General features: G+C 36.8%; 1 protein-coding gene and 1 pseudogene across 1 annotated transcript; both read left to right on the plus strand.

Annotated features, from left to right (window-relative positions):
* LOC136152742 (UDP-glucuronosyltransferase 2C1-like) overlaps nt 1–5,502 on the plus strand; it is a 6,958-nt pseudogene extending 1,456 nt beyond the window's left edge.
* Nucleotides 5,503–24,483: 18,981 nt separating this feature from the next.
* LOC136152903 (UDP-glucuronosyltransferase 2C1-like) lies at nt 24,484–57,880 on the plus strand. Its single transcript, XM_065914428.1, has 6 exons — nt 24,484–25,287; nt 32,621–32,769; nt 34,999–35,130; nt 44,545–44,632; nt 45,853–46,072; nt 56,603–57,880. Exons 1-6 carry the CDS (start codon nt 24,567–24,569, stop codon nt 56,880–56,882), a joined length of 1,590 nt encoding a protein of 529 aa, XP_065770500.1. The 5' UTR covers nt 24,484–24,566; the 3' UTR covers nt 56,883–57,880.
* The last annotated feature ends 14,209 nt before the right edge of the window (nt 57,881–72,089 follow it).

The following is a 72,089-nucleotide window of genomic DNA, read 5'->3' on the forward strand; positions in this document are numbered from 1 at the left end:
TTCTGCACATATGAGGTTGTTGTTATTTCTCCCAGCTGTCTTGATTCCAGCTTGTGCTCCATCCAGCCCAGCATTTTGCATGATGTACTATGCATATAAGTTAAATAAACAGAATGACAATATACAGCTTTGATGTACTCCTTTCGCAATTTGGAACCGGTCTGTTGTCCAGTTCTAACTGTTGTTTCTTGACCTACATACAGAGTTCTCAGTAGGCAGGTTAGGTAGTTTGGTCTTCCCATCTCTTGAAGAATTTTCCACAGTTTGTGATGATACACATAGTCAAAGGCTTTGGTGTAGTCAATAAACAGAAATATTTATTTTTCTGCAACTCTCTTGCTTTTTTGATGATCTAACAGATGTGAGCGATTTGATCTCTGGTTCCTCTGTTTTTACTAAATCCAGCTTGAACATCTGGAAGTTCACAGTTCACATGCTGTTGAAGCCTGGCTTGGAGAATTTTGAGCATTACTTTGCTAGCATGTGAGATGAGTGCAGTTGTGCTGTAGTTTAAACATTCTTTGTCACTGCCTTTTTTTGGGATTGGAATGAAAATTGACCTTTTCCAGTTCTGTGGCCTCTGCTTTAGACAATAAAGCAAAAACATAGAGAAATAGTAAAAAAAAAAAAAAAAAAAATCACTTAATTCTCCACAGGTAGTATGACCAACTCTCAGTAAAGAAGCATTATTTCAGATATTTATTTGTACTAATTTAAAAAAAATAAAAATAGAATCATTTTACTTGTTAATTAAAAACCTTCTATTATAGCATGTTTTAATTGAAAAATTAGAAAAAACTGGTGAAGTAAGGAGAGTGAAACAGTGAGATCCAAATGGAGACATAGAAGACCCAGCCTCCTGTCACCTGACAAAGATCAACGATTAATCACTATCCATAAATAAAAAAAATCTCCAGGAGTGCTCTAAAGTCCACTTAAGGAATTTTAGCTACACTGTGGAACAAGAACAACAACAACAAAAGAGCTTGAGATTAACCACTTAGGAATAGAATGAAGACAGTTTCATTTTATTCGCATGATTGCCTTTCCAAGTCAGCATTACTCAGCACCAAAAGAGAGCTTCACAGCTATAAAGAGTTTCTCATTAAGGTAGGAAAAGTGAGTTGAGTGACCAGCTTCTAAAATCTTTGGAGGCACAGAGATAGAAGAACCAATCTCAAATTGTAGCTACTAGGAGAGTTAACTAAGGCAGGTTGATAAGGAGTCCAAGCCTAAGACCCCTTTAAGGAGGAGGTGAATATTCTTTCTTTTTCACATTCTTTTGCTTTATACAGGACTTCCCTAGTGGCTCAGATGGCAAAGTGTCTGCCTATAATGCAGGAGACCCAGGTTCAATCTCTGGGTAGGGAAGATCTCTTAATCTTGTGCTGATACCAACCTAGAATGTAAGTTATGGGAAAGGGTCTGGGCAAAATTTTCACAGCCTTAAGGTATTTTATACTATTCTCAGTAGCTAGCAGAAAAGTATATAATGCCTTGCTTAAACTAGGAAGGTAGGTAAACTTCCTACCACCTTCTGATGTCTATGTCAGAGCTTTTTTTGTCACTATCACTTTCTTTATTTTTTTTCCTCTGAGTTTTCGAGTTTTTTTTTTTTTTTTTTTTAATTTTATTTTATTAGTTGGAGGCTAATTACTTCACAACATTTCAGTGGGTTTTGTCATACATTGACATGAATCAGCCATAGAGTTACACGTACTCCCCATCCCGATTCCCCCTCCCACCTCCCTCTCCACCCGACTCCTCTGGGTCCTCCCAGTGCACCAGGCCCGAGCACTTGTCTCATGCATCTCACCTGGGCTAGTGATCTGTTTCATCATAGATAATATACATGCTGTTCTTTTCAAACATCCCACCCTCACCTTCTCCCACAGAGTTCAAAAGTCTGTTCTGTACTTCTAAGTGTCTGAGACTGCCTTTGGTCCCAGACTAAAATCTTCTCCTTCATAGACCATGAACCCAGCAGAACTTCATAAGCTTTCATCAACCACAGCTATAAAACAAGAGTTCTTTTAAAAGTATGGTCAGTTCAGTTCAGTTACCCAGTCATGTCCGAATTTGCGACCCCAAGGACTATAGCACCACAGACCTCTCTGTCCATCACCAACTTCTGGGGCTTGCTCAAACTCATGTCCATCGAGTTGGTGATGCCATACAACCATTTTATCCTCTTCATCCTCTTCTCTTCCTGCCTTCAATCTCACCCAGCATCAGGGTCTTTAAGAATGAGTCAATTCTTCACAACAGGTGGCCAGAGTATTGGAGTTTCAGCTTCGGCATCAATCCTTCCAATGAATATTCAGGACTGATTTCCTTGAGGATGGACTGGTTTAATCTCCTTGCAGATCAAGGGACTCTCAAGAGTCTTCTCCAACACCACAGTTCAAAAGCATCAATTCTTCAGGCCTCCCTGGTGTCCATCACCAGTTCTTGGAGTCCACTCAAACCCATGTCCATTGAGTCAGTGATGCCATGCAACCATCTCATCCTCTGTTGTCCCCTTATCCTTCTGCCCTCAATCTTTCCCACCATCAGGGTCTTTTCAAATGAGTCAGCTCTTTGCACGAGGTGGCCAAAGTATTGGAGTTTCAGCTTCAACATCAGTCCTTCCAGTGAATACCCAGGACTGATCTCCTTTAGAATGGACTGTTTTGATCTCCTTGCAACTCAAGGGACTCTCAAGAGTCTTCTCCAACACCACAAGGTCAAAAGCATCAGTTCTTCGGCGCTCAGTTTTCTTTAGAGTCCAACTCTCACATCCATACATGACCACTGGAAAAACCATAGCCTTGACTAAACTACATGCTTCCATGTAATCTAACCTTTTTTTTGTGTGTGTTTAAAATTTGTTTGTTTCTTTTTTAAATATGAGGCATATGCACAAGCTATGCCTGTGCTTCATGATGGAGAAGAAGGGACTAGATATTCAAAGATTTAACTTCGATTCACAGAATACTTTGGTATTCTATTTCCTTATAATTAATGGATTTGGATGATGCTACTGACTACTGGAAAAACCATAGCCTTGACTAGCTGGACCTTTGTTGGCAAAGTAATGTCTCTACTTTTTAATATGCTGTCTAGGTTGGTAATAACTTTCCTTCCAAGGAGTAAGTGTCTTTTAATTTCATGGCTGCAATCACCATCTGTGGTGATTTTGGAGCCCAGAAAGATAAAGTCAGACACCTTTTTCCCATCTATTTGCCATGAACTAATAGGACCGGATGCCATGATCTTAGTTTTCTGAATGTTATTTTAAGCCAACTTTTTATTCACTTTCATCAAGACGTTCTTTAGTTCTTCTTTGCTTTCTGCCATAAGCGTGGTGTCATCTGCACATCTGAGGCTATTGATATTTCTCCTGGCAATCTTGATTGAAACTTGTGCTTCATGATATCTGCATATCTGAGGCTATTGATATTTTTCCTGGCAATCTTGATTTCAACCTGTGCTTCATGACAAAACATGGTCCACTGGAGAAGGCAATGGCAAACCACTTCAATACTCTTGCCTTGAGAACTCCAAGAGCAGTATGAAAAGGCAAAAAGTATGGTACTGGCCAAAAATAGACACATAAACCAATGAATAGGTTTGAAATCTACTGAAACTAACTCTTACTTACAAAATAAACTCTCTTATATAAGGTTAAATAATATTTGACAAAAGAGCCAAGAACTCTCAATAAGAAAAAGGTAGTCCCTTCAATAAACAGTGCTGAGAAACCTAAACAAATTTATACAGATGAGAATGACCCTTATTTTACATCATTTATTAAAATTAACTAGAAATATATCTAAAACATAAACATAAGACCTGAAACCATACAACTTCTAGAAGAAAGCATAGGAGGAAAACCTCCTTCAGAAGGGTCTTGCTAACAACTTCTTGGATGTGACACCAACAATACAAGGAATAAATGTAAAAATCAATAAGTGGGCTACCTCAAATTCAGAAGCTTCTGAACAGTAAAATAAATGGTCTACAAAATGAAAGGCAACCTACAAAACTGGAGAAAATATTTGCAATTTAAATACCTGATAAAGTTAATACACAAAGTATGTTTTTAAATAACTCATATAACTCGTGTAAAATAAAGTTAAATGAGCGGAGTTACCAAAAAGATTTTTCCAAAGAAGACTTACAAATAGCCAACAGATATACGAAAGGGGGCTTGACAACATTAAGATTCAGGAAATGCAGATCAAAATCACATGAGATATCACCTCACACCTGTTAGAATGGCAATCTTGGTGAGCATGTGAAGAAAGGGAGTTGGTGGGAATGTACATTTCTATCACCAATGTAGAAAACAGTAGGGAGGTTACTTCAAAAATTTAAAATAGAACAACTATATATCCATCAATCCCACATTGGGGTACACATCTGAAGGAAATGAAAAAAGAATATGGAAGATACATCTTGCACTCCCATGTTCACTATAGCATTATTCACAACAGCAAAGATATGAAAACATCCTACGTGTCTATCAATGAATGAAAAGAAAAAGAGGATATGGTATGTGTATGTAAGGAATTCAGCAAAGAGAAAGAATGAAAATTTGCCATTTGCATCAACATGGAATTGTGCTAAGTGAAATAAGTCAACTAGAAAAAAGGGTTTCTTTCTCATAGACCTGCCCCACAATGCTGCTTCTTGTCAGTATCATGTTCCCAATACAACACTCAACAAAAGATAAATTCAATATACTCAATCTACATATTCTGCATTTCTATTTCTAAACTATAAAAATACTATTTCTAAGTATAAGTTGCTTTCTCCCAGGCCTCCAACCATTACTGAGATTATGAAACATCCAATGGATTCTAGCTGATAGACTATCATATCTAAAATATCTCAAGAGGAAACAAGCTTTCAAATGCATTCTACTCTTGGTGATATATTTGTGACATAAGATATTGATAATTATGCAATATAATTTTATAATATATAACAGTACTAGGTATATTGCATCCTTAACAAATTGTTCAAGTATTTATATATTCAATTTTATTTATAAAGAAAATGCTATGAAATTATCAAGAATTTACCATGATCAGCCTTTGATGCCCCTGGACTGAACAGTTTTCTGGATTGAGTTTGTCATACACCACAAAGGGGCCAAACATGTTTGAACAGTCATCCATGGCCTCACCTGGTACCAGTACCACTCTCTGAATGTGACTGTCTTTCTGCTATCATGTGTGGCAGCTATTATATTCCTGGTCACTAAATGTTTACTGTTTTGTTGCCAGAAGTTTGGTAAAACTGTAAAGAAAAAGAGAGTAGTGTTTTTTTTTGTTTGTTTGTTTTGTTTTTTTTGAAGGCTGGGCTAGAACCCTCCATAGGGTCCATCTGAATAAATCCAGCTGCCGATTTGAAAAAATTTCTCTCCTGTTCTTCTGTGTTCTTGTCCATTCCTCAATAAATCAAGTCAAAGATCAAAGACTCACTCCAGAAATGTGCCACATGATTCAGAATTAAGGTTTAAAGTAATCTATTCTTTAAAAAGAGAAGATATATATGCACGTGGAAATTGTTACCATTAAAGACATAATGTTTTAATTTTAGATGTAGTTTGATTATAAATGAGACTGGATATGTTACTGAACTAAGCCATTGACTCTGCCCTGGGTCAATGATAACCCTTTAACGGCAGAAGGTAAAGAGGAACTACAGAACCTCTTGATGAAGGTGGAAAAAGAGGAAATATACTCGCTTGAAACTCAGCATTCAAAAAACTAAGATCATGGCATTCAGTGGCATCACTTCATGGCAAATAGAAGGGGAAAAAGTGGAAACAATGGCAAATTTGTCTTCTTGTCCTCCAACATCATTGCAAATGGTGACTATAGCTATAAAATTAGAAGATGATTACTCCTTGGAAGAAAAGAAGCAAACTTAGACAATGTATTATAAAGTAGAGATATCACTTTACTGACAAAGGTCTATATAGTCATGGTTATGGTTTTTCCAGTAGTCTTGTACGGATGTGAAAGTTGGATTGTAGAGAAGGCCCAGCACTGAAGAACTGATGCTTTCTAATCGTGCTACTGAAGATCAACCAGTCAATCCTAAAGGAAATCAAAACTGAATATCCACTGGAACAACTGATGTTGCAGTTGAATCTCCAATATTTAGGCCACCTGAGAAGAGCCAATTCATTGGAAAAGACCATGATGCTGAGAAAGAATGAGGACAAAAGGAGAAGGGGGCGGCAGAGAATGATATGGTTAGAGAGCATCATTGACTCAATGGACATAAATTTGAGCTAACTCTGAGAAATAGTGAAGAATAGAGGAGCCTGACATGCTGCAATCCATGGGGTCACAGAGTCAGATATGGACAATAGCAAAAACATTTACTTAATTTTATCCTATATTAATTTTACTTACAATAGAAATATTTTCAAAGAAGAAACAAACTGTTTAGAGTTGCACTGCAGATACTTTGGATGGAAAATGCACTTCCCATAAAAGCTATTTTCTATGGGGATGATTTCTCTATCAGAAACTCAAGAAGTTTGTTTACTTTGTTCTTTTCCTTTGTCTCAATATTTCTCCTGATCCTTTCATGAACTGTACTGTGACCACTATACTAAGTTCAAGTACTGGTTTCTTATTAACTAGCATCAGCCTGAAACCTGCAGCAAATATGCAGACATAAGCTGAATTTTAATAAAAATAAAGATGTCTCTAAAAACAGAATATTCATTTTCTTTCCTTCTTCTCTAAACATACAGGTGAATTTGGGGGAATCTGGCCATGCTTTTGTTTTGAAATTCCACCAAATCCTTCATTTAAAAAATATCTCTTCCTTTCTTTTCTAAAAAGCCTATCTTAAACATGCTTGCCAATAATTTGCCCTTGATGTAAAAAAAAAAATTATTCAATCTAACTCAGATGATGCGTATTAACCAAGTTCAGTAAATGATTCACCATGGACTTTGATATTTATAACTCAAGTAGCATGACCTAAAATGGTTATGTAAGAACAAATGCAAGTCAATCTAATATAAAAATAGAACAAACATAAAACCATCTTAGGATAAACATAAATGACTTGAGCAAACATCTGTCTGTTTACAGGTATAAGAACAAGGTAACTATAATTTATTATTAGTTGGGGAAATTACTATAAAGAAATATAGGTTTTAAAAATATATTTTCTCAATTTTATGAAGCTTTGAGTAACTAAATACTTGTAATATTTTAAGGAATAGAGCTTAAAAATATAAGCACTAATGTTACTGTTTAAGCATCTAATGCATGTAAATAAAGCAATATTACACCATAATCCTAAATCATGCGTTGCTGCTGTTGCTGCTAATTCGTTTCAGTCGTGTCCAACTCTGTGCAACCCCATAGATAGAAGCCCACTGGGCTCCTCTGTCCACAGGATTCCCTAGGCAAGAATACTGGAGTGGGTTGCCATTTCCGTCTCTGAAAAATCATACATTACAATATATAATGTCCTTTCCTATAATAATCTTTAAATCACAGTTTAATCTTTGGTCATTTTATGCCAAACTCAAGATACCTGTTCAGTTTTTTATTAATATAAAATGATGTTAACATAAAGGAATTTAAGTAACTCAGGATTTCGATATCTTGTTTCTGAATTTTCTGAGTTTATTCAAAAGAATTACTCTGACAAGTAAATGCATATCCTAAAATTTTTCTTAAACAAAAATATTTACCTATATGTATCATCTGTACATCATTATGAGGCTTCCCAGGTGTTGCTAGTAGTAAAGAACCTGCTTGCCAATGCAGGAGATATAAAAGTCATGGGTTTGATCCCTGGGTCAGGAAGATTCCCTGGAGGAGAGCATGGCAACCCACTCCAGGATTCTTACCTGGAGAATCCCATGGACTGTGGAGCCTGGCTGGCTACAGTGCATAGGGTAGCAAAGAGTCAGACATGACTTAAGTGACTTATCACACACATGCATCATTCTATTCATTATATGAGTAATCTGGTAATAATTTTAGGTATGCAAAGGCTAAACCTTTTAACATGTTATATTTTTCCAGTTTAAGTGCTAAATAAAAACTATTTTTTTGGAGTTTGATGACCTCTGGCTCTCATAGTTAGTTAATATATTTTAAAATACCTTTAAACTACTTAATTCATATATAACTATATTATGAAATCCTGCTCAAGTTTTTATGCATCATGATAATCTAAAATGCTAATAGGTAGATGCAGTACCTTTGTTCACGTGTGTACATTCATATATACAAAATCAAATTCTATATGTTACAAACAAAAAGTTATTCATGCAGTGATATGCTTTGATTATTAAACTTGCTTGTCTTTTATGATAAGGGAAGTATTTGTTTCTAGTATGTTCTATATATTTTAACAAAGATAATAATTTACATGCAGACTCAGATCTACTATATTGCCTAAATTAAGTATAAACCATGATATTTTAAATGGTAATAGAGTTGGGATTTAGAAGGGCCTGGTGCCTTTGGAGCAAAAAATAAGTTCTGCAGTGTACATGAATTGCTACCTACCATTTTGTGCTTTTCAATTTTATTTTCTCCCCAGGTTCTTTGCTTCTGCGTCTCATTCCAGCTCTACCATGGTTCTATATTCTTGCTCTAAACTTTACCAAATAGGCTGAGATCCTAATTCTCATTGCCAGTTCCTGGCAATTCATTTCCCCCCAAATCAGTCCTTCATATATTTAGATGTAATTCCCTCATATATGATATCAACAATCTATATGACACTATGAAATTCAGACATCTACCTTTCAAACTTACTGCAATTGTCAGATGTAAGCCATGATTCTTTATGTAGAGAAGCCACTCCAGGTGTGTAAGAGCTCTCTGTAATGATGTCAGTCTTACCAGGAATCAACAAGTCTTCCCATTCATATGGAAAAGATTCATTTCATGTGTGTAATATTCTATAAAAAAAGGTTATTTCCACAAGTTCTCTATAATGGTTGATAAATTTGGATGTAGAAGCTATAAATATTTCCATTTCCTCACTAAACAAAATATAAAATCTTTCATTTCAAATTCATAATGGCAAAAAGCAAAGAGAAAGTAAAGAGCCTCTTGATGAAGGTGGAAGAGGAGAGTGAAAGGGCTGGCTTAAATATTAACATTAAAAAAACTAGGACCATGGCATCTGGTCCCACCACTTCTTGGCAAATAGGTGGGGAAAAAGTGGAAACAGTGACAGATTTTATTCTCTTGGACTCCAAAATCACTGTGGATCATCACTGCAGCCACAAATTAAATGACACTTTCTTCTTGAGTGGAAAGCTATGACAAACCTAGACAGTGTATTAAAAACTGGAGATGGGGGGCGGTTGTAAGATGGCAGAAGAATAGGACAGGGAGATCACTTTCTCCCTCACAAATTCCTCAAAAGATCAATTGAACGTTGAGCAAATTCCACAAAATACCTTCTGAATGCTGGCGGACGACACCAGGCGCCCAGACAGGCAGCCCATTCTCTTCAAAAGGAGGTAGGACAAAATATAAAAGATAAAAAGAGAGACAAAAGAGTTAGGGAGAGAGACCCATCCCATGGAGGGAGTCGTGAAAGAGGAGAAGTTTCCAAACACCAGGAAACCCTCTCACTGGTGGGTCTGTCGGGAGTTTTGGAATGTCAAGGGCAACATAACCAAGAGGATTAAAAAAACCCCAAAAAACCCACAGAATATGTGCCTAACCACAACTCCTAGCAGAAAAGTAGACCAGACACTCCAGCCTGCCAGCAGTGAGTGGGGGCTGAAGAGGGAGGCACGGGCGGCATGCTTAGGGTAAGGACGGGGCCTGAATGCCCTGAGGACAATCTGAATGAGCTAACGTGAGATAGCAACCTAAACTGTGGGATAGCCAGAGAGAGAGAGAGAGAAAAAAGAGAGAGAGAGAGAGAGAAAGAACTTTCCCGCAAAAAGCTCTAAACTAAGGCACTGCCAGGTCTGCTCACAGAACACAGGACTGAGCAAATACCAGAGGAGAGCTAGCTGGCTGCGGACGGGCCCCTGCTCCCTCCGGAGGCAGAGAGGCAGGCAGGTGGCAGCCAGAGTCAGAAGGCGAGGGCCAATCTTGGTCTCAGAGATGGCGCACTTTACCAAACTACCAGCAGGCTCCCAGTTGCTAACCAAGTCTTCCTGTTAGAAATAGAAAATAACAGACCCATCACAAGCACAGAAATCAAAACTGTAATCAGAAAACTTCCAACAAACAAAAGCCCAGGACCAGATGGCTTCAAAACTGAATTTTACAAAAAATTTAGAAAATAACTAACACCTATCATTCTCAAACTCTTCCAGAAAATTGCAGAGGAAGGTAAACTTCCATACTCATTCTATGAGGCCACTATCACCCTAATACCAAAACCAAAGATGCCACACAAAAAGAAAACTACAGGCCAATATCAATGATGAACATAGATGCAAAAATTCTTAACAAAATTCTAGCAAACAGAATCCAGCAACATATTAAAAAGATCATACATCATGACCAAGTGCTCTTTATCCCAAGGATATAAGGATTTTTCAGTATTCACAAGCCAATCAATGTGATACACCACATAACAATTTGAAAGATAAAAACCATTTTATTATCTCAATAGATGCAGAGAAAGTCTTTGACAAAATTCAGTATCCATTTATGATAAAAACCCTTCAGAAAGCAAGCATAGAAGGAACATACCTCAACATAATAAAAGCCATATATGATAAACCCACAGCAAACATTATCCTCAATGGTGAAAAATTGAAATCATTTCGCCTAAAGCCAGGAACAAGACAAGGGTACCCACACTCACCACTACTATTCAACATAGTTTTAGAAGTTTTAGCCACAGCAATCAGAGAAGAAAGAGAAATAAAAGGAATTCAGATTGGAAAAGAAGAAGTAAAACGTTCACTGTTTGCAGATGACATGATCCTCTACATAGAAAACCCTAAAGCCTCTACCAGAAAACTACTAGAGCTAATCAATGAATATAGTAAAGTTTCAGGATATAAAAGTATCACACAGAAATCTCTTGCATTCCTATACACTAACAATGAGAAAACAGAAACAGAAATTAAGGAAACAATTCCATTCACCTTTGCAATGAAAAGAATAAAATACTTAAGAATAAATCTACCTAATGAGACAAAAGACCTATATATAGAAAACTATAAAACACTGATGAAAGAAATTAAAGATGACACAAGTAGATGAACAAATATACCATGTTCATGGATCAGAGGAATCAATATAATGAAAATGACTATACTATCAAAAGGAATCTATAGATTCAATGCAATCCGTATCAAGCTACCAATGGTATTCCTCAGAGAACTAGAACAAATAATTTCACAATTTGTGTGGAAATACAAAAAAACCTCAAATAGCCAAAGCAATCATGAGAAAGAAGAATGGAACTGGAGGAATCAACCTGCCTGACTTCAGACTGTACTACAAAGTTACAGTCAAGACAGTATGGCACTGACACAAAGACAGAAATATAGATCAATGGAACAAAATAGAAAGTCCAGAGATAAATGCACACACTTATGGACACCTTATCTTTGACAAAGGAGGCAAGAATATACAATGAAGAAGAGACAATCTCTTTAACAAGTGGTGCTGGGGAAACTGATCAAACTTGTAAAAGAATGAAACTAGAACACTTTCTAACACCATACACAAAAATAAATTCAAGATGGATCAAAGATCTAAATATAAGGCCAAAAACTATAAAACTCTAGAGGAAAACAGGTAAAACACTCCCTGACATAAATCACAGCAGGATCCTCTATGACCCACCTCCCAGAGTAATGGACATAAAAGCAAAAATAAACAAATGAGACCTAATTAAACTTAAAAGCTTTTGCACAGTGAAGGAAACTATAAGCAAGGTGAAAAGACAGTCTTCAGAATGGGAGAAAATAATAGCAAACGAAGCAACTGACAAAGAATTAATCTCAAAAATGCACAAGCAACTCCTACAGCTCAATTCCACAAAAATAAGCGGCCCAATTAAAAACTGGGCCAAAGAACTAAACAGAGATTTCTCCAAAGATGACACTCAGATGGCTAGCAAACACATGAAAAGATACTCAACATCGCTCATTATCAGAGAAATGCAAATCAAAACCACAATGAGGTACCACCTCCCGCTGGTCAGAATGGCTACTATCTAAATGTCTACAAATAATAAATACTGGAGAGGATGCAGAGAAAAGGAAATCCTCTTACACTATTGGTGGGAATGCAAAGGAGTGAAGCCACTATGGAGAGCAGAGTGGAGATTCCTTAAAAAACTTGTAATAAAACAGCCATACGACCCAGCAATCCCATTGCTGGGCATACACACCGAGAAAACCACAATTGAAAGAGATATGTGTACCCCACTGTTCATCACAGCACTGTTTACAATAGCTAGGACATGGAAGCAACCTAGATGTCCATCTGCAGACAAGTGGGTAAGAAAGCTGTGGTACATATACACAATAGAAAATTCAGTTCAGTTCAGTTCAGTAGCTCAGTCGTGTCTGACTCTTTGCAACCCCATGAACCATAGCACCCCAGGCCTCCCTGTCCATCACCAACTCCCAGAGTCCACCGAAGCCCATGTCCATCGAGTCAGTGATGCCATACTACCATCTCATCCTCTGTCGTCCTCTTCTCCTTCTGTCCTCAATCTTTCCCAGCATCAGGGTCTTTTCAAATGAGTCAGCTCTTCACATCAGGTGGCCAAAGTATTGGAGTTTCAGTTTCAACATCAGTCCTTCCAATGAACACCCAGGACTGATCTCCTTTGGGATGGACTGGTTTGACCTCCTTGCAGTCCAAGGGACTTTCAAGAATCTTCTCCAACACCACAGTTCAAAAGCATCAATTTTTCGGTGCTCAACTTTCTTTATAGTCCAACTCTCACATCCATACATGACCACTGGAAAAATCATAGCCTTGACTAAATGGACTTTTGTTGGCAAAGTCATGTCTCTGCTTTTTAACATGCTGTCTAGATTGGTCATAACTTTCCTTCCAAGGAGTAAGCGTCTTTTAATTTCATTGCCACAATCACCATCTGCAATGATTTTGGAGCCTAGGAAAATAAAGTCAGCCTCTGTTTCCACTGTTTCCCTATCTATTTCCCATGAAGTGATGGGACTGGATGCCATGATCTTAGTTTTCTAAATGTTGAACTTTAAGCCAACTTTTTCACTCTCCTCTTTCACTTTCATCAAGAGGCTTTTTAGCTCTTCTTCACTTTCTGCCATAAGGGTGGTGTCATCTGCATATTTGAGGTTACTGATATTTCTCCCGGCAATCTTGATTCCAATTTGTGCTTCATCCAGCCCAGTGTTTCTCTAGATGTACTCTGCATATAAGTTAAATAAGCAGGGTGACAATATACAGCCTGCTATTAAAAAGAACACATTTGAATCAGTTCTAATGAAGTGGATGAAACTGGAGTCTATTATACAGAGTGAAGTAAGTCAGTAAGAAAACACCAATACAGTATATTATGCATATATATGGAATTTAGAAAGATGGTAAGGATGACCCTATATGCGAGACAGCAAAAGAGACACACATGTAAAGAACAGACGTTTGGACTCTGTGGAAGAAAGTGAGGGTGGGATGATCTGAGAGAATAGCAATGAAACATGTATTTTACCATATGTGAAATAGATTGCCAGCCCAGGTTTGATGCATAAGAGAGGGTGCTCAGGGTTGGTGCACTGGGATGACCCTGAGGTGTGGGATGGGGAGGGAGGTGAGAGGGGAGTTCAGGATGGGGAACACATGTACACTCATGGCAGATTCATGTTGATGTATGGCAAAAACCACTACAATATTGTAACTACCCTAGATTAAAATAAATAAATATATTGAAAAAATTTCCCATGTTGATTTTCAATTTATATAAAACCTAATTGTCAAGACATGGAAAAAAGGCACTAATTTTGGATATTATTCAAAATAGATGCTTGCGAATGTACACTGTGTTAAGTATGTTGATGTATTTTGAGACAATCTATGTTTTCATCTGTTTAATCTGACTTGAAAGTTCTCAGGTTGAATGAAAGACACACTACTTTTTCTAGGTTATTAAAACAAACAAAAAACAAACAAACAAACAAGCAAACAAAAAACAAAAAAAAACCTGGAGATATCACTTTGCTGACAAAGGTCCGCATAGTTAAAGCTATGGTTTTTCTAGTAGTCAGATATGGATGTGAAATTTGAAAAACAAAGAAGACTGAGTGCTGAAGAATGAATGCTTTCTAACTGTGACACTGGGGAAGACACTTGAGAGTCCCTTGGACAGCAGGAGATCAAACAAGTCAATCCCAAAGGAAATCAATCCTAAGTATTCATTGTGAGAGAACTAATTCTTAGGTCGGTTGATAAAGAGTCTGGGGTCCCCGAGGAGGAAAAACAGATCCAGGGCCCATGAGAAGGAGAAATGGACAAGCTTCTTGCCCCACATTCCTTCTAGTCACATAAGACTTTTCTTTTCTTACGCTCTGAGTTGTTATGGCAGCAACCTATTTCTTTAAAAAAATATCTTTCTTTCTTTAAGACCAGAGCTAATGATTACACAGCAAAACAACTCATGTTGCTCAAGAATATATTTTTCCTTAAGCCATGTACTAAGGATTATATAACAGCAATGTATCTTGCTTGAGGAATTGTTTATCCTTCTTAAAGTAAACCTTCAGACAATCCTGTTATCTTAAGATGTACGCCGTGAGAGTGAGTCTGGTAAGACCTTTCTATTGCTAGTAACCAATTGAAAAAGTATATAAGTCTATGGCTGATTCATATCAATTGTATGACAAAACCCACTGAAATGGTGTGAAGTAATTAGCCTCCAACTAATAAAAAAAAAAGAAAAAGAAAAAGTATATAAGGCCTTGATAAGACTAACGAGAGGGGAACTCTCTGCCCCCTTCTGATGTCTATGTCAGAATCATTCTCTATCCGTTTTTCACTGCAATAAGTGAAGCTCTGAGTGCCTGAAACCACATCTCTGGTCCCAAAGTTAAATTTTCTTCTTTGGAGATCAGGAATCCAACACTGTTCTCTGTAAGCTATCAGTTGGAAAGACTGATGTTGAAGCTAAAGCTCCAATACTTGGCCACCTGATCAAAGAGAAAACTCATTGGAAGACTCTGATACTTGCAAAGGTTGAGGGCAAAAGGAGAAGGGGTGACAGAGGATGAGATGTTTGGATGGCATCACTGATTCAATGGACATGAGCTTGAGCAAACTCTGAGAGATAGTGAAGGACAGGGAAACCTGGTGTGCTGCAGTTAATGGGGTCAAAAGGAGTCAGACATGACTGCACAACTGAACAACAACATCACCTCACACGAGTTAGAATGGCTATAATAAAAAAATCTTAAAACCATAAATGCTGGAGAAAGAATGAAGAAAAGGGAACTCTCTTGCTCTGTTGGTTGAAATGTAAATTGATACAACCACTCTGGAGATTTTTATGAAGTTTCCTTAAAATACTCAGAATAGAACTACCCCATGAGCCAGCAAATCAACACTGGTCATATACTCTAAGAAAACCATAACTCAAAAAGATGCATGCACCTCAACGTTCATTGTAGCACTGTTTATTAATACAATAGCCAGAAGATAGAAGCAACTGAAATGTTCATTGGCAGATGAGTGCATAAAGATGTGGTATATGTATGCAATGGAATATTACTCAACCATATGAAGACATAAAATTGGATCATTTGTAGAGATGTGGATGAACTTGGCATCTGTCATACAGAGTGAGATATGTCATAAAGAGAAAAGTAAATATAAAAAAATGAATATCATATGTATTTATTTTATGTCATTTATGCTATATTTATATCATATATTATGTTGTATTTATATAATATGTATTATTATACTTTTTTTTTTCTTTATGATGTACTTCATTCTGTATGACAGACTCCAGGTTCATCCATATCTATACAAATGATCCAATTTCAGATCTTTTTATGGTTGAATATTATTCCATTGTATACATGTACCACATTTTTATCTATCCATCTGCCAATGGACATTTAAGTTGCTTCTATGCTCTGCTTATTGTATTAATGAGCAGTGTTGCAATGAACACTGAGATGCATGTGTCTTCTTGAATTATGGTTTTCTTAGAGTATATGATCAGTGTAGAACAAGGAACTGGACAAAAATTGGGAAAGGAGTATAGCAAGGCTATGTATTTTCACTCTGCTTATTTAACATATGCAGAGTACATCATGTGAAATGCCAGGCTGGATGAAGCACAAGCTGGAATCAAGATCACCAGGAGAAATATCAATAACCTCAGATGGCATCATCCTTATAGCAGAAAGTGAAGAGGAACTAAAGACCCTCTTGACAAAAGTGAAAGGGGAAAGTGAAAAGGCAATCTTAAAGCTCAGCATTCAAAAACTAAGATCATGGCATCTGTTCTCATCACTTCATGTAAATAGATGGGGAAACAATGGAAATAGTGACAGACTTTGTTTTCTTGGGCTTCAAAATCACCGCAGATGGTGACTGCAGCAATAAAATTAAAAGATGTTTGCTCCTTGGAAGAAAAGTTATGACCAAACTGACAGCATATTAAAAAGAAGAGACATTACTTTGCCAACACAGGTTCGTCTAGTCAGAGCTATGGTTTTTCCAGTAGTCGTGTATGGACATGAGAGTTAGTCCATAAAGAAAGCTGAGCACCAAAGAATTGGTGTTTCTGAACTGTGATCTTGGAGAATATTCTTGAGAGAATCTTGGACTTTAAGGATATCAAACATGTAAATCCTAATGGAAATCAGTCCTGAATATTCATTGGAAGGACTATTGCTGAAGCTGAAGCTCTAATACTTTAGCCACCTGATGTGAAGGGCCAACTCACTAGAAAAGACTCTAATGCTGGGAAAGATTGAAGGCAGGAGAAGGGGATGACAGAGGATGAGGTGGTTTGATGGGATCACTGTCTCAGTGGACATGAGTTTGAGCAAACTGAGAGATGTGAAGGACGGGGAAGACTGGTGCGCTGCAATCTAGGGGGTTGCAAAGACTTGGACATGACTGAGCAGCTAAACAACAACAACAGCAATGCATACATGTGGAATCCAGAAAACTGGTACACATTAACCTACTTGCAGAGCAGGAGTAGAGATGCAGACAATGAAAGCAGACATGGATATGGGCATGGGAGGGTGGATGAATTGGGAGACTGAGACTGACATATATACCCTACTATAATGTGCAAAACAGATAAATAGTGGAAACTTATTGAATAGTGCAGGGAGCTCAGCTTGGTATTCTGTGGTGACCTATATGGTGGTGGGTGGGGCGCTGATAGGAAGAAGTCCAGGAGGGAGGGTATACAGGTATACATAAAGTTGATTCACTTTGTTGTACAGTAGAAACTAACATGACAATGTAAAGCAACTATATACCAATTTAAAAAATCAGGAAAGAAGTAAAACTATCACTATTTGTGGAAAGCACAATACTATACATAGAAAATCCTAAAGACGCTATGGAAAACTACTAGATCTCATGAATGAATTTGGTAAATAAGCAGCATGCAAAATTAACACCCAGAAATCTGTTGCACTTCTATACACTAGCAATGAATGACCAGAAATAAAGAAAAAAATATCCATTACCATTTTGTCAAAAAGAATAAAATATGTATGAATAATGCTACCTAAGGAAGCAAAAGACTTGTGTTCTGACAGTATAAGACACAGATGAGATAGATCAAAGATAACACAATCAGATGGAAAGATATACCGAATGGTCTTGGATTGGAAGAATCAATACTGTCAAAATGATTATACTATCCAAGGCAATCTACAGATTAAACGCAATCTCTATCAGATTGCCAATGCCATTTTTCATAAACAAGAATATATTATATATAAAAAAAGTTTTATAGAATACAAAGACCCTGAGTGGCTAAAGCAATTATTGGGGGGGGGGGGGAATAACAAACAGGTGGAGGAATAAGACTCCCTGAATTCAGACTATACTACAAAGTTGCAGTCATCAAGACAGTATGCTACTGGCACAAAAATAGAAACATAGATAAATGGTACAGGATAGAAAGTCTGGAAATAAACTCACAGACCTATTGCCAATTAAAAATAAAATAAATCTGTCTGCCTTAATATGTCTTAAAGTGTGAATCTTTCTGAAAGTGCAAATGAGCATTCAAGTAAAACCAGATAAAGAAAACTTTTGCCTTAATAGAATATGTAATCACATGATGTTGGAATTGGATTTTCTAATATTACTTAGAAATTATTATAGATTTCTGTTTAAGCCTGATTATATTCTTCTTAATTTATGTATTGAATTTATCAGGTTTTTTCCCCCCCATCAAAGCAATTTTTCATGTTAATCCATAATACAGAGTACACACCTCAAGTTTCAGTTCAATCTACTATGAACTTGATTGAAAGAGTTAAGGAGAGATCTTTGAATTGTGAGTTTCATGCATTTGGTTTAAGTCCAGATTTAATTCAGGCAAGAGGTAACCATGAAGGCTGTGAAAGGCTTCTGCATCCTTGCCGTGTTGCATATATGTCTCCTTGACTCTGGAAGGACAGGCAAAGTTCTTGTATGACCTGCAGATTTTAGTCATTGTATTAATTTACGAGTTATTCTAGAAGAACTTCACCATCGTGGGCATGAGATAACTGTCTTGATACCTTCACAAAGTCTTCTGATGGATCATACCAAGGTTCCCTATAATGTGGAGATCCTCCAACTTTTTCTAACTAAAGAAACTTCCATGTACAAGCTCAATACCATTCTGTATGAAGTTTCTTTGAGCTGCCGAAACTCTTATGGTGGAAATGCAAATAAAACTGGCAAACATAGAAAACTTTTATTAACAACCAAGAGTCTGTAATAATGCTATCACAAACTAGGAGTTACTCATCAGGCTATAGGCAACCAAGTTCGATGTATGTATTGCTGACCCTTTAAGTTTTCATGGGGAATTGGTGGCTGAACTTCTGAATATTCCATTTACATACACTTTTAGATTTTTCTATGGGAATGTCATTGAAAGACTGTGTGCTGGTCTTCCTGTGCCTTCTTCATATGTTCCTGGTATCACATCAAGACTGACAGACAACATGACTTTTATACAGAAGCTGGAGAACGGACTACTGTATACAGGGAGTGACATGATATATTCATGGTATGTCTTTCCAGATTGGAATGAACATTACAGCAAGGTTTTAGCTAAGAGAAACGTGTATATAAAAATTATTCTTATATCTTATGAAAAATGTAAATATTTAACTGATTCTATGAAAACTTATGAAAGGCATTTTAGGTGAGGAAGATCGAAGCTTCTGTGGCTACACTGTTTTGCATTAAAAAATAATAACACTTTTGTTTTCTTTGTTTTGTGTTATATGATTGAATAATGATAACATTCTCTCTTCTAAGGGAACTTCCCAAACCAGAACTTGAACCTGGGTCTCCCCAGGCTGATTCTTTACCATCTGAGCCACCAGGGGAACCCCAATAATATATCTGAGATAGAGTATTCTCTATACTTATGCACACTTTTTTGGAGTGTCTGGAAAACCCAAATCTGGCAGTGTGCTTAGTTTTCATAACCTTGGACTACTTCTCTGTGCTTTGTTTCTCCTCTTACACAGCCTGTCTTCTTTCTGATTAACTTGCTCTTTCTAATGCAATGGAAGCTGTGACAGATCACTGCAGATGGTGACTGCAGCCATGAAATTAGAAAGGAAATTGCTCCTTGGAAGAAAAGTTATGACCAACCTAGACAGTATGCTAAAAAGCATAGACATTACTTTGCCAACAAAGTTCCGTCTAGTCAAAGCTATGGTTTTTCCAGTAGTCATGTATGGATGTGAAAGTTGGACTATAAAGAAAGTTGAGCACCAAAGAATTGATGCTTTTGAACTGTGGTGTTGGAGGAGTCTCTTGAGAGTCTCTTGGACTGCAAGGAGATCCAACCAGCCCATCCTAGGGGAAATGAGTCCTAAATGTTCATTGGCAGGGCTGATGTTGAAGCTGAAACGCCAATACTTTGGCCACCTGATACGAAGAACTGACTCATTTGAAAAAACCCTGATGCTGGAAAAGATTGAAGGTGGGAGGAGAAGGGGATGACAGAGGATGAGATGGTTGCATGGCATCACTGACTCAATTGTCATGAGTTTGAGAAAAGTCCGGAGGTGGTGATGGCCAGGGAGGCCTGGCATGCTGCAGTCCATTGGGTTGCAAAGAGTTGGACACAACTGAGCGACTGAACTGAACTGAACTGACTGAAGGCTTTATATTTGTATCCTATGAAGGAATGGTTAATTGGTGGCCAGGTTTGCAATGTGGTGAGAATAAAACTAGAAAGCAAGTAATGTGGTTTGGTTTCATCTGCTCTTGTCTTCTAAAGTGTGAAAGAAAAAAAAAAAAACAATAAAGACCTTGTTTCTTTATTTTCTAACTCACCTCAGTGTTTTGTTCTTGTTGTTCTATTAAAACTTGCATTAGAGGTCAACTAGTTGACTTTTGAACCCAAACACAAAGCTTTCCTCTATTGTGGCAAGCCCATTTACCCGTTCTATTTTCCTTTTGAATAATTTATTTTTTAAATTATGGTTATGTGTTAAGGAAATTTTGCATAAGAGGTAAATTACATTTGAAAAGTAGTATCTTTTTTGCATTATTTAGTTAGATTTTTTGAGGTATTCTTAACATGTAATAATGCATTAGTTTCAGATGGTGACAAAAATTTAATCAAGAGCCAACCTAGGGAAAAAAAAAATGGAAAATTTTATCAGTGCCAATCTGAGGATTATAACCCTTGGGAAAATCTGACAGGAAACTCTGAAGAATGGCCTGCCCATTAGAAGTTAAAGAACTGTCATATAAGTTTTTGAGGGAATGGGTTATACATGAGCAGGTTATATATCAAAACATTATATTGCCAGTTTATGTAGTCCTAAAAAATGATAAGCTTCCATAAGCCTCTTATCCTTATTCATCGGAGGGCAAGTGAAAGTGAAAGTCACTCAGTCCTGCTGACTCTTTGTGATCCCATAGACTATACAATCCATGGAATTCTCCAGGACAGAATACTGGAGTGGGTAGCCTTTCGCTTCTCCAGGGGATCATCCAACACAGGGATCAAACTCAGTTCTCCTGCACTGCAGGCGGATTCTTTACCAGCTGAGCCACAAGGGAAGCTGATATGAAGTGAAACTCACTCAGTTGTGTCTTACTCTTTGCGATCCCATGGCCTATACAGTCCATGTAATTCTCCAGGCAAGAATACCTGAGTGGGTAGCCTTTTCCTTCTCCAGGGTATCTTCCAACCCAGAGATCAAACCCAAGTCTCCCTCATTGCAGGCAGATTATTTACCAACTGAGCCACCAGGGGTGCCCAATCATAGGACAGACAGAATGAAAACTACAGTCACAGAAAGCTAACCAAACTGATCATAAGGATCACAGCCTTTCATAACTCAATGAAACTATGAGCTGTGCCATATAGGGACACCCAAGATGGATGAGTCATGGTGGAGTGTTCTGACAAAACATGGTCCACTGGAGAAGGGAATGGAAAACCACTTTAGTACTCTTGCCTTGGGAACCCCATGAACAGTATGAAAAGGCAAAAAACTATGACACTGAAAGATAAAGTCCCCAAGTTGATATGTGCCCAATATGCAACTGGAGAAGAGTAGAGGAATAACTCCAGAAAGAATGAAGAGGCGGAGCCAAAGCAAAAACATCGCCCAGCTGTGGATATGACTGGTGATGGAAGTCAACTGTGATGCTAACAAGAAAAATATTGCAGTAAGGAACAATATTGCAAGGAATCTGGAATGTTAGGTCCATAAATCAAGGCAAACTGGAAGTGATCAAACAGGAGGTGGCAAGAATGAACATTGACATTTTTGGAATCTGTGAACTAAATGGACTAGAATAGGAGATTTTAACTCAGAAGACCATTGTATCTCTTATTGTGGGTAATAATCACTTAGAAAAAAATGGAGTATCCCTCATTGTCAGCAAAATAGTCTGAAATGCAATACTTGGATGCAATCTCAAACATGACAGAATGATCTCTGTTCGTTTCCAAGGCAAACCATTCAACATCACAGTAATTCAACTCTATGCCTCAACCACTAACGCCAAAGAAGCTGAAGTTGAATAGTTCTATGAAGACCTATAAGACCTTCTAGAACACTATATATATATATATATATCCTTTTCATCATAGGGGGTTGGAATGCAAAGTAGGAAGTCAAGAGATACCTGGAGTAACAGACAAGTTTAGCCTTGGGGTACAAAATTAAGCAGGGCAAAGGCTAGCAGAGTTTTGCAAGAGAACGCACTGGTCATAGCATACATGATCTTCCAACAACACAAGAGGCAATGCTACACATGGACATCACTAGATTGTCAATACCAAAATCAGTTTGATTACATTTTTTCCTGCAGAAGATTGTGAAGCTCTATAGAATCAGCACAAACAAGACTTGGAAGCTGACTGTGGCTCAGATCACCAACTCCTTATTGCCAAATTCAGACTTAAATTGAAGAAAGTAGGGAAAACCACTACACCATTCAGGTATGACCGAAAACAAATCCTTTACTATTATACAGTGGAAGTGACAAATAGATTCATGGTATTAGATCTGATAAACAGAGTGTCTGGAGAACTTTAGATGGAGGTTCATGAAATTGTACAGGAGACAGTGATCAAGATCATCCCCAAGAAAAGGAAATGCAAAAAAGCAAAATGGTTTTCTGAGGAGACCTTACAAATAGCTGAGAAAAAAAAGAGAATTGACAGGCAAAGGAGTAAAGGAAAGATATTTCTAACTGAATGCAGAATTCCAAAGAATAACAAGGAAAGAAAAGAAAGTTTTCCTTCCTAGGTGAACAATGCAAAGAAATAGAGGAAAACAACAGAAGAGGAAAGACTAGAGACCTATTCAAGAAAGTTAGAGATACCAAAGGAATATTTCATGCAAAAATGGGCACAATAAAGGGCAGAAATGGTATGAACCTAACAGAAGCAGAAGATATTAAGAAAAAGTGGCAAGAATACACAGAACTATACAAAAAAAAAAAAAAAAAAACAAACCCAAACAAACAAAAAAAACAACTGAATGATTCAAATATCCTCGATGGTGTGATCACTCACCTAGAGCCAGACAACCTGGAGTGTGAAGTCAAGTGGGCCTTAGGAAGAATCACTATGAACAAAGCTAGTGAAGGTGATGGAATCCAGTTGAGCTACTTCAAATTCTAAAAGATGATGCTGTTAATGGGCGGCACTCAATGCCAGCAAATATGGAAAACTTAGCAGTGGTCACCAGACTGGAAAAGGTCAGTTTTCATTCCAATCCCAAAGAAAGGCAATGTCAGAGAAAGTACAATCCACCACACAACTGCACTCAGCTCACAAGCTTGCAAGGTATTGCTCAACATTCTCTGAGTGAGGCTTCAATAGTATGTGAAATGAGAGCTTCCTGATGTTTAAGATGGATTTAGAAAACACAGAGGAACCAGAGGTCAAATTGCTCACATCCATTGGATCATAGAAAAGGCAGGACAGTTCCCAAAAAATCATCTGCTTTACTGACTACTCCAAAGCCTTTGAATTTGTGCATCACAAGAAACTGTGGAAAACACCAGACCACCTTACCACCTTACTGGCCTCCTGAGAAATCTGTATGCAGGTCAAGAAGTAACAACAGTTACAGCCAGACATGGAACAATGGACTGGCTCTAAATTGGGAAAGGAGCACATGAAGATTATATATTGTCATCCTGCTTATTTAATTTATATGCAGATTACATCATGCAAAATGCCAGGCTGGAAGAAGCACAAGATGGAATCAAGATTTCTGGGAGAAATATTAATAACCTCAGATATGCAGATGACACCACTTTTATGGCCAAAAGCGAAGAGCAACTGAAGAGCCTCTTGATGAAAGTGAAAGAGGAGAGTGAAAAAGTTGGCTTAAAACTCAACATTCAAAAAACAAAGATCATGGCATCCTGTCCCATCACTTCATGGCAAATAGATGGGGAGACAATGGAAAGAGTGACAGACTATTTTTCTGGGCTCCAAGATCACTGCAGTTGGTGACTGCAGCCATGGAACCAAAAGATGCTTACTCCTTGGAAGAAAAGCTATGACCAACCTAGAGAGCATATTAAAAAACAGAGGCATTACTTTGCCAACATAGGTCCATCTAGTCAAAGCTATGGGTTTTCTAGTAGTCATGTATGGGTATGAGAGCTGGACTATAAAGTAAGCTGAACATGAAGAAGTGATGCTTTTGACTGAGGGATTGAGTTTATAGAGGTTTTTTTTTTTTTTTTTCCCCATCAAAGAAGTTGTTTTTCATTTTAATCCTTAATACAAAGTACACAAGTCAAAGTTCAGCCCAACCTACTATGAACTGATTGAGAAAGTTAAGGAGAGATCTTTGGATTGTGAGTTTCATGCACTTGATTTAAGCCCAGACTTAATTCAGGCAAGAGGTAACCATGAAGACTGTGAAAGTCTTCTGCATCCTTTTCATGCTGCATCTATGTCTCCTTGACTCTGGAAGGACGGGTAAAGTTCTTGTATGGCCTGCAGATTTTAGTCATTGGATTAATTTACAAGTTATTCTAGAAGAACTTCACCATCGTGGGCATGAGATAACTGTCCTGGTACCTTCACAAAGTGTTCTGATTGATCATACCAAGGTTCCCTATAATGTGGAGATCCTCCAGCTTTCGGTAACTAAAGAAACTTTCATGGAAGAGATCAATACCCTTCTCTATGAAGCTTCTTTTGATATGTCGAAATTCTCATGGTGGGAAATACAAACAAAAATGACAAACATAGGCAGAAAATTTTCATTAACTTTCAGAAGAGTGTGTGACAGTGCTGTCACAAACAAGGAATTACTCAGCAGGCTACAGGCAGCCAAGTTCGATGTATGTATTGCTGACCCTTTAATATTTTGTGGGGAATTGGTGGCTGAACTCCTGAATATTCCATTTATATACACTTTTCGGGTTTTCTATGGCAATGTCGTTGAAAGACTGTGTGCTGGGCTTCCTATGCCGTTTTCATATATTCCTGGTGTCACATCAAGAATGACAGACAAGATGACTTTTATACAGAGGCTGGAGAACTGGTTACTGTATACAATGAATGATGTGATGTATTCATATTATGTATTTCCAGAATGGGATGAATATTACAGCAAAGTTTTAGGTAAGAGAAATGCATATATAGCTATTATTCTTATATACTATAAAAAATGTAGTTATTTATCTGACTGTATGAAAACTCACAAAAGGTATTTTAGGTGAAGAAGATCCAAGCTTCTGTGGTTACACTGTTTTGAATTTTAAAAAATAATAACACTCTTTTTTATGGTTTTATGTTATATGATTAAATACTGATAATATATCCAAGAAGGAATATTCTCTATACTCATACATAATATTTTGGAGTGTCTGGAGAACCCAAATCGGACAGTGTGCTTGATTTCTCTAATATTGCATTAGTTTTCTGATTTTCACTTCTGCTCTTATGCAGACTGCTTTCTTTCTGATTAATTTGCACCTTCTGAGGCTTTATATTTGTGTTTTGTGAAGGAATGGTTACTTGGTCACCACGTTTGCAATGTTGTAAGCATGAAAATAGAAAATAAATAATGTAGCTTGGTTTCATTTTCTCTTATCTTCTAAAGTGTGAGATCCATCCTAAAGGAGTCCATCCTAAAGTCCATCCTAAAGGAGATTAGACCCGGGTGTTCATTGGAGGGAATGATGTTGAAGCTGAAACTCCAATACTTTGGCCACTAGATGTGGAGACCTTATTCATTTGAAAAGACCCTGATGCTGAGAAAGATTGAGGGCAGGAGGAGAAGGAGACGACAGAGGATGAGATGGTTGGATGGCATCACTGACACAAAGGACAAGGGTTTGGGTGGACTCCGGGAGCAGGTGATGGACAGGGAGGCCTGGCGTGCTGCGGTTCCTGGGGTGGCAAAGAGTCAGACACAATTGAGCACCTGAACTGAACTGAACTGAACCAAAAGTGTTAAAACAGGAAGTTTTGTTTTTTCTGAAGGATCATATTTCTAATTTTTTTTAAACTCACCTCAGTGTTTTGTTCTTGTTGTTCTATTTAAAATTGCATTAGAGGTCAACTAGTACTTTTGGAGAAGGAAATGGCAACCCGCTCCAGTGTTCTTGCCTGGAGAAACCCAGGGACAGGGGAGCCTGGTGGGCTGCCATCTCTGGGGTCGCACAGAGTCAGATGCTACTGAAGCGACTTAGCAGCAGCAGCAGCAGTGACTTTTGACCCTAAGCACAAAATTTTTCTCTATTTTATCAAATACATTTACCCCTTTTATTTTCCTTTTGAATAATTTATTTTTTATTATGTTAAGGTGATTATGTGATTATGCTAAGAAAGTTTTGCATAAGGCTAAATTACCCTTGAGAAAGCAGAATCTTTCTTATATTCTTTAGCTAGATGTTTTGAGATCCCCTGGAGAAGGGACAGGATATCCACTCCAGTATTCTGGCCTGGAGAATTCCATGGACTGTATAGTCCATGGGGTAGCAAAGATTTGGACACAACTGAGAGACTTTCACTTTCAGATAGATTTTTTTTAAAGGTGTTATTAGCATGTAACATTGTATTAGTTGCAGTTGGTGACAAAAATGTTAATCAATAGTCAACATATGAAAGAAATGGACAATTTTATTTGAGCCAATCTGAGGATTATAACCCTGGAGAAAATCTGTCAGGAATCTCTGAGGAATGTTCTGCCCATTAGAAGTTAAAGAACTGTCATATAAGTTTTTGAGAGAAAGGGTTTTACATCACAACATTTGATTGCCAGTTTATGTAGTCCTAAAAAATGAGTAGTGGGTCATTGTGACCACTGAAGAGGTTAAGGAAGGAATGTTACCTCCTAAGGAGTTACCTTGCTAGTGCAAGGAAGAAAATTTTTCTTTTTTGTAAGCAAGTTTTCCTGTGTCTTCTAAGGGGATCTAGTTAACGTTTAATGCAGAAGCACATTGCAGACTAAAATGGGGACTGCCTCAACTGGCAGAGAAATTTTTATGCAAAAATTTTCTGTCCTGCCTTAAAATAATTTTGTTTCAACAGAGGTATACAACAAAATGATTAGACATTTGTACATATTGTGAAACAATCACCACAATAACTCTAGATAATATCCATCACTACACATAAATACAAAAGGTTTTTACTTGAGAACTCTTAATATCTACTTTCTTAGTACCTTTCAAACATAATAAGTTATTAGTGACTAGAGTCACCAGCCTGTAAATTACACTCCCTAATTACTTACTTTAGAACTGGAACTTTGTACCATTTGACCACCTTCACCTACCTGTTGTGACCATGCTCCAACCCTAGCATCTGGCAACCACCAATCTTCTCAGTGTCTGTAGCTTGTTTTAGTTTTAGTTTTGTTTTCTCTTTAGATTCCACATATAAGTGATCTATTTCCCTGTCTTACTTCACTTAACATAATATCCTCAAGGTTCATCCACGTTGAGGCAAATGGCAAGTTTTCCTTGTTACTCATGACTTAATAATATTCCACTCCATCTCTCATCATGTTTTCTTTTTCCATTCACCTATTTATAAACACCTAATTTGTTTCCATGTTTTTGGCTATTGTAAATTTGTAGATAATGCTTCAATGAGCCTGAGAGTGCAGCGATTTGTTTTTGTTTGTTTGCTTGCTTGTTTGTTTTGCTTTATTCTTTTTTAATATTATATCCAGAAGTGGAAATTTTGGATCACATGGTAGCTTTATTTTAAAATTTTGAGGAATCGCCATCACATTTTCCATATTGGCTATACTGATTTACGTTTGCATTAACAGTGTAAAGTTGTCTCTTTCCACTACCTTCACCAACATTTGTTGTCTCTTATCATCTTGATGATCATCATCATAACAGGTACAAGATGTTACTTCCTTGTAGTTTTGCTTCGAATTTTCTTGGTAACTAGTAACGTTGAGCATCATTTCATATTCTTATTAACTATTTGAATCTTTTCCTCAAAAAATGTTTATTCAGGTCTTCAGCTAATTTTTTTTTTCAGCTAATTTTTTAAGGAATTATTTGTTTTTGTGCTATTGAATTTTGTGAGTTCTCCCTATATTTTAGATGGTAACACCTAGGTGAGAAAAGAAAAGCAAAAGGCAAAGGAGAAAATGAAAGATATACCTATCTGAATACAGAGTTCTAAGGAATATAAGTGAGAGATAAAAAACTCCTACTAAGTGATCTATACAAAGAAATAGAGGAGAACAATAGAATGGGAATGGTTAGAGATCTCTTCAAGAAAATTAGAGATACCAAGGGAATGTTTCATGCAAAGATGGGCACAAAAAAGGGCAGAAATTGTATGGACCTAACAGTAGCAGAAGATATTAGGAAGAGGTGGCAAAGATGCACAAAGGAACTGTACAAAAAAGATCTCCATGACCTAGATAACCTCTATGGTGTGATCACTCACCAACAGCCAGACATACTGGAATGAAAAGTCAAGTAGGCCTTAGGAAGCATCACTATTGGCAAAGCTAGTGGAGGTGATGGAATTCCAGTTGAGCTAGTTTAAACTCTAAAAGATGATGCAGTGAAAGTGCTGTACTCAATATGCCTGCAAATTTGGAAAACTCAGCAGTGGCCACAGGACTGGAAAAGGTCAGTATTCATTCAAAATCCAAAGAAAGGCAATGCCAAAGAATGTTCAAACTACTGCTCACTTCCACTCATTTCACAGGCTAGTACAGTGATGCTGAAAATTCTCCAAGCTAGACTTCAACAGTACATGAACCAATGACTTCCAGATGTTCAAGCTGGATTTAGAAAAAGAAGAGGAACCAGAGATCCAGCAGAAATTGTTAAAATCTGCTAGATCCTAGAAAAGTAAGAGAATTCCAGAAAGACATCTACATCTGTTTTATTGACTACACCAAAGTCTTTGACTGTGTGGATCACAACAAATTGGAAAATTCTTCAAGAAAGCAAACACTAGCCCACCTTACCTACCTCCCGAGAATCTTGTGTGCAGGTCAAGAAGCAACAGTTAGAACTGGACATGGAACAACAGACTGGTTCCAAATTGGGAAAGGAGTCCATCAAGGCTGTATATTGTCACCTTGCTTAATTAACTTATATGCAGAGGACATCATGTGAAATGACAGTCTGGATGAAACACAAGCTGGAATCAAGACTTCTGGGAGAAACACCAATAACCTCAGAAATGCAGATGACAACACCCTTATGGCAGAAATCAAAGAGGAACTAAAGAGTCACTTGCTGAAGGTGAGATAGGAGAATCAAAAGACTGGCTTAAAACTCAACATTCTAAAACAAAGATCATGGCATTTGGTCCCATCAGTTCATGGAAAAACATGGGCAGAAAATGAAAACAGTAAGAGACCATATTTTCTTGGGCTCCAAAATCACTGCAGATGGTGACAGCAGCCATGAAATTAAAAGAAAAGCTATGACCAACCTAGACAGCATATTAAAAAGCAGAGACATAGCTTTGGCAACAAAGGTCCATATAGTCAAATTTATAGTTTTTCCAATAGTTATGTATGGATGCAAGAGTTGGACCATAAAGGAGGCTGAGTGCCAAAGAATTGATGCTTTGAACTGTGGTGTTGGAGAAGACTCTTGAGAGTCCCTTAGACTGCAAGAAGATTCAACCCATCAATCCTAAAGGAAATCAATCCTGAATATTCATTGAAAGGACTGATGCTGAAACTGTAGTTCGAATGCTTTGGCCACCTAAATGTGAAGAGCCAACTCCTTAGAAAAGACCCTGATGCTGGGAAAGATTGAAGGCAGGAGGAACTGGGAACCACAGAAGATGAGATGGTTGGATGGCATCACCAACCAAATTCAGTGGACATGAGTTTGAGTCAGTTCTGGGAGATGGTGAAGGACTGGGAAGCCTGGTGTGCTGCAGTTGATGGTGTCACCAAGAGCCATACATGAGTGAGTGACTGAACAACAATAACAACACATACACAAACTTATGTTTTGCAAAATTTTTCTCTATTCATAGGCTGCCTTCTTCTTTTGTTGATCATTTTCCTTTTTTTCTGAGCAGTGTGCAGTAACTTCTAGTTGTAAGTAGTTCCACTTGTTCATTTATAATTTTGTTGCTTCTACTTTAGGTGTCATATTTAAATTCACTGTCATGATGAATGTCAAGACTTATTTCCCATTGTTTTCTTTGAGGAATTTTATGGTTTTAGGTCTTATATTTAAGCCTGATCCATTTTAATATAATTTTGTAGTGGAGTAAGTTCATTGAATATTTTTGGCTTCCTTGTGAAATACTAGTTGACTAAATATGCATGAGTTTATCTTTAGGCTTTTGCTTCTGTTCCAATGGACCTGGTGACTGTTTTTAAACCTATGTATTGTTTTGATTACTATGCTTTTATAATATTCTTTAAAATTAAAGTGTGTGATGCCTACAGCTTTGTTTTTCTTCCTCGGGAATGATTTGTCCACTTGGAACTTTTTCATTTTCATATAAACTTTTATTATTTTCCTTGTTACTAATTTTAACAGATGTATCTCTAATACCCTATCATTACTAAAAATTGTGTTTATTCATAAAAATGTCAAAAAATTATAGCTATAATCTCTTATTTTATATAGTCACTTCCTTTTTTGAGTATCTATTCAATATTTCCTCTGAGAAATAATTCAACATCTCACAAACAACATGAGTGTTTCTAATGAACTCTGCTGCCTGGCAATATGCAATATGTTAAAAAAAATTCATATGACCTAGTCAAGGTCGACATGTTGCACTGAAACTTCTTCTGGGCATTTTGTGACAGAAACAGGTGCTTATATCTCTAGACATGGCCCTATAAGATGTGGGCAGAAACCATCACACATCCATGTTGAGAGTTCAAGCTACAAAAGGCAACACTAAGAAAAAAATAACTTAAAATCTCATCTAGGTTACATTTTCTGATCATGGATTAAGCCTTGATTGATCTACGACTTGGTTGAACTTGTTTGTTCACTTCTGGTCCCAGCAGTCTGACACTCAGTTTGGGTACATCTTTTTGAGTGAAGCCTTAGTAATAGGGTATTACTCTGTGCCTTATTCTTCCATAATTATTAGCAACTTAGAATATTTTTTGGTGGAATATATCAATAATCTGAGAAGAAGAGTAAAAACTTGATAAATAGAAGAAACATATTTCTTTTACTCTCATAAATGTTAAAATGCTCTAAGATATAGATATAATTTAGCTATTCAGAATTTAAAATCTTCATTATGTTATGTATTGCAAGTATGTTTTCAAATTTTAAAAATGTAACACATAATTTATAAAATTATTCATTAAAACATGTCATAGATATGTTCAAATAATTGATGAGAAAAAAAAAAAAGAAAGCCAGCATTCATTACAAAAAATTGAGAAGCTTTTTATAAATCTTATAAAAAGGGGATAAAGGAATTTTAGAATAAAAGTCCTAGGTTAGAAAAAACAATGGTCAAAAAATATCCTATAGAGCAATAAAATTGAAATTTGGGAGATGATATTTTCTACTAGACAGTTAACAATTAACTTCAATGTATTTTAGCTCAAAAATAAATTTTAAAAAAATGATAAAGTAAAACCTATGTACATTTTCCTAAAGATATGTGCTGAGTATGAAAGTGGGTATTGCCATTACCGGAATAAAACCTCTCATTTACTGAGATTTGCCTTGATCTCTTATGCAGCTGCATCTTCCTAGGAGTTCAAATCCCTTACATTTTCTAATCAAAACTTTAACACACTTAGAACATCAAGGAGAATATTCAAAAAGTCATGTGGTGAGAAACCAGATGGCTATGGTTTCCTCCTATCAGTGACATGGAGCACATATTTCAAAAAGACACCAAAAGCTGGGTAAGCTTCATTATAAAATAGAAACTATTTCACCACCAGATTATTTTGCAGTGCAATATCTTCACCAATGAGGATAAAATCTTGTAAAATAAGAAATTTCATTAATGATAGCAAAGGAGACAGTCACTTTAAGAATTGTATTAAAAGTACTCAGGATGTAATTAGTTGTAATAGCACACTTGAAAACAATAGAAACGAGATGGGTAAAGCACAAGTTGTTTTTCAACATAATCAGAAACTTTTGGAGCAATGAGGGTGAGATGAATTGGAATTCCAGAAAAGAAGGTGTGACTCTACCACAGAAGGCTGTGGATTGCTGCCTATTTCTTGTACTTAGTAGAAGCACATGAGTGGGTTTAGGTTTAGCTCAAGATGAAAGACTCCATTGACAGAGAGAAAGCAACAGGCTTTTGGTTTTATTCCATATTTAAATCTGTGCTTACTTTTTCATATTCTGACTATGTGTATTCTTTAGGCCAATTGATTTAACCTGGATTGCATAGGCTCAGTATTGGTCTTTAAGAATTTACTTAGAAAATTAGGTGAAGATATATCTCTCTTTTAACATATCAGATTCCTTTCCCTCTATTATCCTTCATTTTTATTCAGGAAAACCTACCACAATATGTGAGATTATGGGGAAAGCTGACATGTGGTTGTTTCGAAGTTACTGGGATTTTGAATTTCCTCAACCTTACTTACCTAATACTGAGTTTGTTGGAGGACTGCACTGCAAGCCTGCAAAGCCACTACCTAAGGTAATTAAATGTGCTTATTATTTTCCTTCATGAATGAAGTGTGAAGTGTTAGTCACTCAGGTGTATCTGACTCTTTGCGACCCCATGAACTGTATGTAACCCACCAGGGTCTTCCGTCCATGGAATTTTCCAGGCAAGAATACTGGAGTGGAATTGCCATTCCCTTCTCCATGGGATCTTTCTGACCCAGCTATGAGTATTTATCTCTTAAAATGATTTCTGGTTTATGGTTAACAATATTTGATCCCCAAACAGAGAAAACAGACATAGAATTCAATGGTCATTATTTTCTTAGACTATACACTACAGTAAGAAGGTGAGTAGACTTTATTTTGGATTATGTATTACCATCTGATTGAAGTAATCCTTGATATTTTCTTTTCTTGTTCAAAGACTATTCATTACACATGAAAATGTATTGTATAAAATATTTCCTAGCATCTTATGAATACCATGCTTTTTTTTTTTTCCCTAAGTCGTTTAAGTCGTGTCTAACTCTGTGCGACCCCATAGACAGCAGCCCACCAGGCTCCTCTGTCCCTGGGATTCTCCAGGCAAGAATACTGGAGTGGGTTGCCATTTCCTTCTCCAATGCATGCATGCATGCTAAGTCGCTTCAGTCGTTTCCGATTCTGTGCGACCCTATGGACAGCAGCTCACCAACCTCCCCTGTCCAAGGGATTCTCTAGGCAAGAACACTGGAACGGGTTGCCATTTCCTTCTCCAATACTATGCTATAATTGAACATAAAGATAACATTATATCTTAAGTCAAATCATCTGTAAACGTAGTGTAATGGTTAATTTTATCTGTTAACCTGCCTGGCTAGGTACCCAGCTACTTAGACAAACATTTTTCTAGAAGTTACTGAGAAGGTCTTTTTAGATGAAATCAACTTTTGAGTATGTGGACCCTAAAAAACAAATTACTCTTCATTATGTGGGTAAGCCTCATCCAATTAGTTGAAGATGTGACTAGAACAAAAGATTGAATTCTACCTATAGGTTGCCTTCAGACTTAAACCACAGCAGTGGCTCTTCTCTGAGTCTCCAGCCTAATGTGCTGTTCTGCAGATTAAACTTGCCAACTTCCATAACCATGTGGGAAATCCCTTAATATAAATTTCTTCCCTGTCTTTCCATTTCAAACCTCACATATTTTTTTCTTATCTTATTTAATTGGCTTAGTTTTGCTAGCATTTCAACACAGGATGAAAAGACTTATTTTTATTTTAGTATGATTGAGTATACTGTTTTTATTTTTAATTCAAAATTATATATTTCTAGTATATTCCTATAATCCTCAGAGTATGCTTTATAGGTATTTTGACATTACTTGTCTGGTCAGATGTTACATGGCTATCTCATTCCTAATCATGTATGTGGAAACTTCTATGAAAAAAAAAATATATATATATAATCAAAATAAAAGAAAATAGAAATTTAGAAAACAGAGAAAAGTAAATATACCAAAATTGTATCATTGTACTGACTGTGATTCATCAGAAAAGTGAAAGATAATCTTATTAGCATCTAAGGCTAAGTATACAGCGCATCACCTGAACTATTTAACTTAAAGGTAGAAATTTGCTCTGCTAGCTACTGCTGTGTAGACTTGTACAAATTACTTAACCTTACTGAGATAGATTTCCCATCTGTAAATGTATACATATCTCATAAAATCACCATATATCTAAGTTAACTGATACATGTAAAGAGCTCAGCAAATGGCAAAAGATAACAGGCAGTCAATAATTTGTAAACACAAACGCACAAGCACAAAGACACACACACACCTCAAATATGCTTTACTAAATGAGCCTTTAGTAACAATAACTTTAATTCACCCAATAAGGATCTCAGGTCATCTATTACAGACTGGGACTTCCCCGGTGGCTCAGAGGTTAAAGCGTCTGCCTGCAATGTGGGAGACCTGGGTTTGATCCCTGGGTCGGGAAGATCCCCTGGAGAAGGAAATGGCTACCCACTCCAGTATTCTTGCCTGGAGAATCCCATGGACGGAGGATCCTGGTGGGCTACACTAGTCCATGGGGTTGCAAAGAGTCAGACACGACTGAGAGACTTCACTTTCTTTCTTTCTATTATACACTGAAATGGTTAACATAATGAAAATACATAATTGTTCTAATAATTCAGACACATTGAAAAAAGGTTGTGACGTCTATTATAACTGTAAATTTTTATATTTCAAAGACTGTTTTCTTCACAGGAGCTCGAAGAGTTTGTTCAAAGCTCTGGAAAAGATGGAGTCGTGGTGTTTACTCTGGGGTCAATGATCAAAAACCTCTCAGAAGAAAAGTCTAATATGATCGCGTCAGCCCTTGCCCAGATTCCACAGAAGGTCAGATAATATTTATTTCAGGGATATTATTTTAAAATCCATGATCACCATAAAGTATATTTTTAAAATGCAGGACAGGCTATTGATAGTGTTAGTCTCAACTTAAGTGAGCTCTAAAGAAAAAGTATAAATGATAAAAGGGGGTATTTAATTGCTATCTTGTTTTAAACCTGGCATTATTAACAGAAAATCCTATTGCAGTATTTTCTTTAAATAATGAACTAAAATTAATCATATGCTACTGTTAAAGCATCAGTCAGCTTTGGGCCTAGGTTTTAAGTCATTCATGTAATTTAACATTTTTTGCTGTTCTTATATATATATTTTAAATCTGTAGCATATAAACAAGTTACAAATAACATGACAGAGAATAAAGGAAAAGATATTCAAAATAATAGGCTTGATTCACAGCACAGCATGTCTTGGGACTATATTTTCTTATAATGAATGATTTTGAACATTGTCTTAATTAAACCTGGAAACAAGAGCATATATTCTAATATTAAGCCTAAATAATGTTCCTTCTAATAATCCTAAATAATTAATCCTAAAAATAACCCTAAATGAAATCCTAAATAATGATTCTTAACAGTTAAAACTTTAATAATCCAGTAAAAGATTTAGGAGTATACTTTACAATATTCCAGCAAACTAATTTTTTTATTGACATCATTCTAGGTTATAACTGTGTGACACCTTTTCCCTAGCTTTAGATAAAATAGACCATTAAAGCAATTGTGTTTCAAATAATTATGACAATTTTTATATTTATATCCAAATTACTTTCAAAAATTGCTTTGTAGAAATAATACCCATTAAGCATTTAATCTAAAAAAATCTTCATAAAATTATTGCATTTTTAATTGCATTAAAACACAGTGCTTAGGAGTGGCATCAAGGAAGGGCTAGAGGCACCAAGAACTCTCTCTCCAAAACTATGTTGAATAAGAGTGACAAGAGGGAACATCCTTTTCGTGTTTCTGGTCTTAGAAGAAATGCTTTGTTTTTCATCATTGAGAATAATGTTTGCTACAAGTTAGTCATATATGGCCTCTATTTTGTTGAGGTAACTTTCCTCTAGGCACACTTTCTGCAGAGTTTTGGTTTTTTTTTTTTTTTTTAATAATAAATGTATGTTGAATTTTGTCAAAAGATTTTCCTGGATCAATTGAGATGATCATATGGCTTTACTACTGCGTTTGTTAATGTGTTTCCCTGATAGCTCAGTTGGTAAAGAAACCAACTGCAATACAGGAGACCCCAGTTCAACCACTAGGTTGGGAAGATCCGCTGGAGAAGGGATAGGCTACCCACTCCAGTATTCTTGGGCTTCCTTTGTGACTCAGCTAGTAAAGAATCCAGTTGCAATGCAGGAGACCTGGGTTCTGTCCCTGGGTTGGGAAGATCCCCTGGATAAGGGAAAGGTTAACCACTCCAGAATTCTGTCCTGGAGAATTCCATGAACTGTAGAGTCCATGGAGTCGCAAAGAGTCAGACACGACTGAGAGACTTTCACTTTGCTAATGTCGTGTATCATATAGATTGATTTATGTATATTGGACAATCCTTGCATCTCTGGAATAAATCCCACTTTATTGTAGTGTACAGACCTTTACATGTATTGGGTTCAGATTGCTGGTGTTCTGTTGAAGACTTTGGCATCTATGTTTATCAGTGATATTGGCCTATAATATTCTTTTTTTGTGATATCTTTGTCTGATTTTGGTATCAGGGTGATGGTCGTCTTATATAATGAGTTTCAGAATATTCTTTTCTCTGCAATTTTCTGAAGAGTTTCAGAAAGATAGATGTTAATTTTTAAATTTTGATAGAATTTGCCTGTGAAGTCACGAGGTTCTGGACTTTTGTTTGTTGGAGGATTTTTAATCACAGTTTCAATTTCAGTACTTGTGATTGGTTTGTTTATATTTTCTATTTTTTTTCCTGATTCAGTCTTGGGAGATTGTACACTTCTAAGACTGTCCATTTCTTCCATGTCATGCAATTGTCTTTTATTGATGAACAGTTGCTTTTAGTACTCTCTTAGTTTCTTTTGTATTTCTGTATTGTGCATTGTAACTTCTTTCTCATTTCTCATTTTATTGATTTGAGCCTTCTCCCTTTTTTGTTTGATGAGTTTGGCTAAAGTTTTGCTAATTTTGCTTATTTTCTCAAAGAACCAGATATTAGTTTCATTGAACTTTGCTACTATTTTCTTTGCCTCTGTTTCATTTATTACTGCTTTGATCATTATGACTTCATTCTGCTAACTTTGGTTTTGTTTATTCTTCTTTCTCTAGTTGCTTCAGGTTAAGGTTAGGATATTTACTTGAGATTTTTCTTATTTTTTGAGGTAAGATTGTATTCCTAAAACTTCCCTTCTTAGAACTGTTTTTAGTGTCCTATGTGTTTGTGATATCGTATATTTGCTGTCATTAATCCTTAGATTTAAAAAAATTTCCTCAGTGATTACTGTTTGTTTAGTAACATATTGTTTAGCCTCCATGTGTTTGTGTTTTCTTACATCCCCCCCCCCCAACTGATTTCTAATCTCATAGCTTTGTGATCAGAAAAGATGCTTGATACAAATTCAATTATCTTAAATTTACTAAAACTCACTTTGTGACCCAAGATGTGATTTATCTTGGAGAATGTTCTGCGTCCACTTGAGGAGAAACTATATTCTGCTGCTTTCAGATGGAATGTCCTGTAAATATCAATGAAGTCTATTTGATCTAATGTATTATTTAACGCTTGTGTTTTCTTATTGATTTTCTGTCTGGATGATCTGCTCATTGGTGTAAGTGCCCCACTATTATTGTATTACTGTTGAATTCTCTTTTTATAGAAGGCTGTTAGCACTTGTCTCCTATGTTGGGTGCATATACATTTGCAACTACTATTACTTCTTTTTACACTTATCCATTGATTATTATGCAGTGCCCTTTATTTTCTACTGTAACAGTTCTTGAAGTAAAGTCTATTTTGTGTGATACAAGTATCACTACAATTTTCTTTCACTTTCCATTTGCATGGAATATCTTTTTCCATCTCCTCACTTTCAGTCAGTATGTGTCCCTAGGTCTAAAGTAAGTTTCTTGTAGACAGCATATATATGAATGTGGTTTTCTTTATCAATTATCAGTTTATGTCTTTTGGTTAGAGCTTTTAATCTATTTATATTTAAGGTAATTATTGATGTGTATGTTCCTGTTGCCATTTTCTTAATTGTTTGGGGTTTGTTTCCATAGATCTTTTTCTTCCCTTCTTCCCCCCCCCCCCCCTCTTCTATTGTGGTTGAATGACTGTCTTTTGTGTTGTGCTTGGATTGCTTTTTCTTTTCTATATGTGTATCTATTGTAGATTTTGCTTTGCATTTCCCATAAGGTTTTGATACAGCATCTATCTATCTATCTATCGATTGATCTATCTATCTATCTATCTATATATGGTTGTTTTAAGTTGCTCATCTTTTAATTTCAAAAATACATTTCCAATATCTGTAACCTCCACTTGTCACCATTGCTGATTTTGACATCATATTTGTGTGTGGATGTTATCCTGTCTTTACTGTATGTTTGCCTTTTGTATGCTTAGTCACTCAGTCATGTCCAACTCTTTGTGAACCCATGGACTGTAGCCCATCAGGCTCCTCTGTCCATAGGGATTCTTCAGGCAAGAAGAAAACAATAAAGAGAATAAAATGAAGTAGGAAGTAAGTAAAATACTGATAAAGGAGGAAAATTAAAGAACCAAAAAAAAAAAAAAAAAAATCTGGAGCTAAAAATTACAATAACTGAAATGAAAAATTCACATCATGGGTTCCAGATCAGACATGACTATGCAGAAGTATCAGCAAACTTGAAGAAAGGATCATCAAAACTATCAAATTGGAGGAACAGAAAGAAAAAAATAAATGTAGAAAAATGAACCCTAAGGCACTTGTGGGACACTTCCTTTTGAATAATCATAGAGACTGTAGGACTTCTCAAAAAAGAGAAATGGACAGAAAGGATATTAAAGAAATAATGGCATGAAAGAATCCAGATTTAATGAGATACATCATGAATATGCAAGTTTAAGAAGCTTAGAGAATTTCAAGTAGGATAAAATCAAAAAGATCTATAGAAAGACATATTAAACTCAAGCTGTTGAAAGCCAAAGACAATGAAAAATTACTGAAAGGAGCCGCTGCTGCTAATCACTTCAGTCGGTCCGACTCTGTGCGACCGCTTAGACAGCAGCCCACCAGGCTCCGCCTTCCCTGGGATTCTCCAGGCAAGAATACTGAAGACTGAAAGGAGCTAGACAGAAGTAATTCATCACATAAAAGATATCTTCACTAAGATGATCAGCAAATTTCTCATCAGAAATTCTGAAAGCCAGAAGGCAGTAGATTGATACATTCTAAGTGCTGAAAGAAAAAAAAAAAAGTTAATTGACAATTTCGTCAGACAAAATTTCCTTCAAAGATGAGGTAGAAATTAAGACGTTAACAGAAAAACAAAAGCTGAGATACATCATTACCATTAGATTTTGCCTATAAAAAAAATACAAAAGGGACTCTTTGGATGAAATGAAAAGTTGCCAGATATTAAAGAAAACCACATGGAGATATAAATGGCTTCAGTAAAGGTAAGATCAAAAGTAATTTTAAAAGCTGATCTCATTCTAAATTTGGTTGTAACTCCAATTTATTTTATTTTCTCAATTAAAATAAAATACATAAAGCAATTACAATTTATGCAATTAAGAACACTGATTAAATATGCAATTTATGACATCAATTACAGAAAGAGTTGAATGGAGATATTAAAAAGCAGAGTTTTTGTATGCTTTGATGTTAACAATAAATACATCAAAAAATAAATCCCAAGAAAAATTAAAAATAGGTTTTAAATAAATGAAAACACAAGAGATCAAAGCAAGAGATTCATAGGAAGAAGGGATCAGAGGGAACTTTATATCTGTCTGTGCCTTTGTTTAAAATGAAGAAAGATCTAAAGCCAATAATCTAATATTATACCTTAAAGAAATATAAAATGAAGGCAAACTACACCCAGAGCTTGTAAAAGGAAACAAATAATGAAGATTAGAGCAGAGATTAAAATAAGATAAAAAAAATAGAAAATCAGTAAACCCAAAAGCTAGTTGATTGAACTATTATCAAAATATTAGCTAAACTGGCAAAAAAAAAAAAAAAAAAAAAAAGAATAGATGCAAATAAAGTCAGAAATGAACCTACAGAGATTACTAATGGTGTCATAAATATAAAAAGGATTACAGGAAACTAGGATAGAAGTGTAGCCAAAACAGCAGAGTAGGAAGATGCTAAGTTCACTTCTTCCCTCTGGCATACCAAAAGAGCAAAACTTTATAGAGCAACTATTAATGAGAAAAACCAGAAGACTAGCAGAAAAGACCTTGATGTCCACATACAAAGGAAGAAAATTGGACTCTCACCTTATAACATATACAAAAAATCAACTCAAAAGCTATCAGGGACTTAAACTTTGAAGTAAAAATATAACATTTTTATAAGAAAATCCTGAGAGAAAACTTCATCACAGTGGATTTTGCTATGATTTATTTCATAGGTAAGACAACAAATGCAAAAGCAGAAAGAATATATATAAATTAGACTTCTTCAAATGAAGACCTTTGTGCATCAAAACTTACTATCAAGAAAGTGAGATAAAACGTACAGATTGTGAGAAAATCTTTCCAAATTATGTATCTGGTAAGGAATTAATGTGCACAATACATAAAAAAACTGCTACAGTTCAACAACAACAACAACAACAAAACCTAATTGAAAAATGGAAAAGTACTTGAATAGATTTCTTCACAGAATATACAAATGGTCAAAAAATATATGAAAAGAAGCTCAAGATTATTCATCATTATGGAAATGAAAATCAAAAGCATGTAAAATTAACACTTCATTTAATAGGATATCTATTATCAGAAAAAGAAGGGGGAAAAAGAAAAATAACATGTTGGTGAGAATATAGAGAAATAGGAATTGGTGGACTGCTACGAGGAATAAAAATGATGCATCTACTGTGAAAAACATTTTTATGGTTTCTTGGAAAGTTAAACATAGGATCACATGAACTAGACATTCTGTCTTGGCTATATATTGAAAGGAATTGAAATCAGTGATTAAAACACATATTTGTACATTAATAGGCATAGTAACTTAATGACTCAGATAATCATGATGCTGTGATCACTCATCTAGAGCCAGACATCTTGGAGCACAAAGTCAAGTGACCCTTAAGAAACATCACTATGAACAAAGCTAGTGCAGGTGATGGAATTCCAGCTGACCTATTTCTAATCCTAAAATAAGATGCTGTTACAGTGCTGCACTCAATATGCCAGCAAATGTGATAAACTCATCACTGGACACAAGGATGGAAAAGGTCAGTTTTCATTCCAACCCCAAAGAAAAGCAATGTCAAAGAAGCTACCACACAATTGCACTCATTTCACATGATAACAAGGTCATGCTCAAAATCTCCAAGATAGGCTTAAACAGTATATGAACCAAGAACTTCCAGATGTTCAAGCTGGATTTAGAAAAGGAAAAGGAACCAGAGATCAAAATGACAACATCCACTGGACCCTAGAAAAAGCAAAAGAATTCCATAAAAACATCTACTTCTGATTTATTGACTATGCTAAAACCTTTGTGTGGATTACAACAAACTTGGAAAACTCTTCAAGAGATGGGAATACGAGACCACTTTATCTACCTCCTGTGAAACCTGTATGCAAGTCAAGAAGCAACTGTTAGAACCAGGCCTGGACCAATGGACTGATTCAAAATTGGGAAAGGAGTATGTCAAGCCTGTATATTGTCACCCTGTTTATTTAAATTATACACAGAGTACATCATGTGAAACGCTGGGTTGGAAGAAGCACAAGCTGGAATCAAGACTGTTAGGAGAAATATCAATAACCTCAGATATGCAGATGACAACACCTTTATGGCAGAGGGCAAAGAGGAACTAAAGAGCCTCTTGATGAAGGTGAAAGAGGATAGTGAAAAAGCTGACTTAAAACTCAACATTCAAAAAACTAAGGTCATGGCATCCAGTCCCATTGCTTCATGGCAAACAGATTGGGAAAAAATGGAAACAGTGACAGACCTTATTTTCTTGGGCTCCAAAATCACTGCTGATGTTGACTGCAGCCATGAAATTAAAAGATTCCTGCTTCTTGGAGGAAAAGCTATAACAAACAAAGACAGCATATTAAAAAGAAGAGACATTACTTTGCCAACAAATGTCCCTATAGTAAAAACTATGGTGTTTCCAGGGGTCATGTATGGATGTAAGAGTTGGACCATAAAAAAAGCTGACCATTGAAGAACTGATGGTGTTGGAGAAGACTCTTGAGTCCCTTGGACTGCAAGGAGATCAAACCAGTCAATCCTAAAGGAAATCAGTCCTGAATATTCATTGTAAGGATGATACTGAAGCTGACATTCCAATATCTTGGCCATCTGATGTGAAGAGCTGACTCATTAGAAAAGACCCTGATGTTGGAAAAGATTGAAGGCAGGATGAGATGGGGGAAACAGAGAATGCACATTAGTTTTAGCAAGCTCTGGGAGATGGTGAAGGACAGAAAGCATGGTATGGATGCTGTCCATGTGGTTGCAAAGAGTCGGACACAACTGAGCGACTGAACAAGTCAGAGCCACAATTTTCAGGTCAGAAAAATGATGGATAAAGAATTTGCTTTATTTTGTTTTTTATTTTTTGAGGGTTAATAGTTTTTATTTATTTTTAGTTCTGTTTAGTATAGTTACTTTATAAGTTGTATTAGCTTCCACTATACAGCAAACTGAACCGGCTATGTGTATACATATATCACTTTTTGGTGGATTTCCTTCACATATAGATCACCCCAGAGTGTTGAGTAGAGTTCCCTGTACTTTACATCAGGTTCTCATTAGTTATATACTTTAAACATAGTATCAGTTGTGTATATATGTCAATCCCGATTTCCCATTTAATCCCATCTGCCTTCCCCCTTGGTATCCATACATCTGTTCTCTACACCTGTTCCTCTATTTGTGCTTTGTAATTTATTTACCTATATAAATATATGTATATATATGTGTATATAAAGAAATATTATCCAACCTTAAAAAGAAAGTAAGTTATGGTATGTTGAAACAAGTGTGAACCCTGAAATAAAATAATGCTAAATCAGAAGAACACAAATGCTGTATGATTTATGTATACAAATAATGTATGATTCCACTTGTACCTGTTACCTGTGTGTGTGTGTGTTAGTCACTCAGTCATGCCCGACTCTTTGTGACCCCATGGACTGTAGCCTACCAGGCTCCCCTGTCCATGAGATTTTCTAGGCAAGGATACTCAGATACAAGGATACAAGGGTCGCCATTTCCTTCTCCAGGGGATCTTCCAAACTCAGGGATTGAATCCGGGTCTCCGGCACCGCAGGCAGATTCTCTCTCCGATGGAGCTACAAGGGAAGCTCACCTGTTACCTAGGATAGTCCAATTTTATAGAGATGGAAAGTAGGGCAGACATTATCAGGGGATAAGGAATGAGAGCTATCGGGAGTTATTTAGTGATACACAATTGATGTTACAGATAATGAAAATATTTGAGGTAAATGTAGAGTTAATTGGACTTCCCTGGTGGCTTAGTTGGTAAATAATCCACGTGCAATGTGGGAGCCCTGGGTCCTATCCAATGGGTCAGGAAGATCCCCTGGAGGAAGGCATGGCAACCCACTCCAGCAATCTTACCTGGAGACTCCCCATAGACAGAGGAGCCTGGCGGGCTGCAGTCCATGGGGTCACAAAGAGTCCGACACGACTGTGCGACTGGAGGCCATGCCATATAGCTGATGGTTACACAACGCTGTAAATGTTTTAATGTCACCAAACTCTAGATTTACAATATTTTCAAATGCTAAATATAATTATGAATATTTTACTTTATGAGTCTATGTTATTGGTAAGTATGTAAAAAAATAAGTTCAAAAGAGGTAAATAAACATCCCTCCCCTTTGCCTCTGAAATCTTTGTCTCAAAAATCCCCTTTACCAGAGTATCCTACTAACACCAGTATGTAGTTCTTTCAGATGCAGATTGTCGTTTTTCTTCATCTACATCTTCATCATATTTCTTCATCGGGTTAAGTTAGAATTAACCTGAAGATGAAAGGCTATTGATTAGGATTATTGCAAGCCTTTGAAAACATGGTTGTAGTGTTAATGGTTTTTAAACTCTCATTACCTAGTCACTTGGGGACTCAATTTGCTTGTGTATTACCTGGAGGCATCAAATCTGATTAATCACAGGTTGACTTCTGACAGGATGTGATTCTAAAAATTTTCTAATAAAGGCATTCATCTTAATAGGTTCTGTGGAAATACGCAGGAAAGAAACCAGAAACACTAGGAGCCAATACCCGACTATATAAATGGATTCCACAAAATGATCTTCTTGGTAAGACCAAAGAGAAGAAAAATAAGCAGAGCTGAATGAAGTATAATCTGAATGATTACTCAATAATCATACAGATATCCTACAAATTTATATTTAAACAGATATCCTACAAATTTATATTTAAAATAAGAAAAAAGAAACTTTAATGTGTTCTTCACATTTCTTCAGGAGTTTGTATTAAAAAGGATTATTCATGACACTTTTTAAAGACTAAGGCACACTTTATTCAAGACCATCATGATAAGTATAGTTAGTAGTGCAATGGACTTTTAGAATAAGACAGAGAGTCTGGACACAACTCTGTATGCAGAAGGGAAAAGTGGAGAATTTTTCACAAAAGAACATAGTGGAAGTTCATTGGATGCAAAATTACAGAGTTCAACTGACCTAGTAGAATGCTTGCTAACATTGGGCAATGCAGAGATAGTGGAGCCACAAAATCAAATTCTAGTTGAGAAGAGTTCAGAGGAACCTGACTAGACCCTGGTCAAGGATCTTTGTCAAACTCTAACATAAATATCAAGTTTATAACTCTTGCATTTATGATATAATCTCTCCCTCCTCAGGATCAATGTCAGAGAAAGTACTTTTAGATCAGGCTCTCATTAACTTTTGTATAGAATATTGTAACACACTCCTGATGCTTTTCATCCATTTTTTCCTACCTCTCTTCTCTACAGGAAAAAAAAAAAAAATCTTGCAAGTCATTTCACCTATATTTCATGTAAAATATAAATGGCTGCATATTAGTATAAAGTCAAGTGCAAATCCTGTCTTCTTAAACAGAGTACATCATGAACTTAATGTAACCTATCTTTCTAGCCTTTTATGTCCACATTCTCATATTGAAATCCTGCACACCTCACCTCCCCTTTTCCCATCTTCAAAAATATTTGGTTTCTACAGTCCCTCCCTTTGTTTTTATTGATATATTCTTCCTGCAATAATTTGTCAAATGGCAAGTACTATCCATCATATATTCTGTAGGAAACCTCTTAGTTGTCAGTGGAATGACTTAATTGATGGAATCACAAGTTATACTTAGCTCGGAGTAATTAATTGCTGCTTTCTTCAGAGCCTGTAAGAATTTATATGTGCTCTCATGGCACAGAATTATATAGAAGATGTTACCTAATAGAATTTGGCTTATGTAGGTGTCATGATTTTCTGTTTCTGACACTCTTATAATTTAGAATTTTTTTTTTTTTTTAAATTTTTAGGACATCCCAAAACCAGAGCTTTTGTCACTCACTGTGGAACCAATGGGATCTATGAAGCTATTTACCACGGGGTCCCTATGGTTGGAATTCCTGTGTTTGGTGATCAACATGATAATGTTGTTCGTATGAAAGCCAAAGGGGCAGCTGTTGCAGTAAACTTGCATAGAATGACAAGTGCAGATCTGCTTAGAGCTTTGAAAGCAGTTATTAACAACCCTTCGTGAGTAGAGAATACATACTTTTTAAAGAAGTCTCTTGTTTTTTGAAGGAATAATCAGTTTTATGCAATTATAAATTGATAACTTTTACATAATTAGCAGTCATAGCTAATATCAAATAAGATTATTTTATACTTCCTAAATTTCGTGAAATTATTTTGTCACCTACAACTACTGAGTGATAGATTACAACCTCAAAGAAATACTACATTTATTTAAAGAAAATTACCTTTTGTTAAAAAGATATAAGCTCCTTAATTAACAATAGTACTTTTTATTTCTTAAAAATTGCAGATATTTTCACTATAAAGAATTTAGGAAATATAACAAAGTCATAAAAACATAACCATTCAGCTTTCCTCATGTAGTTATAACTATCAACAGTTTAGAAACTTCTGCTATTTGCTTGTGCTAACTTATAAATAGAAAGTAATAGAAAGATATTTGTAAAAATAGTTATATTTGTTAATTTAAAATATTTTATATTGGTATATTTTAAATTGAAACTAGAGAAAGAGAATGAGGCAAAATTGAGAGATCCAAATGGAGGCAGAGAAGACCCTAGCCTCCTTGTTCCCTGGCAGAAAATAACAATTAGACACTATCTCTGAACAAAATCATCTCTGGGAATGCTCTAAAGTCCATGTATGAAATTTAAGCAACACAGTAGAACAACAACCAAAAAAAAAAAACAACAAAAAAAAAAACCTGAGATAAATCACACAAGAACAAAATGATGACAGCTTTATTTTACCAGAATCATCCTCAAGCCAGTCTTGCTCAACACCGAGAACTCTCAGCTAGAAAGAATTCCTTGATAGAAAAAGAAGAATGGATTGAGTGACCAATTTCTAAGGCCTTCTGGGACACAGAAATAGAAAACTAAATTCTAAATTTGTATGAAGCCTCAAGAGATCTCAAACAGCCAAAGCAGTCCCAAGAAATAATTGGGAGGCACTGGAGGCATCCCACTTCTTATTTCAAACTGTACTACAAAACTATAGTAATTTTAAACAGATGATATTGTCATAAAAATAGACATACAGATGAGTGGACAAGATTGAGAGCCCTGAAACAAACCTTTATATATAAAGCTGAATAATATTTTTCAAAAAGTGAAGAATAATCAATAGGAAAAGTGTTATCCCTTCAATAAGTAGTACTAGGGAAACTGGATACTTATATGCAGGAGAATGAAATTTGGAGCTGTATATTACATTGCTTACAAAAGTTGACTAGAAACGGACTAAAGACTGAAACATAAGACCTAAAACCATAGAACTCCTATGATCAAACAGGAGGAAAAGTTTCTTGACAAGGGCGTTGGCAACAAAATTTGGGATATGACACCAACAATACAAGGAATCAATGCAAAGCAAAAGATGGGGCTATATCAAGCTCAAAAGCTTCTGCACAGCAAAAGAAATGACCTACAAAATGAAAGGCAACATACAAAATTGGAGAACATTTTGAAAATAACACATCTGATAAGAAATTAACATACAAAAGATATAAGTAACTCATATTACTCAATAACACATTTTTTTAAAAAATGAATGGACTTACTGAGTAGATATTTGCCCATAAAAGATGTATAAATGGCCAACAGGTACATGAAAATGGGCTTGACATTGCTAAGCATCATGAAATGCAAATCAAAATCCTACCTCACACCTATTAGAATTGTTGTTGATGTTATTTAGTCACTAAGTTATGGCTGACTCTGTGACCCCATTGACTACAGCATGCCAGGCTATGCTGTCCTCAACTATCTCCTGGAGTTTGCTCAAATACATGTCCATTGAGGCAGTGATGCTATCTAACCATCTCATCCTCCACTGCCCAATTTTTTTTTCCCTTGAGTCTGACTCAGCATCAGGTTCTTTTGCGATGAGTCAGCTCTTCTCATCAGGTGGCCAAAGTATTGGAGCTTCAGCTTAACATCAGTCTTTCCATGAAATTCAGGGTTGATTTCCTTTTAGGATTGGCTGGCTTGATCTTTCTGTCCAAGGGACTCTCAAGATACTTCTCTAGCACCAGAATTAGAAAGCATCAATTCTTCGATGCTCAGCCTTCTTTTTGGCCCAACTCTCATGTCTATACATGACTGCTGGAAAAACCATAGCTTTGATTATAGGGACCTTTGTCAGCAAAGTGATGTATCTGCTTTTTAATATGTTGTCTGTGTTTGTCATAGTTTTTTTTCCAAGGAGCAAGAGCCTTTTAATTTCATGACTGCGGTTGCTCTCCAGAGTGATTTTGGAACCCAAGAAAAGTCTGTCACTGTTTCCATTGTTTCCCCATCTATTTGCCACAAAGTGATGGGACAGGATACCATATTCTTAGTGTTTTTCAATGTTGAGTTTCAAGCCAGCTTTTTCACTCTTTTTCACCTTCATCAAGAGGCTCTTTAGTTCCTCCTTGCTTTCTTTCATAAGGGCAGTGTCATCTGCATATCTGAGACTCTTGATATTTCTCCTGGCAATCTTGATTCCACCTTTAACTTCATCTAACCTGGAATTTCTCATGATGTACTCCTTTCCTAAATTGGAACCAGTCCAATGTACCTTGTTTGCTTCTTACTGTTGCTTCTTAACCTGCACACAGGTGGTTCTTGACCTGCAAGGTGGTCTGGTATTCACATCTCTTGAAGAATTTTCCACACTTTGTTGCAATCCATGCAGTACAGGCTTTAGCATAGTCAATGAAGCAGAAGTAGGTGTTTTTCTGGAACTCTTTTGTTTTTCTAGAATCCAATGGATGTTGACATTTTGATCTCTGGTTCCTCTGCCTTTTCTAAATCCAGTTTAAATAACTGAAAGTTCTTGTTCACATAGTACTGCAGCCGAGCTTGTAGAATTTTGAGCATTACTTTGCTAGTATGTAAAATGAGTGCAATTGTACAGTAGTTTGAACATTCTTTGCCATTGCCTTTCTTTGGGATTGGAATGAAAGCTGACCTTTTTGAGTCCTGTGGCAACTGCTGACTTTTCAAATTTGCTGGCATATTGAGTGCAGCACTTTAACAGCATCATCTTTTGGGTTTTGAAATAGCTCAACTGGAATTTCATCACCTCCACTAGCTTTGTTCATAGTGATGCTTCCTAAGGTCCACTTGACTTCACACTCCAAGATTTCTGGCTCCAGGTGAGTGATCACACCATGAAGTAGACAATGGCAACCCACTCTAGTATTCTTGCTTGGAAAATCTTCTCCTGGAGTAGGAAATGGCAACCCACTCCATTACTCTTGCTTAGTGAATCCCATGTACAGAGGAGCCTGGACTACTTTAGTCTGTGAAGTTGCAATGAGCAGGAAAAACTGAGTATACAAGCATGAAATAATATTCATACATGACTATTAGAAAATCATAGCTTTGACTATATGGACCATTGTCAGCACAGTGCTATCTCTGCTTCTTAATATGCTTTTTAGGTTTATCAGAGCACTCCTTACAAGGAGCAAGTGTCTTTTAACTCCATGTCTGCAATCACTGTCTGCAGTGATTTTGTGGCCCAGAAAATAAAGTGTACCACTGCTTTCACTTTTCCCCCTTCTATTTGCCATGGAGTGATTGGGCCAGATGCCACAGTCTTAGTTTTTTGTATGTTGAGTTTTAAGCCAGCTTAGAACTTTTAGAAAAGCTATCATCAAAAGACAAGGTCTAAGAGGTATTGGTGAGAATGTAGAAAAAGAACTCCAGTGCACTCCAGATGGGAATGAAAATTGGTGCAGCAACTTGGAAAACAGTATGGAAGCTTGTCAAAATATCAACAAAAACAACAAAATGATTTATTATCCAGCAATCTCACTGCTGGATATATAGCCAAAGGAAATGAAAACAGAATATGGAAGAGATATCTTCACCCCAGTGCTAATTGCTGTATTAGTCACAAAAAACAAAATATGAATAAAATCTAAGTGTCTGTCAATGAATGAATAGGTTGAGAAGATGTGGTATAGGTATGTAAAGGAGTATTGTTTAGCAAAGAAGACAAAGGAAATACTGCCATTTGTGAAAACATGGAATTGTGTTGAGTGAAGTAACTCAGACAGTAAATGACAGATTAGTTAAGTTAAGATTACTTATATGTATAACCTAAAAGTTCAAACTCATTGAAGCAGAGAGTAGAGTGGTGTTTTCCAGGGCTTAGGAGTTGGGAGAGTGGAAAGACAAGCTTTGAGTAATAGGGATCAGGCTTTGAGTAATAAAATAAATAAGTTCTGGGGAACTTTGTACAGTATGGTGGTTAGCTGTGATCATAAACAAATAAATAAATTCTCAGTAGTGAAGGATTACATTTGTTATGTAATTATATTTCATATAAATCAAATATATTCTTTGGAAAAAAGAAACTAATTAAAAGATTTGCCAGGGTTGAATATGTGTCTCTATATATCAGATAAATTCTTACTAGAAATTTTGTATAGATCTATAAATGAGCATTGACGTGAGAGATTAAAATTATTTCTTAGACATTTTAATTTTTTAAATATTGTATGATTTTTCACTATGAAGTCACTTCATATCAGTGTCTCTCCTTTTTGTTTAACTTATTTTCAATTGGGGGGTAACTGATTTACAATGTTATATTCTTTTATATCGTGCAACAATATTTTGTTGTTGTTAAGTAGCTCAGTCATGTCTGACTCCTTGCGACCCCATGGACTACAACAGGAGTCAGCTTCAGCATCTGTCCATCCAATGAATGTTCAGGACTGATTTCCTTTAGGATTGATTGGTTTGATCTCCTTGCCATCTGAAGGGCTCTCAAGAGTCTTTTCCAACACCACAGTTCAAAGGCATCAGTTCCTCGGCACTCAGCTTTCTTTATATTCCAACTCTCACATCCATACATGACTACTGGGAAAACCATATTTTTGACTAGACAGACTTTTGTCAGCAAAGTAATTTCTCTGCTTTTTAATATGCTGTCTGGGTTAGTTATAGGCTTTCTTCCAAGGAGCAAGAGTCTTTTAACAGCATGTCTTCAGTCACCATCTGCAGTGATTTTGAGCCCCGAAAATAAAGTCTCTCATTGTTTCCATAGTTTCCCCATCTATTTGCTATGAAGTGATTGGTCCAATGCCATGATCTTAGTATACTGAATGCTGTGTTTTAAGCTAGTTTTTTCACTCTCCTCTTTCACTATCATCAAGAGGCTCTTTAGTTCTTCTTTACTTTCTGCCATGAGAGTGGTGTCATCTTTGTATCTGAGGTTATTGATATTTCTCCCAGCAATCTTGGTTCCAGGTTGTGCTTCATCCAGCCTGACATCTCCCATGATGTACTCTAAATAAAAGTTAAATAAGCAGGGTGATGATATACAGCCTTGACATACTCATTTCCCAATTTGGAACCTGCCTGTTATTCCATGTCCAGTTCTAACTGATGTTTCTTGACCTGTAGACAGATATCTCAGGAGGCAGGTCTGAGATATAATATCCCATCAGATATAATATCCTAGAGATATAATATCCCATGTGTTGAAGAATCTTCCACAGTTTGTTGTAATCCATATGGTCAAATGCTTGTGGTGTAGTCAATAGAAGTAGTCAAAAGAAGTAGACATTTATTTGGAACTCTTTGCTTTTTCGATGACCCAATGGAGTTGGCATTTTGATCTCTGGTTCCTCTGTCTTTTCTAAATCCAGCTTGAACATCTGGATGTTATTAGTTTGTGTAGCGTTGAAACAGAGCTTGGAGAATTTTGAGCATTACCTTGCTAACATGTGAGATGAGTGCAATTGTGAGGTAGTTTGAACATTCTTTGGCATTGCCTTTCTTTGGGATTAGAATGAAGACTGACCTTTTCCAGTCCTGTGGCCAATGATGAGCTTTCCAAATTTTCTGGCATATTAAGTGCAAAACTTCAATAGTACCATCTTTTGTGCTGTGCTTCATCCTTCAGTCATGTCTGACTCTTTACGACCCCATGGATTGTAGCCCACCAGGATTGCTGGGATTAGACATACCTTAGTTAGAATTTCATGACATCTACTAGCTTTGTTCATAGTGATGCTTCCTAAGGCCCTTTTGACTGCACACTGCAGGATGTCTGGCTCTAGGTGAGTGAGCACACCATCGTGGTTGTCTGGGTCATGAACTTTTTTGTATGATCCCCAAAATCACTGCAGATGGTGACTCCAGCCATGAAATTAAAAGACACTTGTTCCTTCAAAGAAAAGCTATGACCAACCTAGACAGTATATCAAAAGACAGAGACATTACTTATCCAACAAAGGTCCAGCTCATCAAAGCTATGGTTTTTCCAATAGTCGTGCATGGATGTGAGAGCTGGACCATGAAGAAAGCTGAACACTGAAGAACTGATGCTTTTGAACTGTGATGTTGTAGAAGACTCTTGAGATCCCCTTGGACTGCAAGGACCCAGTCCATCCTAAAGGAAATCAGTCCTGAATATCTTTTGGAAGGACTGATGTTGAAGTTGAAATACCAATCTGACGCAAAGAACTGACTCATTGGAAAAGATCCTGATGCTGAGCAAGATGGAAGGTGGGAGGAGAAGAGGATGACAGAGGGTGAGATGGTTTGATGGCATCACCAACTTGATGGATAGGAGTTTGAGCAAGCTCTGGAGGTTGGTGATTGACAGGGAACCTGGTGTGCTGCAGTCCATGAGCAAAGAGTCAGACATGACTGAGCAAATGAAATGAACTGAACTCTTTAGATTCTTGCCACCTCTTCTTAATATCTTCTGTTTCTGTTAGGTCCATACCATTTCTGTCTTTTATTGTGCTTATCTTTACTTGAAATATTTCCTTTGTATCTCTAGTTTTCTTGAAATATCAAATCTTTCCCTTTCTATTGCTCTCCTCTATTTCTTTGCATTGACCACATAGTAAGGCTATCTTATCTTTCCTTGCTATTCTTTGAAACTTTGCATTGAGATGGATATTTGTTTCCTTTTCTCCTTTGCATTTTGCTTCTCTTCTTTTCTCAGCTATTTGTAAGGCTTCCTCAGACAACCATTTTCCCTCCTACAGTTCTTTTTCTTGGGGTTGGTTTTGATCACAGTCTCCTGTACAATGTTATAAACTTCTGTCCATAGTTCTTCATGCACTCTGTCTATCTGATCTAATCCCTTGAATTCATTTGCCACTTCCACTGTATAATTGTAAGGAATTTGATTTAGGTCATATCTGAATGGTCTACTGTTTTTCCCTCCTTATTTAATGTAAATCTGAATTTGGCAATAAGGAGTTAATGATCACAGTCAGCTCCTGGTCTTGTTTTTGCTGACTGTATAGAGTTTCTTCATCCTCAACTTCAAATAATATAATCAATCTGATTTTGGGTTTGACCATCTCTACACATTGACCACGTTTAGAGTCATTTCTTGTGTATTGGAGGAGGGTGGTGTTTGCTACGACCAGTGTGTGTTCTTGACAAAGCTCTGTTAGCCTTTGCCATGCTTCATTTTGTAACCCAAGGCCAAAATTGTCTATTACTCTAGGTGTTTCTTCTTCCTATTTTTGCATTCTAGTCCCCTATGATGAAAAGGACATCTTTCTTTCATGTTAGTCCTAGAAAGTCTTGTAGGTTTTCATAGAGCTGTTCGACTTCAGTTTCTTCAGCATTAGTAGCTGGGGCAAAGATTTAGATTGCTGTGATATCGAATGGTTTGCTTTGGAAATGAATAGAGATCATTCTGTCATTTTTGCGATTGCTTCCAAGTACTGCATTTTGGATTCTTTTGTTGATTGTGAGGGCTACTCCATTTCTTCTAAGGGATTCTTGCCGATAGTATTAGATGTAATGGTCATCTGAATTAAATTTCCACATTCTGGTCCATTTTAGTTCACTGATTCCTAAAATGTTGATGTTCACTCTTGCCATCTCCTGTTTGACCACTTCCAATTTGCCTTGATTCATGGATCTAACATTCCAGGTTCCTATGCAATATTGCTCTTTGTAGCATCAGACTTTACTTTCATCACCAGAGGCATCCAAAAATGGGCGTCATTTCTGCTTTGGGTCAGACTCTTCATTCCTTCTGGGACTATTTCTCTGCTCTTCTCCAGTAACATTTTGGACACCTACTGACACAGAGGGTGTATCTTTTGGTGTCATATCTTTTTGCCTTTTCATACTGTTTATGAGATTCTCAAGGCAAAATGCTGAAGTGGTTTGCCTTTCCCTTCAGTACAATAATGTGAATCCCCCATAAGTATATATATATATATAATCCCCTCCTTCTTGAGCCTTCCTCCGACCTCCACCCCATCCCACCATTTTGTGTTTTGTGGCAATCTCTTGGGTATATTCAAGTCTTTTCGGCCCCATGGACTGCAGCCTGCTAGGCTCCTCTGTTGATAGGGCTTTCCAGGGAATAATACTGGCATGGGTTGCCATTTCCTTCTTCAGAGGATCTCACTGACCCAGGGATTGAATGTGCATCTCCTGCTCTCCTGGATTGGCAAGGAGATTCTTTAGCACTGAGCCACCTAGGAAGCCCCGAAGTACTAGGCTGAGCTCTCTGTGTTATACGGTAAATTCTACTGGCTATCTACTCTACACATGATAGTATATATAAGTCAGTGCTACTTCCTCCCTTTGTCCAACTGTGTCCCATCCCTTGCTGTGTACACAAGCCTGTCCTCTACAGCTGCATTTCTATTCCTACCTCACAAATGGGGTTATAAGTGCTTTTGTTTTCCTAGGTTACATTATTAATATATGATATTTGTTTTCCTCCTTATGACTTACTCCACTCTGTAAAACAGGCGGTGTGTTCCATCAGTGTCTCGTAAACATCACATCTTAGATTTCTTTGCTATATTATCAGTACAATTCTATCAAAGCTTACAACATAAACATCTTGCCCATGACCACAATTTCCAATATTATTGAGCATTAATTTCATATTTATATGGATTTAATGAATCAATTTGTGTTTCAATAGAGTATTTTATTGACTTTTTATCTGATAAATATTTTCTTTCTGTATCTGTCTTGGAATTTCTGCTGCTATTTTTTGTTTTCCTGAGATGTATTCAGAAGTACTTATTCCTTAAATTCTTGTGTATTAAAAAAGGCCTGCTTTGGTTGTTTAAACTAAAGGGCAACAGGGCTTTGTTTACTTTTTTCTGGTTTACAGTTCCCGCCCTCAAAACTTTTTGCATGCTTTCCCATGATTTTCTATTATTTAATATTCTGTATTCTTTATCAGTGATGATTGCACTTTGGTGTGGGTGAATAACCTCTCTCCTTCACAAACCCAAGGAAATCTTGCTTCTAAGTCAGCCATTCAAAACTTTCAACCAAAACCCTGGTGTGGTCTTCTGTTCCTTGACAGAAGTTAGAAGGGTTAGTATTCTAGGTATCGGCATCCTTCCATCTCACCACTGCAGGTACAGCCCTCTGTTGTTGTAGTATAGGTGTTCAGTCGTGTCTCCTCTTTGTGACTTGTGTCTACTCTTTGTGTCTACTCTTTGCATGAAATGCAGCATGCCATATCTCCCTGTTCCTCACCATCTCCCAGAGTTTGCCCAAGTTCATGCTCATTTTCAGTGATGCCATCCAACTGTCTCATCCTCTGATGTCCTCTTCTCTTTCTTCCATCAATATTTTCCAGCACTGTGGACTTTCCCAATGAGTTGTCTATTCTCATCAGATGACCAAAATACTGGAGCTTCAGCTTCAACATCAGTCCTTCCAGTGAATATTCAGGGTTGATCTCCCTTAAGATTGACTGGTTTGATCTCCTTGCTATCCAAGGGACTTTCAAGAATCTTCCCCAGCACCACAGTTGAAGGCATCAGTTATCTGGCATTCTCACTTTATGGTTCAACTCTCAAAATGGTATGGGATCACTAGGAAAATCATATCCTTGACTATTCAGACCTTTGTTGTCAGAGTAATGTTTCTGCTTTTCAACACACAGCCCTCTTTAGCCTGAGGCAAAAATGCCAGCATCTATTCAGTCTCAGGCCCTATTTCTTGCCTAGAGGGTCACATGAAGTTTTCTTGCTTTCATCTGAAATGTCAGGACCATGAACATCACAGACTGAAATCATTTCCTGTTACTGCTGATGTCTCAATACTGGCACTCCAGACCAAACCTGGGGAAGAGTGAAGGGGTGAGGAAAGGGTTCCTTTTTCATTGACCTTCCCCTCCATGCTGCTTCCTACACTATCATGTTCCCAATACCACACTCAGCAAGTTAGACCAAAATTCTGTATTCTCAAGCTACATATACTATTAATCCATTCCTATTTCTGTACTTTAAGAATGCTATTTTCAATTGAAAATTATTTTCTCTCCTACCTCCAATAATTGCTGAGACTCTAAAGCATCCAACTGATTCCAGCCAGTGGACCATCATATCTAGAAATATCTCAAGAGGAAAGAAAATCTCATATGCTTTTCATATTCTTGGTGATATAAATTATGATACAACTTATCATATAATTAATTATGCAATATATTTTTATAATATATAACTGTTTTAGGTATATCATGTCCTTAACAAACTTTACAGGTTGTTATTTATATATTCAATTTTAGCTATAAAGAGAATGCTATGAAGTTATCAAGAATTCACCATGATCAACCTGTGAAACCCCTGGACCGAGCAGTCTTCTGGATTGAGTTTGTCATGCGCCACAAAGGAGCCAAGCACCTTCGCCCAGCCTTCCATGACCTCACCTGGTACCAGCACCACTCTTTGGATGTGATTGGCTTCCTGCTAGCTTGTGTGGCAATTGTTGCATTCCTGGTCACTAAATGTTGCCTGTTTTGTTGCTGGAAGTTTGGTAAGACCGTAAAGAAGAAAAAGAGAGAGTAGTTTTCTTCTGCCTTATTATTTTTTTAAACAGTTGGGCTAGAAACCTTGACAGAGTCCACCTGAATAATCCAGCCACTGATTTGAAAAGATTTCTCTCCTTTTCTTCTGGGTTCTTGTCCAATCTTCAACTTATCAAGACAAACATCAAAGACTCACTCCAGAAATAAGCCACATGATTCAGAATCAAGGTTTAAAATAATCCATTCTTTAAATAGATATGACAAATGAATAAACACATGGAAATTGTTACCATTAAAGACTTAGTGCTTTCCTTTATTCATTGCTTTCAGTTCAACCAGTTGAGTGCTGATGAGGCCTCAGGAATATAATGATTAATTCTATTTCCATATTGATGAGGATGAATATTTATTAAATATCTAACATAATTTTGGGTTCAATACTCAATAATTATTTCATATTCTCTAAAATAACTATACATGAACTAATGCAGAACACACTTTAGCCAGAACTTCTTTGCCAGTCTGGAATATCAGAAGCCTGATAGAATTTCTACTCTGCTGTAAATCACATTTTACATTGTCACATTTCCTTCCATATCACACACTAGACTTTGTGCCCCTTGGAATACAAAGCACTTTTTTTTTTTTTTCAAGACTATCCTTCATTTGGATATTAATAATGATAGTACTTCATTTGTATTGTAAGATTCCTTGGCTTCAGAGAACTAGCTGATTATTTTACGTTTTCATGGTTATTGGTACAATGGACCAAAGTAAATGACTGGAATTTAATGCCCACTCTTTTAAACTAACTTAAGTACAATAAGGCTGTATATTGTCATTCTGTTTATTTAACTATATGCAGAGTGCATCATCTGAAATGCTGGCCTGGATGAATCACAAGCAGGAATCAAGATTGCCACAGAAATATCAACCTCATGTGTTACCAGATGATACCCCTCTAATGACAGAATGTAAAAAGGAACTAAAGAGCCTTTTGATGAGGGTAAAAGAGGGAAAAACTGGCTTAAAGCTGAGCATTAAAAAAAAGAAAAAGAAAAAAGAAAATCATGGCATCTGGTCTCATCATTTCATGGCAAATAGAAGGGGGAAATGTGGAAACAGTGCTTTCTTGTCCTCCAAAATCACTGTGGATGGCGACTGTAGCCATGAAATTAAAAGACGCTTGCTCCTCAGAAGAAAAGCTATGACAAACCTAGACAGTGTGCTAAAAAGCAGAGATACCACTTTGCAGGCAAAGCTCCATGTACTCAAAGTTATCCCTTTTCCTGTATATTTGTGAGAGTTGGACCATAAAGAAAGCCCAGCAGTGAAGAATTGATACAATTTTAAATTGTAGTGCTAGAGAAGACTCTTGAGGGTCCCTTGGACTGCAAGGAGATGAAACCAGTCAATACTAAAGGAAATCAACTGTGAATATTCACTGGAGGGACTGATGCTGCCTTTGAATCTCCAATACTTTGGCCACCTGATGAGAAGAGCTGATTCATTGGGGAAGACCCTACTTTTGAGAAAGTTGGAGGGCAAAAGAAGAAGGAAGTGGCAGAGGATGAGATGATTAAATAGCATCACTGACTCCTGGACATAAATTTGAGAAAACTCTGGGAGATAATGAGGGCTTCCCTAGTAGCTTACTGGTAAAGAATCTGCCTACCAATGCAGAAGGCACTCATTTGATCCCTGGCCCAGGAAGATCCCCCAGAGGAAGAAATGGCAACCCACTCCAGTATTCTTGCCTGGGAAATCCAATAGACAGAGGAGCCTGACAGGCTATAGTCCAGGGGATCGTAAAGAGTTAGACATGACTTAGCAACTAAACAACAACTGGGAGATAGTGAAGGACAGAAGAGACTGGTGTGCTGTGGTCCATGGTGTCACACAGAGTCAGATGCCAACAACTACATTAAAAATTTACTTAATTGAATCCTACATTAATTTTACTTACAATATAAATATTTGCAAAGAAGAAAAAAAAAACTATTTAGAGTTGCTCTGCAGATACTTTGGACAGAAAATGCACTTCTCATAAAAGTTGTTTTCTTAGGGGATGATTTCTCCTTCAGAAATGCAGGAGTTAATCCATATCTTTCTTTTACTTTGTCTCAATATTTCTCCTGATCCTCTCATGAGCTGTACTGTGACTACTATACTAAGCACAAGCACCTAGGCATCTTACTAACTAGCATCAGCCTAAAATCTGCAGCAAATATGAAGATATAAATTGAATTTTAATAAAAATAAACATGTCTCTAAAAAGAGAATATTCTCTTTTTTCCCTTTCTCCTCTAATCCTATAGGTGAATATAGGGAGTTCTAGCCATGATTTTGTCTTGAAATTCCACCAAATTCTCCATTAAAAAAAAAAAAAGAAAACAAAACTCTTCCTTTCTTTTCTAAAAGTCTATCTCCAATATGCTTGCCAATAATTTGCCCTTAATGTCAAAAAAGTTATTCAATCTAACTCAGATGATGTTATGTGTTAACCAAGTTCAGTAAATGATTCACCATAAACTTTGACATCTATAAATCAAGCTAAATAGACCTAAAATAACTAAATACAAATGCAAGTTTACCAAATATAAAAATAAAACAAATATAACACTATCAGAATAAACATAAATGATTTGGGCAGTTATCTGTCTTTTACAGGTATGAGAACAAGGTAATCATAATTTATTTTTAGTTGGAGAATTAACTGTAAAGAAATTTAGGAGCTGAAAATATATTTTCTCAAATTTATGAGGCTTTGTATAATTAAATAATTATATTATTTTAATGAATAGAACTTAAAAATGCAAGCAGTGATGTTACTGGTTTAAAGATATAATGCATGTAATTAAAGCAATAATACACCATAAACCTAAATCATATATTAGCAATATGATAATGTCCTTTGCTATAATAGTCTTTAAATCATAGTTTAATCTTTGGTCATTTTATGCCAAACTCAAGATATATCTTCACTTTTTATCAATACGCAATGATGTTAACATAAAGGAGTTTAAGTAACTCAGGATTTAGATACCTTATTTCTGAGTTTCCTGAGTTTATTTAAAATGATTACTCTGACAACTAAATGCATATATTCTATCTTGTAGAGACCAAAGCTTTTGGTAAACCATAATATTTACCTATTTGTATCATCTATATATCATTATGGGGCTTCCCAGGTGGTGTCAGTGGTTAAGAACCTGCCTGCCAATGCGGAAGACATAAAAGACATGGGTATGATCCCTGGGACAGGAAGATTCCCTAGAGGAGGGCCTGGCAATCCACTGCAGTATTCTTGCCTGGAGAATCCCATGGACTGGGGAGCCTGGCTGGCTACTGTCCATAAGTGTGCAAAGATTCAGATATAATTGAAGAGACTTAGCACATCTATACATGATTAAAATCATTTTATTAAAAATATTATAATAATTTTAGGTATGCAAAGGCTAAACCATTGTTACATGTTACATTTTTACAGTTTAAGTGCTAATAAAAATTACTTTTGAAGTTTGATGACCTCTGGCTCTCATAGTTGAAATAACTTGCTTTAAAATATCTTTTAAACTACTTAAAAATTCATATGTGATTATATTATGAAATCCTGCTCCAGTTTTCCTGGATCATGATAATCTAAAATACTAATAGGTAGATGCAAGTTTTTTTGTTCATGTGTGTACATTCATATATATATGAACACAGAGTCAGGTTCTATATGTTATAAACAAAATGCTATTCATGCAGTGTTATGCTTTGATTATTAAATTTACTTGCCTTTATGACAAGGGAAGTGTTTGTTTCTATTATGTTCTATATATTTTACCAAAGATAATAAGTCACCTACCTACTGAACTCTAACATATTGCTTAAATTAATGGGAGTATCAATGGTAATATTCTAAATGGTAATAGAGTTGGGATTTAGAAGGATCTGCTGCCTATGGAGCAGAAAACATAAGTTCTGCAGTGCACATGAATTGCTACCTACCATTTTCTGCTTTTCAATTTTATTTTTTCCCCAGGTTCTTTGCCTCTGAATCTCATTCCAGCTCTACCATGGTTCAAGATTCTTGCTCTAAACTTTGTCATATAGACTGAGATTCTAATTCTCATTGTCAGTTACTGCAACTCAATTTCTTTCCAAAAATAGTCCTTCATATATTTAGATGTAATTCCCTCATATATGATATCAGCAGTCCATATGACATCATGAAATCCAAACATCTGCCCTTCACAGTTAATACAATATTCAGATGTAAACCATTATTCTTCACAGAGGGAAGCCACCCCAGCTGTGTAAGAGCCCTCCATAATTATGCACATCTCAGCAAGAATCAACAAATCTTCCTATCCATAGTGAAAAGTTTATTTCCATGTGTATAATATTTCATAAAAAAAGGTTATTTCTACAAGCTATCTATAGTGGTTGAGAAATTTTGTTTTAGGAGCTATAAATACTTCCATTTCCTCAGTATTCTTAACAAAATATAAAATCTGTTTAAATCTGAACTCATAATGACAGATAGTGAAGAGGACGTAAAGAGCCTCTTGACGAAGGTGGAAGAGTGAAAAAGGCAGCTTAAAACTCAACATTCAACAACTCTAGGATCATGGCATCCAGTCCCAACACTTCATGACAAATAGATGGGGAAAAAGTGGAAACAGTGACAGATTTCATTTTCCTGGGCTGGAAAATCACTGCAGACTATGACTGCAGCCACAAAGTTAAATGATGATTGTTCTTTGAGAGGAAAGTTATGACATATCTGGTGGTAGTTGTGGTTTAGGTGCTAAGTCATGTCTGTCTCTTGCAACCCCATGCCAGGCTCCTCTATCCATGAAATTCTCCAGGCGAGTATACAGAAGTGGGTTGCTAGTCCTTCTCCAGGGTGTCTTCCTGACACAGGGATTGAACCTAGGTCTCCTGCATTGCAGGCAGATTGTTTACCAACTGCACCATGAAGGAGGCCCATGACAAACCTAAACAGAGCATTAAAAAGTGGAGACATCACTTTGCTGACAAAGGTCTCTATAGTCAAGGTTATGGTTTTTCCAGTAGTCATGTATGAATGTGATATTTGGAACATAAAGAAGGCTGAATGCTGAAGAATGAATGCTTTCTAACTGTAGTGCTAGTGGATTCCTGAGAATCCATTGGACAGCAAAGAGATCAAACCAATCAATCCTAAAGGAAATCAACCCTGAATATTCATTGGAAGGATTGATGCAGAAGCTGAATCTCAAATACTTTGGCCACCTGATGTGAAGAGCTGACTCTTTGGAAAGTTTGAAGGCAAGAGGAGTATGGAGTGACAGAAGATGAGATGGTTGATTGGCATCACTGAATCAGTGGACACGAGTTTAAGCAAAGTCCAAGAGATAGTGAAGGACAGTGATGCCTGGCATGGTGCAATTCATGGGGTTGCAAGGAGTCAGACACAACTGCTTGACTAAAAAACAATATCACTTCACACCATTCAGAATGGCTATCATCAAAAAATCTACAAGCAATAAATGCTGGAGAGAGAATGAAGAAAAGGGAGCCCTCTTGCACTGTTGGTTGGAATGCAAATTGATAGAGCCACCATGGAGAACAATAAAGATGTTCCTTTAAATACTAAAAATAGAACAACCATAAGATCAGCAATTCCAAACTGGTCATGTACTCTAAGAAAACCATATGTGAAGAAGATATGTGCACCTCAAATGTCATTGCAGCACTATTCAATATAATAGCCAGAAAATGAAAGCAACATAAATATCCATCAGCAGATGAATGGATAAAGAAGGTGTGGTACATAAATACAATGGAATATTACTCAACCATAAAAAGATATTAAATTGGATCATTTGTAGAGATGTAGATGGACCTGGAGCATGTCATACAGAGTTAAGTAAGTCATAAAGAGAAAAAATGAATAAGATATTAATGCATACATGTGGAATCTAAAAAAAAAAAGGTACAGATTAATCTATTTTCAGGGCAAGGGTAGAAATGCAGACATAGGGTACAGACATGTGGACTTAGGAGGGGGAATGAGCTGGGAGATTGGGTTTGACATATATACCCTACCAATGCAAAATAGATAAATGGTAGGAACCTGCTGTATAGTGTAGGGAGCCCTGCCTGGTGCTCTTTGGTGACTCAGATGGTGGGATGGGGGTTCACAAAGAGGTCCAAGAGGGAGGGTACATATGTATACATACAGCTGATCAGTTTGCTGTACAACAGAAACTCATGAAACAATGTAAAGCAACTATACACCAATAAAAGATCTGGAAAAACAATAAAACTATCACTGTTTATGGGAAACATGATACTACACATAGAAAATCCTAAAGATAATGTGCAAAATTACTAGGTCTCATGAATAAATTTGATAAGGAAACAGGATACAAAATTAATATGGAAATTTGTTACATTTCTATACACTAGCATTGAATGATCAGAGGGAAATTAAAGAAAAAAAAATCCCCATTACCATTTCATCAAAAAGAATAACATATCTAGGAATAATCCTACCAAGGAAGCAAAAGACCTTTTCTCTGAACAGGATAAGACCCTGATGAAATAAATCAAAGATGACACAATCAGATGGAAAGATATACGATAGTCTTGAATTGGAAGAATCAATATTATCAAAATTTCTACAGTACTCAAGGCAATCTACAGATTCAATGCAATCCCTATGAAATCACCAAGGTTATTTTTTATAAATTAACACAATTTTAAGAAAAATTTTGGAGACACAGAGACCCTGAATGGTGAAAGCAATTTTGAGAAAGAAAAAGAGAGGTGGGGAAATAAGGTCTCCCAGACTACCCCACAAAACTATAGTCATCAAGACAGTATGGTACTGGCACAAAACAAACATCGATCACTGGAACAGTATAGAAAGTCCAGAAATAAACCCAGAGACCTATCATCAGTTAAACTCTAACTGTGGAGAAAAAACAGGATCTTCAACAGGTGGTGCTGGGAAAACGGGAAAGATATATGTAAAGGAATGAAAGTAGAACATAATTTAACATCATACACAAAAATCAACTCAAAATAGCTTAAAGACCTAAATGTAAGACCAAACATCAAAACATTCCTTGATTAAATTACAATGATATCCTTTCTGATTCATTTCCAAGAGTACTGGAAATGAAAACAAAACTAACAAATGGGATCAAATTAAACTCAAAAGCTGTTGCACAGCAAAGCAGAACATAAGCAAAATAGGAAGGCAACATTCAGAGTGGAAAAAAATATTTACAGATTAAGAAACTGACAAGTAATTAATCTCCAAAATATTGCATCCACACAGATAGACCTGAAAGTTATCACACCAAGTGAATAAGGAATACAGAGAAAGATAGCTATCACATTGCTTACATGTGCAATCTAAAAAGAAAAGAAAAAAGAAATTATTAACAAAACAAAAACAGACACACACTAAAAACAAACTTATGGTTACAAAGTGGGCGAGGTAGGGGGAGCAATAAATTGGGAGTTCGGATTAGCAGATATAGACTACTATATTTAAAATAGTTGAACCAACAAGGACTTACTATACTTACTATAAAGCATAGGAAATTCTGCTCAATATTCTATAGCAACATAAATGTGAAAAGAATTTTGAAAAGAGAAGATTTTATATATATATATATATATATAAACTGAATCACATTGCTGTACACCTGAAACTAAAACATTGTTAATCAACTATAATCCAATATAAAGTTAAAATTAAAAATAAAATGTATCTCCTTGCCTTAGCATCTCTTAACGGGTATGTATTTCTGGCCTTAAGTGATGATCTCTTCTGTACCTAAAATATGTAGAAGAGTTATCAGTAAAAGAAACACTACAGAGATCTTCTTGTTCAAATGATCATAAAAATAAAGTCAGAAAAAAAATTCCAAAAAATCTAGCCCTAATAGAATATGCAATCACATAATGTCAGATTTTCAAATATTATTTAGAAATTATTATGGATTTGTATTTAAGCCTGAGTATATATTTCCTAACTCAGTGTATTGTGTTATATCAAGGTTTGTTTGTTTTTTTCCCCCATCAAAGGAGTTCTTTTTCATTTTAATCCATAATACAAAGTACACAAGTCAAAGATCAGCCCAACCTACTATGAACTGATTGCGAAAGTTAAGGAGAGATCTTTGGACTGTGAGTTTCACGCATTCGGTTTAAGATTTAATTCAAGTAGGAACTAACCATGAAGACCATGAAAGGCTTCTGCATGCTTTTCATGCTGCATCTGTGTCTCCTTGACTCTGGAAGGACGGGCAAAGTTCTTGTATGGCCTGTGGATTTTAGTCACTGGATTAATTTACAAGTTATTCTAGAAGAACTTCACCTTCGTGGGCATGAGATAACTCTTCTGGTACCTTCACAAAATCTTTTGATTGATCATACCAAGATTCCCTATAATGTGGAGATCCTCCAGCTTTCAGTAACTAAAGAAGCTTTCATAGAAGAGCTCAGTACCCTGCTCTATAAAGAAACTTTTGAAGTGCCAAAACTCTCATGGTGGGTAAGGCAAATAAAACTGGCAAACTTAGTCAGACAATTTTTATTAACAAACAAAAGAGTGTGTGAAAGTGTTTTCACAAACAAGGAGTTACTCAGCAGGCTACAGGCAGCCAAGTTCGATGTCTGTATTGCTGACCCTTTAAGTTTTGGTGGGGAATTGGTGGCTGAACTCCTGAATATTCCATTTATACTCACTTTTCGGTTTTTCTATGGGAATGTCATTGAAAGACTGTGTGCTGGGCTTCCTATGCCTTCTTCATATGTTCCTGGAATCACATCAAGACTTACAGACAACATGACTTTTATACAGAGGCTGGAGAACTGGTTACTGTATACAGTGAGTGACATGATATATTCATATTATGTATTTCCAGAATGGGATGAATACTACAGCAAGGTTTTAGGTAAGAATAATATGTATATAATAAATATTCTTATATCATATAAATAATGTAAACATTTATCTGACTGTATGAAAACTTACAATGGTATTTTAGGGTGGCTACACTGTTTTGAATGTAAAAATTAACACACTCTCTCTCTCTCTTTTTTTTTTTTTTTTGGTTTTGTGTTATATGACTGAATAATGATAACATTCTGTCTTGGGGATCTTCCCAACCCAGAGACTGAACCCAGGTCTCCTGCATTGCAGGCTGATTCTTTACCATCTGAGCCACCAGGCTAACCCTGATATATATCCAAGAAGGGATATTCTCTATATTTAAGCTTAAGATTTTGGAGTGTCTGGAAAACCCAAATCTGACAGTATGTTTAATTTCCATAACCTTGCACTACTTCTCTGCGTTCCACTTCTCCTCATTCACAGCCTGATTTCTTTCTGATTAACCTGCTCTTCTTAAGTCTTTATATTTGTGTTCTATGAAGGAATGGTTAATAGATGACCAGGCTTGCTATGTGGTGAGCATGAAACTAGAAAATGAGTAATGTAGTTTGGTTTCATTTGTTCTTGTCTTCAAAAGTGTAAAAACAAAAAAAGACTTTTTTCCTATAGCGCCATGCTTCTAGATTTTTAACTCACTTCAGTGTTTTGTTCTTGTTGTTTCATTTAAGGTTAGAGGTCATTAGAGATCAACTAATGACTTTTGATCCTGAGCACAGATTTTTCCTCTATTTTATCAAGCCCATGTACCCCTTCTATTTTGCCTTTGAATAATCAATTTTTTTATTATGTTTATGTGATTATGGTAAGGAAATTTTGCGTAAGAGGTAACTTACCTTTGATAAAGCAGTACCTTTCGTGTATTATTTAGTTACATTTTTTGAAGTATTATTAACGTGCAACACTGTATTAGTTTCAGATGGTGACAAAAAACTAGTCAATAGTCAACCTGGGAAAGTATGGAAGATTTCATTTGAGCCAATCTGAGGATTATAACGCTGGAGAAAATCTGTCAGGAAGCTCTGAGGAATGCTCTGCCCACTAGAAGTTAAAGAACTGTTACATAAGATTTTGAGGGAAGGGGTTATACGTGAAAGAGTTATACATCAGAATATTATATTGCCAGCTTATGTAATCCTAAAAAGTGAGTACTGGGTCATTGTGACCCCTTAAAAGATTAAGGGAAGACTGCTAGCTTATAGTGGTTTACCTTGCTGGTGTCAGGAGGAAATTACTTTTTTTTTGTAGAGGAAACGTCCCCGTGTCTTCTGAGGGCATCTAGTTAATGTATAATGCAGAAACACAATGCACACTGAAACAGGGAGTGCCCGGCAGTGACTCAACTGGTAGAGAAAGTTTCATGCAATATTTTGCTTGCCCAAACTTGAAATTATTTTGTTTCAACACAGGTATACAACAAAATGATTAGATATTTGCACCTATTGTGAAATAATCACCAAATAAATCCAGATAATATCCATCGCTACACAAAAACACACATGGTATTTATTTGAAAACTTTTAATTTCTACTGTTATTTTTGAGACTGGATCCAAGTACTGCATTTCACACTCTTTTCTTGACTATGAGGGACATTCCCATTTCTTCTAAATGACTCTTGCCCATGGTAGTAGATACAATGGTCATCTGAATTAAATTCATCCATTCCAGTTCATTTTAGTTCACTGTTCCTAAAATGTCTATGTTCACTCTTGCTATCTCCTTTTTGATCACTTCCAATTGATGTTGATTTGTGGGCCAAACATTCCAGGTTCCTATGCAATAGTCTTCTTACAGCATCGGACTTTACTTCCGTCACCAGCTACATCTAAACCTGGACATTATTTTTGCTTTTGCTCCATCTCTTCAATGTATCTGGAGTTATTTCTCCACTCTTCTCCAGTAGCATATTGGGCATCTACTGACTTAGGGAGTTTATTTTTCAGTGTCATATCTTGTCACCTTTTCATACTGTTCGTGGGGTTCTCAAGACAAGAATACTGAAGTGATTTTCCATTCTCTTCTCCAGTGTACCAGGTTTTGTCAGAACTTTTTGTTGTGACCCATTGGTCTTGTGCAGCCCTACATGGCATGGCTCACAGTTTCAATGAATTAGACAAGGCTGTGGCCCATGTGAACAGTTTGGTTAGTTTTCTGTATTTTTCATTGTGGTTTTCTTTTGTCTGCCCTCTGATGAAAAGGATAAGAGGCTTATGGAAGTTTCCTGAAGGGAGAGACTGTCTGTGGGGAAAACTGGGTTTTATTCTGATGGGAAGGGCCATGCCCAGTGAATCTTTAATCCAATTTTCTGCTGATGGGTGGGGCTGGGTTCCTTCCTTATTGTTTGGCCTGAGGCCAAACTTTCAACCCATGCCTCCGCCAGAGATTCCTGGACACTCAAAGACAAGTCTGGCTCAATCTCCCACTGGCCTCCAAAAATCAAGTTCCCTGGGGCTTCTCAGTTACCGATTCCCAGGTTGGAAAATCTGTTCTAAGAAAATCTGAACTTTCTTATGAATGTGAGAAAATCTTTGGTATAATTGTTCTGCAGCTTGTGGGTCATCTGCTCAGCGGCTCTATGGTGGGGCTAATAGTGACCTCCATTATGAGGCTCAGGCCTTACATCAGATAATCCAGGCCTGCTGCAGTTAGAATCCCTGTCCCTGCAGCAGGCCACTGCCGACCCATACCTCTGCAGGAGACACACAAACCATCCAAGGTAGGTCTGGTTCAGTCTCTGTGGGATGTATGGCTCTGAGTATGGGGTTTGATTCTTAAAAAAAAAAAAAAAAAAAAAATTCCCTCCTACCATCTTAGTGGGGCTTCTCCTTTGCACTTGGAATTGGGATAGCTTTTATTTATTTATTTATTTATTTATTTTTGGTGGAATCCAACATTCTGTCTATGGTTGCATAGCAACTAGCTGCAACTTTGGAATGCACACAGGCGATTAGCACATGAACTTTTACTCTGCCATCTTGTTTGTTGATGTCCTTTTCATCATAGGGGACTGGAAGGCAAAAGCAGGAAGTCAAGAGACAGCTGGAGTCATAGGCAAATTGGCCTTGGAGTTCAGAATGAAGTGGGGCATAGGCTAGCAGAATTTGGTCAAGACAAGGCAATGGTCATAGCAAACACCCTCTTCAACAGCACAAGAGGAGACTCCTAGACATGGACATCACAAGATGATCAACACTGAAATCAGATTGATTATATTCCTTGGAGTCAAAGATGGAGAAGAACTATACAGTCAGCAAAAACAAGACTGTCAGCTGATTCTGGCTCAGATCATGAACTCCTTAATACCCACTTCAGACTTTAACTGAAATTAGGTAAAACCACTGGATCATTCAGGTATAACCTAAATCAAATCCAGTGTGATTATGCAGTAGAAATGACAAATAGATTTAAGGGATGAGATCTGATAGACAGAGTGCCTGAAACTAAGGATGGAGGTTCATGACATTGTACAGGAGGCAGTGATCAAGACTATCTCCAAGAAAAAGAAATGCAAAAGGTAAAACGCCTGAGGAGTCCTCATAATTAGATGACAAAAGAAGAGAAGCTAAAGGGAAAGGAGAAAAGGAAAGACATATCCATCTGGATGCAGAGTTCCAAAGAATAGCAAGGAGAGATAAGAAAACCTTCCTAAGTGGTCAGTGCAAAGAAATAGAGAAAGACAATACAATGGGAAACACTAGAGATCTCGTCAAGAAAATTAGAGATACCAAGGGAATATTTCATGCAAAGATGGGCACAATAAAGGACAGAAACGGTATGGACCTAATAGAAGCAGAAGATATTAAGAAGTGGTGGCAAGAATACACAGAAGAACTTTATAAAAAATATCCTCATGACCCAGATAACCACGATGGTGTGATCACTCACATAGAGCCAGACATGCTGGAGTCTGAAGTTAAGTGGGCCTTAGGAAGCATCACTATGAACAAAGCTAGTGGAGTTGAGGAAATTCCAGCTGAGTTATTTCAAGTCCTAAAAGATGATGCTGTGAAAGTGCTGGGAGTTGTTTTTATTTTGGTCCATCACTTCATTCTTTCTGGAGCTACTTCTCTACTCTTCTCCAGTAGCATATTGGGCACCTACTGGCCTGAGGTATTCAACTTTCAGTTTCATGTCTTTTTGACTTTTCATATTGCTCGTGGCATTCTCAAGGAAAGAATGTTGTTGATGTGGTTTGCCATTCCCTTTTCAGTGGACTATGTTTTGTCAGAAATTTCCATCATGACTTCTCCATCTGTGCGACCCTAAACGGCATGGCTCACAGTTTTGCTGAGTTAGACGAGGCTGTGGTCCATGTGCTCACTTTTATTAGTTCTGTATGATTGTGGCTTTCACTCTGCCTGCCCTCTGATGAATAAGGATAAGAGGCTTATGAACCTTCCTGATGGGAGAGACTTGGATTACCATGATACTGAACGATTTGCCTTGGAAATGAACAGAGATCATTCTGGCACTTTTGAGACTGCATCAGTCTCCAATTGATGGTTGGATGGCATCACCAAATCAATGGACATGGGATTGGGTGGACTCCGGGAATTGGTTATGGACAGGGAGGCCTGACCTGCTGCGGGTCATGGGGTCGCAAAGAGTCGGACACAACTGAGCGACTGAACTGAACTGAACGGATGGGAGAGACTCAGTCAGTCAGTCAGTTCAGTCGCTCAGTCATGTCCAACTCGTTGCGACCCCATGAATCGCAGCACGCCAGGCCTCCCTGACCATCACCAACTCCCGGAGTTTACTCAAACTCATGCCCGTCAAGTCCATGATGCCATCCAGCAATCTCGTCCTCCGTCGTCCCCTCCTGCTGCTGCCCCCAATCCCTCCCAGCATCAGGGTCCCTTCCAATGAGTCAACTCTTCACACAAGGTGGCCAAAGTATTAGAGTTTCAGCTTCAGCATCAGTCCTTCCAATGAACACCCAGGACTTAGCTCCTTCAGGATGAACTGGTTGGATCTCCTTGCAGTCCAAGGGACTCTCAAGAGTCTTCAACACCACAGTTCAAAAGCATCAATTCTTCAGCACTCAGCTTTCTTCACAGTCCAACTCTTACATCCATACATGACCACTGGAAAAACCATAGCCTTGACCAGACGGACCTTTGATGGCAAAGTAATGTCTCTACTTTTTAATATGCTATCTAGGTTGGCCATAACTTTCCTTCCAATTAGTAAGTGTCTTTTAATTTCATGGCTGCAGTCACCATCTGCAGTAATTTTGGAGCCCCCCAAAAATAAAGTCTGACACTGTTTCCACTGTCTCCCCATCTATTTCCCCTGAGGTGATGGGAACAGATGCCATGATCTTAGTTTTCTGAATGTTGAGCTTTTAAGCCAAGTTTTTCACTCTCCACTTTCACTTTCATCAAGAGGCTTTTTAGTTCCTCTTCCCTTTCTGCCATAAGGGTGGTGTCATCTGCATATCTGAGAGTATTGATATTTCTCCCAGCAATCTTAATTTCAATTTGTGCTTCTTCCAGCCCAGTGGTTCTCATGATGTACTCTGTGTATAAGTTAAATAAGCAGAGTGACAATATACAGCCTTGACGTACTCCTTTTCCTATTTGGAACCAGTCTGCTGTTCCATGTCCAGTTCTAACTGTTGCTTCCTGACCTGCATACAGGTTTCTTAAGAGGCAGGTCAGGTGGTCTGGTATTTCCATCTCCTTTAGAATTTTCCAGTTTATTTTGATCCACACAGTTGAAGGCTTTGGCATAGTCAATAAAGCAGAAATAGATGTTTTTCTGGAACTCTCTTGCTTTTACGATGAGCCAGCAGATATTGGCAATTTGATCTCTGGTTCCTCTGCCTTTTCTAAAACCAACTTGAACATCTGGAAGTTCTGGATTCATGTATTGCTGAAGCCTGGGTTGGAGAATTTTGAGCATTACTTTACAAGCGTGTGAGATAAGTGCAGTTGTGTGGTAGTGTGAGCATTCTTTGGGATTGCCTTTCTTAGGGATTGGAATGAAAACTGACATTTTCCAGTCCTGTGTCCACTCCTGAGTTTTCCAAATTTGCTGGCATATTGAGTGCAGCACCTTTCACAGCATCATCTTTCAGGATTTGAAATAGCTGAACTGGAATTCCATCACATCCACTAGCTTTTTTCGTAGTGATGGTTTCTAAGGCCCACTTGATTTCACATTCCAGGATGTTCGCTCTAGGTGAGTTATCACACCATCGTGATTATCTGGGTCATGGAGATCTTTTTTGTATAGTTCTTCTGTGTATTCTTGCCACCTCTTCTTAATATCTTCTGCTTCTGTTAGGTCCATACAA

The sequence above is a fragment of the Muntiacus reevesi genome, chromosome 22 (assembly GCF_963930625.1).
Source record: "Muntiacus reevesi chromosome 22, mMunRee1.1, whole genome shotgun sequence".
NCBI classification, from domain to species: Eukaryota; Metazoa; Chordata; class Mammalia; order Artiodactyla; family Cervidae; genus Muntiacus; species Muntiacus reevesi.

Excerpts from the sequence above, each read along its gene's own strand:
- LOC136152903 (XM_065914428.1), top strand. The coding sequence starts at position 24,567 with ATGAAGACTGTGAAAGTCTTCTGCATCCTTTTCATGCTGCATCTATGT. Across the intron at positions 35,131-44,544 it reads TTGCCCAGATTCCACAGAAG|GTTCTGTGGAAATACGCAGG; the intron begins GTCAGATAATAT and ends TCATCTTAATAG. Across the intron at positions 46,073-56,602 it reads GCAGTTATTAACAACCCTTC|CTATAAAGAGAATGCTATGA; the intron begins GTGAGTAGAGAA and ends ATTCAATTTTAG.